This window comes from Pongo abelii, chromosome 7 (genome assembly GCF_028885655.2).
Source record: "Pongo abelii isolate AG06213 chromosome 7, NHGRI_mPonAbe1-v2.0_pri, whole genome shotgun sequence".
In the NCBI taxonomy this organism is placed as follows: Eukaryota; Metazoa; Chordata; class Mammalia; order Primates; family Hominidae; genus Pongo; species Pongo abelii.
In genome coordinates, this window is record NC_071992.2 from 147,820,834 (window position 1) to 147,892,922 (window position 72,089).

General features: G+C 38.4%; 1 non-coding gene across 1 annotated transcript; it reads right to left on the minus strand.

Moving 5' to 3' along the window:
- Window positions 1-12,354: 12,354 nt before the first annotated feature.
- On the minus strand, window positions 12,355-12,534 carry LOC112134789 (small nucleolar RNA SNORA72). Its single transcript, XR_002916140.2, has one exon. It is a non-coding gene; the product is annotated as a small nucleolar RNA SNORA72 (small nucleolar RNA).
- Window positions 12,535-72,089: the final 59,555 nt, after the last annotated feature.

Genomic DNA, 72,089 nt, shown 5'->3' on the forward strand with positions numbered 1-72,089 from the left:
TGTCCTAAGTGAGTGCAGGGACGCCTCCTCTAGAAGCAAGTACTGCTTCCTATAGAGGGAAGCCCTTACTGAAATGCCTCAAGCTTGGAGTGAGGAGAGAGGACTCCCATTCCTCCCTGCAGGACAGAACAACATGAATTGACACTGTATTCTCACCAATCTGACACACTCAGCCCTTGGAGAGTGGGAGTAGGTACCTGATTGTGGTGCCTGGGAGAAAGGTTCTGCTCCTGCAGGATCTTTAGTTTCCCTCAGCAGATCCCAAGTCTCCGCCCACCAGATGAGGTTTCTTCATCTGCCACCTAGTGGGAAAATTAGACTAATTCAATAGGGGCATGGTCAAATGCTCAGGGGAGTCCCAGTCAAGCTTCAGGAGGTTTATAGTGATTCCTTCACAGACTAGCTATGTGACCTCAGGCAAGTTACAACCAAAGCAACAACAACAACAACAATAATAATCTTTCTGTGCCTTGGTTTCCCCATCTATAAAACTGCAGTAATAACAGTAACAACCTCAAAGAGTCATTATGAAGATGAAGTAAATTAACATTTGTAAAGTGCTTAGAAGAGGGCTAAACACAAGGTATGTTCTATGTAGTATATTTAAATAAGCTAAATGTACAAAACACTTCAGCATTTCTTTCTCAATTATTTCAGATTCCATAAAGGAGGAGGGTGTGATTACTTATCATCACAATAGCTAATATTTATTGTGTTAGTACAAAATGCCAAATATGGTTCCAAAGTATTTATATTTATTAAGTTTTTTAACCTTATGGGATAAGCACTGCAATTATCCCCACTTCAGAAATGAAAAAATGTAGAGGGAAAAATTTCATAATTTTGTCATGAATATTTAACAGGTTTGGCAAGGTTTTCTGCCAAGGGCTGGATTATATATTAATTGAATGTATCAATATATAATTGTTAGCTGTATCATTAATGCTATCATAATTAATATAATTAAATCTATTAATGATGCATAATTAAGATATAATTATATTAATATACTGTATTAATTACAATATATTATATTATATATTAACATATACAAACATATAATATTAACATAAAATGTAATATGATAAAGATGTCTCCAAAGTACAGTGGCTCGGCTTTCAATTTTTCTACTTCAAAGTGGTGCAAAAGCAACATGCATTCAGTAGAAACCATACTTTGAGTACTCATACAACCATTCTGCTTTCACTTTCAATACAGTATTCAATAAATTACATCCCTGTATTATAAGCATTTAACACTTTATTATGAAATAAGCTTTGTGGTAGATGATTTTTGCTTAACTGCAGCCTAATGTAAGTGTTCTGAGCATATTTAAGATAGGATAAGATAAACTATGACATTCAGTAGATTAGATATATTAAATGCACTTGAGATTTGTGATCTTTTCTCTTTTCTTTTCATTTTTGAAACAGGGTTTCATTCTCGTCATCTGGGCTGGAGTGCAATCTCAGCTCACTGCAACCTCCCTCTCTCGGGTTCAAGCCATTCTCCTGCTCCAGCCTCCCAAGTAGCTGGAGGTGCACAGGTGTACACCACTGCGCCAGGCTAATTTTTGTATTTTTAGTAGAGATGGGGTTTTGCCATGTTTCCCAGGCTGGTCGATTTGTGATATTTTTGATTTATGATGGGTTTATGGGTTTCAATTTATGATGGGTTTAACATACAATGAGTAAGTGTAGTAGCATGTGTATTATATATAATGTATATTTTATAATAGTGTATAATCATTATATATTGTGATACATTACATAACATATATTATATAATTATATATCATTATATGTAATATGTAAACATTACATTATATTCATATGTATTTCATATATTATAATCTGTCTTCAAGGAGGACATATATTGGCTATGTTATTAGAATGCTCAGAATCATCAGTATAGGGCACTGTGGGTCACTATAGCAGGGTACCCTAACATAATTTTGGACTTCAAAGAAAACTTCTTTGAGGAAGTGATGTTTAAGTGATGGAAGGAAGTGATGTAGAGGTATTAGGTAGACAGAGAAGGAAGTAGAACCTTTCAAATAGAGGAAAAGTGTCTGTCAAAGCCCTGAACCAAGAGAAAGCCTAGATCAGACAAGGAGTTGTAGTCAGTTTCACCTGTCTGAATTGAAGAATCATGGGAGACATGGTGCAAGGGCAAGGTGAGGCTGGGGTTATAGACCAGCGTTAGATCACCAGCACCATGAAGACACGATATAGACTTGACACTTTAGCCAGAGGTCAAGTGTTAACTAAATAATATACGTTTAAGAGATGGTGATTTTTTTTTTTTTTTTTTTGCATTTTCTGGTCATCAAATCAGGAGTCTTTCTACTTGAGGTGCTTGAGCCCTGGTTGATGATGAGCTTGCTTTTTTGGCAATCTCTCTCTCATTTTTCAGACATTACCAACGCATTTCAACCTCTAAGAGACAATGATCCACCTTTTAAAATTCTTTCTCTGAAGCTTTTCTCAGTGTTTGCAAACTGTTACCCATTCTCCGTTACTTGGTCTAATGAAGCACAAATAGCTGTTCTTCGTTTTTCCTATTTTGATTTCTAATATTTGTTCTCTTATTTCTCGCTTTTTGCTTTTCCAATATTGCCAAAATGTCTGTTTTAATAACCTTTTTAAAAGTCTAGCTTTTGGCTTAGTTGATTATCTTTTATGTTTCTTTTCTTGATAATTAGTTTCTGTTCATGGTTTTATTAGTTTCTTTCTTATACTCTCTTTGGCCCTATTTAACTGGCCCTTTTTCATTTAACTTTTTTTGTACAATGCTTAGCTTACTCATAGCCAATATTTCTTATTTTTTAAATATATGCTTTTAGGTTGTATATTTTCTCTATACTTAGCTAATTCCACAAGTCTTTATGTTTCTTTCATTTAACTTATTTTTAATTACTTGTAAATATATATGTTTTTTTTTTTACTAGACTCTTTTTGTTTGTTTGTCTTGTACCTAAAATTTATTGTCAGGTGCTTTGGTGCTTTTTTGGAATTTCCTATGTCTCCAAATGTAGTTTTCTGTTGCTTTCTGGCAACATATTTTATTATGCTTAGAGAACGCCCCCTGAAAGATATTGTTTCTTTGTTATTTGTTAAGACTATGTGGCTGATTTTTTAATTTAATTTTTCTGTGAATCATTCAACATTTTCAAAAGTAGCTGCTGATTTCAAAAATCATACAGTCGATTTTGTCTGCACTGTGGCTATTTTATTATTTTGAACTAGGGAGAAATATTTTCTGCTCAAACAGTGAAGTCTGACATGGCCTTGCTCAATTTTCCCATTCTTACAACTTTCAGGATGTGTTTCTTCACTTCACCTGAGAACTGCAGGTTGACAAGTTTCAAAATCTGTTAATTGAGTTATTATGAGCACCAGGCTTTGAGCGTCTCACTTGCATGTGTCTGTGCATTTTTGCTAGTGTTTAGGTCTTCATTTGCAAAGTTAGATGAAATCTTTTCCATGAGTTTTATTCACTCCCCTTCCCATATGCACAATTGGATCACATTACAAATATTATATTCATATGTATTTCATATATTATAATCTGTCTTCAAGGAGGACAGATATTGGCTATGTGATTGGAATGCTCAGAATCATCACTATAGGGCACTATAGGGATCCACAATTGGATCACATTACAAAGAAAAAAATAAAAATATAGCATTTTTATTGAAAAACAAATGATCAAGTAAGGGTCACTTGGCTATCTTGAGAGAACTTTTAGTTAAAGTCATTACTGCATGGGTAATGCTAACAGTTCCAGGTGAGTGCTGAGTTGGCCTCTGAAAAACAGCCTGTTTCAATTCTGCTGTCTACTGAAGAGTGGAAATTACTAGTCAGTTTACAATACAGCTGGGAATGGCATACCACCTTAGAGACTCTTGGAAAAAAGCCCGATCTTTCTCAAAGAGAATAGTAGACTGAATGAATCAGATACACAACCTTAAGAAAATTTAGGCCCAAAGAAAAATAGTGTAGATGCTAGTCCACTTTGAGGCACTGTTATAGACACTAGGAAAGGAACAGTGAACAAAAGATGGTGAAGTTCTCACTTTTATACAACTTACTTTCTAGAGGAAAATGAAAAATAAACAAATAGACAAAGAAACGTGTCAGGTGGTAATACATTTCAAGAGAAAAAGTGAAAAGGATAAAAGGAACAGAGATTGAGTGCATATAGGGGTATTATTTTAAATAGGTTGGTCAAGAAAGTCCTTATTATAGAGATGGCATTTGAACCAAGGTCTGAATAAAATGAGAAAACCTCAACACACAGAGGAATCCCCCCAAAAGTCAAATGCAAATACATGAAAGCTGTCTGCATTAATTGTGGTTTTCTCCACCTGTTGTACTGCCAGCTGACATACTTGTGCAGTCAGTCTCAGAGCAGAGGAGCAGAAGTCTGGCTAGATATCCATTCTCCTTTCCCCCAACAGAAGAAAGATCACCATTCTAGCCTTTCCTTCCTGTGCACCGTGCTGGTGACGCCTTCCCTATCCCACTTTCTCAATATTTATACTCAGGTAGTTTTGCTTGTACAGATTATTTTAGCAACATTTTTAATACCTGCAAGAGCAGTACTTATTCTGCTTCTCATTACCATTCTCTAGAGTCATTTCCTGCCGATCTCTGCTAAGGTTAAAATTATCTTTTATCCTATTCCTGAGCCCTTCTTACCCACTTTCTTGCTCAAGGTATTTAAGAATATTATACAGGAACAAAATCTTATCATAAAATATGATATGAAGAAAATGTGTGGGAGGGTCCTATCTAATACTAGGGGGAATGAGGACACATGAAAATGGTGGCCTGTGTTCCAATTAGAATGCAAGGGCAATTGCTTACTTGCCTCTGAGTGCACCTAGCACAGCATCTGGCACCTACTTGATCCTTAATATTACCTTGGAGCTGAATTTAACAATGAGTCTGTGATTCTAGCAATAAATTAGGTCAAGAGAGTTTATTTATCAACCTATCAGAATCCAAGGTACAAACATAGACCAAACATAAAAGTTATTCAACAAACAACAGTTCCCTTTAAAGAATCCCCAATTAACTTTCCAATATACACCAGTGGACTAACATCCTCAGCCAGTGCTGCAGATCACAAGTTCGTATGTGTGCTCAGGCACTGCATGAACATTGGTTAATAGTTGTGAATTGAGATGTAAAACATCCTGGATCAGCTGGTCTAGTCACAGATGCAAAATGTTGATGCACGATGATCTGAAACAACCTCTTTTTTAAGATCATGCCTTAGTTCATCAATAGCTAAGAAGACAGGCAAGGCAATTATGTTAAGGACCAATTCCTTTTTGTTTTAGATTATACAGTGTGTTGGGGCAGCTGTCACACATGCTATATACTCTCAGGGATGGCCTAGGCCTCCTGATTTTGTTCTTTTTCTCTGTCCCACCTATCCAAGCCTCATATTATCATACATAGACAGAGGTGTCTAAGGTGGGCCTGGGCATAATGTAGAGATCATGAACCTGAAAGCACGCTCAAAGTCTCACTTTTCCCTTAATAGTTTTTTTTATGGAAAAGCAGAGATAACATTTAATCCTTAAGTTGATATAAGAGTTCCATGTAAGAATATCACCATTCTACTATCTGTATTTAATGAATTTGAAGATTTTAGCCACCTCATGCAATATCTGTCCTTCTGAGACTGGATTATTTCACTTAACATAATGTTCTCCAGTTTCATCCATGATGTTGCCTATAGCAGGATTTCTTTTAAATTAAGGTGAAATAATATACTATTGCATGTATATACTGCAATTTTTAAATCCATTTATCCATAAGGAAGGGGAAATGGGGAGATGCAAATGATTGAGGATAAAATTTCAGTTATGCAAAATAAATAAGTCCTGGAAATTTGCTGCACAATATTTTATCTACAGATAACAACATGAAGATCTTATTTTATATATTCTTACCACATTAATAAATAAATCAGATTTGGCACTTAATAGTTTTAATGTCCAACTCATATTTTTAATCTATTAGTTTAAAGTCACTTAATTATTAGAATCAACAGTACAAACTCACCTCTAAGTCCTGAAAACGTTGTCTATTTGTGCCATTTTTTCAGTAATTCAGCATAAACAACTTTATAATATTCATTCAACATTCAGCTAATTATTAGATATCTACTTTGTTGCAGAGCTAGAGGCTTGAGATTTAAAAGCAAATAGGAATAGATAGAAATGTTGGTAAACTGCAAAAGAATGATCACCTAAAACCACCTTTGAAAGCATAAGGCGTTTGTTCATCGCATGTTTACATTTACCACTTGTATTAATCTGTTCTCATGCTGCTAATAAAGATGTACCCAAGACTGGATAAATCATAAAGAAAAAATAGCTTTAATGGACTCGCAGTTCCAAATGACTACGGAGGCCTTGGGAGACAACCAAACTGTATCATTCTGCCTTTGGCCCCTCTCAAATGTCATGTCCTCACATTTTAAAACCAATCATGCCTTCACAACAGTCTCCCAAAGTCTTAACTCATTTTAACATTAACTCAAAAGTCCACAGTCTCATCTGAGACAAGCCAAGTCTGTTTCACCTATAAGCCTGTAAAATCAAAAGCAAGTTAATTACTTCCTAGATACAATGGGGTTACAGGCATCGGGTAAATACACCCATTCCAAATGGGAGAAATTGGCCAAATTGAAGGGGCTACAGGCCCCATCCAAGTCCAAAATCCAATGGGGCAGTCAAATTTCAAAGTTCCAAAATGATCTCCTTTGACTCCATGTCTTACATCCATTCAGGCTGATGCAAGACGTGGATCTCCACGATCTTGGGCTCCACCCCTGTGGCTTTGCTGGGTACAGCCTCCTTCCTGGCTGATTTCATGGGCTGGCATTGAGTGTCTGCAGCTTTTCCAGGTGCACAGTGCAAGCTGTTGGTGGATTTACCCTTCTGGGGTCTGGAGGATGGTGGCTCTCTTCTCACAACTCCACTAGACAGTGCCCCAGAGGGGACTTTATGTGGAGGCTAGCACCCCACATTTTCCTTCCATGCTGTCCTGGCAGAGGTTCTTCATGAGGGCCCCACCCCTGCAGCAAACTTCTGCCTGGTCATCCAGGGGTTTCCATACATCCTCTGAAATCTAGGTGAAGGTTCCCAAACCTCAATTATTTACTTTTGTGCACCCATAGGCCCAACACCATGCATAAGCCACCAAGGCCTGGGGCTTGGGCCTTCTACAGCCATGGCCTGAGCTATACCTTGGGCCCTTTTAGCTATGGCTAGAGCAGCTGGGACACAGGATACCAAGTTCCTAGGCTGCACACAGCAGGGGGACCCTGGATCCAGTCCACGAAACTATTTTGACCTCCTAGGCCTTCAGGCCTGTGATGGAAGGGGTGCTGGGACAGTCTCTGACATGCCCTGGAGACATTTTCTCCATTGTTTTGGTGATTAACATTCAGGTCCTTGTTACTTTTGCAAATTTCTGCAGAGGGCTTGAATTTCTCCCCAGAAAATGGGTTTTTATTTTCTATTGCATTGTCAGCCTGAAAATTTTCCAAACTTTTATGTTCTGTTTCCTCTTGAATACTTTGGTGCTTAGAAATTTCTTCTGCCATATACCCTAAATCATCTCTCTCAAGTTCAAAGTTCCAAAAGCCTCTAAGGTGGGGCAAAATGCTGCCAGTCCTTTTGCACAAAAGTGACTTTTACTCCAGGTCCCAACAAGTTCCTCATCTTCATCTGAGACCACCTCAGCCTGGATTTTATTGTCCATATCACTATCAGCATTTTGGTCAAAGCCATTCAACAAATCTCTAGGAAGTTCCAAACTTTCTCACTTTTTCCTGTCTTCTTCTGAGCTCTCTAAACTGTTTCAACCTCTGCCTGTTAGCCAGTTCCAAAGCCGCTTTCATATTTTCAGGTACCTTTACAGCAATGTCCCTCTCCCAGTAACAATTTACTGTAATAGTCTGTTTTCATGCTGCTAATAAAGACATACCTGAGACTGAGAAATTTATAAAGAAAAAGAGGTTTAAGGGACTCACAGTTCCACATGGCTGGGGAGGCCTCACAATCATTGTGGAAGGTCTTCCTTCCACAAAGGCACATCTTACATGACCACAGGCAAGAGAGTTTGTGAAGGGGAACTCCCCTTTATAAAACCATCAGATCTCGGAGACTTATTCAGTATCACAAGAACAGCACTGGAAACACCTGCCCCCATGATTCAATTATCTCCTACCAGGTCCCTCCCACAGCATGAGGGCATTTGGGGAGCTACAACTCAAGATGAAATTTGGGTGGGGACACAGCAAAACCCTATCACCACTTAACTGGAGATTCTATCTGGTATCGTATAATCAAAAACTAAATAATGAAAAGTACTGAAAAATAATCCAAACTGCATTATTTACAGGTGATATAATATAGAAAAGCCAAGAAATAGACATATTAAATGTTAGGATGAGAAAAGATGTTCATTAAGTTTGCTAGATATCAGATCAATATATAAAACACGAGAAGTAAACAGCAATTGCAAGTTTTAAAAAGACAAGATACAGTTGAAATAGTAACTGAACATAAAGGAATCTACAAAAGAATTTAACAATATGCAAAGCCTTTATGGAGAGCATTGAAAACTTTCTTGAAAGACATTAGAGTTGATTTATGTAAATAGAGATTGTAGTATGTACATTTATGAGTTAGAAGACTCAATGTTATAAAAATGGGTAGTGAATTCATGAATATTCATTTTATTATCCTTTGTACCTTCTTGTATGTGTAAAAGCATCTACCATTTTAATTGAAAATTTAAAAATATTTAAACGTAATTTTAAAGACCAAATAGACACAAAGTGTTTTTGTGTACATGCTTTGCATGTGCACATACATGTTAATGCCAAACAGTTGGAGTGTGCCTAATTTCATTTAACCTACCACAATTTGTTGGAAAATTACCTGTATCCACACTGGATAGATAAGCCCAGTGAAGCTCAAGGTAGATAAGTGGCTTCCCAAAGTCATACCTCACTAAGACCATATGTTGGTCTTCTTCCTCCTGCCCAGGACCTCTTATGTGGCCCAGTGTTCACTTATCAGCCAATACCACCACATTTCTCAAGTCGACCTAATGCACACAGAATTGGGAGTCTGGTAGAGTTGGGAACCCTGTTAATCAGTGTCTCCTTTGGTAGGACATAGGTGATGATTTCAGTCTAAATAATGAGCAGTTTAATGTCATGTGGTGGGATGGGTACAAGGTGTTGCTAGGCTTTGAAAAATTGGCCATCTGGGATTTTCCCCTTGCTTCCCACAAGAAATGTCTGCTAAGCACTCATGTCCAGGCAGCACTGCCATTAAAGCTATGTAGCCACTCATTACCAAGTTCTGAAATCCATCTCTGGAAATAAGAGTGAATTAGTCACAGGTGGTGCTACTGGACACATACACACTAACCAGAAATGACTTTTCAACACTTCTCATAAGCCCCCATGAACAGCTTTTGAAACAAACAAACAAAAATAAACTCCCCTCCTAACAGAGCTTGCCCTAAGGTTAAAAACTGAAAAATACATATACATGTTTATTCATTTGTTCACCTTTTAATTTATTTATCCTTGAATATATTTCTTCAATAAATATTTACAGAGTGTTTCTTTGTGCCACATATTGTATCAAGCCCTGTGTATACATTGTGAAAAAAAAGTGGTTCTTGCTCTCAGAGATCTTATAGGATAGGGAAGATGTTAATAAACAAATATAAATATCCACAAACATTAATAATTAGATCAGCATGAACAATATGACAAAATCCCATCTCTACACAAAATAATACAAAAATTAGCTGGGCATGATGTCATGTGCCTGTAGTCCCAACTACTCAGAAGGCTGAGGTGGGAGGAGTGCTTCAACCCTGGAGGTCCGGGTTACAGTGAGCTGAAATTGTACCACTGCCCTCCAGCATGGGGGATAGAGTAAGAAAGAACATGTTTCCCAAAATAAATAAATAAATAAATAAAAGAAATTAAAAGTAATAATAAAAATTAAATTGGGAGAAAGAGTTGGAAGGAGGATAAAGAGGAGGAAGTTCTTAAACTTTTTCAGGGAGTCACTTTTTGAGAAGAAAGCATGAAAATCAAGCCTCAGGGAAGAGTTTTGGATCCCCTGCAATACTTCAGATTTCTTGGGAACAGGTTTCTGTTTCTAGTTCATTTTTGCATCCCTAAAACCTATCACTATGAGACAGTTGAGTCTATTAGAGAACATGTTAGTTGTTAACCTTACACCCAGTAAGGTTACACCCAGTGTAAGGTTTACTAGACCTAAATATCCAACTCCATTGTTTCCTCAAGGGGCTCCAAGCTCAGCCCTCTTAGTTTTCTTTTTTCTTTTTTTAACTTTTATTTTAGGTTCAGGTGTACTTGTGTAGGTTTGTTATATAGGTAAACTTGTGTCATGTGGGTTTGTTGTATAGATTACTTCATCACCCAGGTACTAAGCCTAGGACCCAATGGTTATTTTTTCCTATTCCTCTCCCTCCTCCCACCCTCCAACCTCACTGTCTCTTGTTGCTTTCTTTGTGTTCACAAATTTTCATCATTTAGCCCCCACTTACAAGTGAGAACATGCAGTATTTGATTTTCTGTTCCTGTGTTAGTTTGCTAGGGATAATGGCCTCCAGATCCATTTGTGTTCCTTCAAAAAACCATGATCCCATTCTTTTTCGCGGCTGCATAGTATTCCATCTGTACTACATTTTCTTAAACACTCAGGTATAACTCACAGCAGCACTTCTCTACCTTTACTATGAGGAAGAACACGTGACAGAAGGCATGAATCTGTGCAACATACTACTAGTACATGTAGACTTAAGATGTACATTCATATTAATTGAAAGTTTTTCTGACCCATTCAAAAAAATGTATCAGAAGGCAAGTAAGTAAGAGCAAACTTATTACTGAATTAACCCTGGATCCACTTATAAAATCCAAAGTACAACATTCATATATCTGTACTGCTGTTAATAACAGACTACTTGTAGGACACATGACAATTATTTACACCGGTTTTCTGATACCACAGTTAATGTAACTGCTCTTCAGAGCTCCTGCTGTCACTCCCACCTACATGAATGGGCCTCAGGCCCTATCCCCTTATGTATTATTTTCTTAAATCCAGTAACTCATTGAAGAATTAGTCAAAGTCCCCAGTTACACCTTCATCCCATCCACACATGGCTGATTAATTGCTTCCACATTTCTCAATACATTTTTTTTAAACAATGCTCTCATATCACTTGCCTACTCCCCACTACATATCCCTTAATTATTGGTCTCTGATTTTGAGATTTATAAAGGGCCTCCACTATAATTCTACTTTAGGAGTTAGGGTCATTATTAATAGTCTGTTAATACATTATATATTCAATAAATATATATGGAGTAGGTACTATCATCATCATCATCATCGCTGTCATTGTCATTCCTGTTATGTGTAAGCCTTTTGGGAGGCACTGGACCACCAGCAGTGAACACTATAGACAAGCAACCACTGATTAGTTTTCTTTCACTGTAGATTAGTTGGCATTTTAAAAAATTTTGTAAGTAGAATTGCACAATGTGGACTTTTTGTGTATGGCATCTTTCAATCTACATAGCGACTTTGAGATTCATCCATGTTTTTGCATATCTATAGTTCACTTATATTGTTACTGTTATGGTCATTTATATTGTTATCCTATTATATGGATATAGCTCATTTTATTTATCATTCACTTCTTGATTAAAACTTGTATATACGATTTTCTGGTTTTTGCTACTGTGCATAAAGCTTCAATAAGCATTTCTGTGCAAGCCTTTGCATAAAGGTATGTTTTCATTTATTTTTGGCAAATACTTAGGGATGGAACTCCTGGAATATTTAATGAGTAATGTATCTAGCTTTGAGAGGGAAGTGGTCAGTTTCCCAAAGTGTTTGTTCCATTTTACTTTCTCATCAACAAGTGTATAGGAGTTCAACCTCTTTCACCTCTCAGCCAGGTGCTTAACCAGAAGCACTTGCTACTGTCAATCATTTAAAAAGGACATTTTGTAAGTATAATTTGGATAAAATAAAATTTGTTTATTTTAAGTGTACATATTTCATATGTTTTTACAAACTGGTATAGCTACTTACCCACCAAAATTGAGATACAGAAAATTTATATCACCCCAAAAACTTTCCTCATGACCTTTTGTAGTTAATGTCTTCCCCTAAATGCAGCCCTGGGAAACCATTGAGCTGTTTCTATGACTAAAGTTATGCCTTTTCTTTGTCTTTTTTATCTCTTTTTTCTTTTCTGCGTTCATCGTTAGCATTTATAAAACTAGACTTAAGAAAAGAATTAGGTTTGGGGGCATATGCATGATCTTAATATAGTGAATGTTACACTCACAAAAATTAAAATTAAAAATTAAAAAAATATAGCAAATGTTTAGGCTGTCCTGACTATTACAAAATCAGAGCAATGAGAATATTGGCAGAGTTTTGTCTTTTCTACAATTTAATATTAATTGTGTACATACACAATATAGTCTTTTGTGTCTGTCTTCTTTTGCTAGCACAATGCTTTTGAGATTGATCCATGTTCCTGAATACATGAGTAGATCATTCGTTTCTTTTGCTGACTAGCTCTCCATTACATTTTCCATTCACTCTTCTATTGGTGGACATTTCAGTTATTTCTAACTTGGCAATATTATAAATTATCTCTATGAATGCACATAAAAGTATTTGCATGGACACAAGTTTTCATTTCACCGGAATAAAAACTCAAGAGTGGGAATTCTGGATCTCATGGTAAGTGAAATAATCTGTACACCAAAACCCTGAGTCATGAGTTTACCTATATAACAAACCTGCACTTGTACCCCTGAAGCTAAAATAAAAGTTAAACTATTAAAAAAAAAGAAATGGACAATGTTTCCTACAAGCTACATATGAAAGCAACACAAATACTTGATATTGTCCTCACGAGCATTTGGTATTGTCAGTAATGTTACCGACACAACAGGTGGGTTTGATTGCTTGGTGGGTGACAGTCCAATGACAACCAAGGAGGATTTAACAAGGACGTTTTATTACTTGCAACAAGTAAGGAAGAAACCAGAGGTAGTCCCCCAAAGCAGTGCCTCCCTGAACAAAGGTGAAAGTAAGGCTTTTACTGCACTGATTAGCTGAGTCATTGCATATGGAGGTGGAGTAAAGGCAGTGCAGGCAGTCATTGATCATGCTTCTACCTAAGATGCATGCATGAAAAATGGAGAGTAAGCTCCTCCCTGGGCTGCGTTTTTAGTATGGCAATGAGGAGAGTTTGCCAAATTCACCTCCAACTCAGGCATCTCTGGATCCATCTCGTTTTTGTTTTGCTGGGGCTGGGCATAATCAGTGGCACAGCATGATCAATGACTGTGCCTGTGCTGCCTTTACTCTACCTCTACGTGCAATGATTCAGCTAACCAGCCCAGTAAGAGCTTTACTTTCACCTTTGTTCTGAAACTTTTCTGACAACAAGAACTCAAGATGGAGCAGTTATAGGTGGCTACTTCTTTACAGTGAAAACCTGGGCACCTTCGGTTATAGTAATTTTGGCTACACTAGTGGATGTGTGGTGGTATATCTTTGGGGAAGCTCACATTTCCCTAATGATTTATGAGGCTGACCATTTGTTTTTCGGTGCTTATTGGACATTTGTGTATGTCATTTTTTTGTATGTATGTGGAATGCTTTCTCAAACATTTTGCTCTTTGGTCATTTTTATTGAATAGTCTTATTATTAGATACTAAAAGTTATATATGTAAGTTCCCTGTCAGAAATTTGCATTTTGTTATTTTCTTTCAGCCTGTGCCTTGGTATGTATTGTATTGATAGTATCTCTCTCAAAGAACGAACACTTTAATTGTTGTGTTTAAAAGCTTTATTGAGATATGTAAGTACTGTCTTAATTTCTTAATTTTAATTTCTTAAAGTCAGTTAGCATATGTCCCCACAAATTAAGTTTTTTTACATTTGCTAAGACTGCTTTAGTTTCTTTGCATATCTAATGATTTTCAGAGCCAGTTTTTAAATTTCTACACAAAATCTCACTGGGATTTTTGATTGGGATTGCACTGAATATATAGATAGAAAAAATGTTGCTAGCAAATCTACTCTTATAAAATGATTAAAGAACGTTCTCTAAACAGAAAGAAATTGGAAAAAAAAACCTTGGAATTTCAGAAAGAAAAAATAGAACATAAAAGTCAACAAAAGTAGAAATAAATTAAATTAAATATCTTTTTCTCCTGAGTGTCTTAAATCATATTTGATGGTTTATGTAAAACATCTTCTGATTTAGTGCTCAATTTATATAGAGAAAGAATAAAAATAATTATATTTTCAAAGTGGGAAAATTAAATGACCTAAAAGGAAGTAAAGTTTACATACTTTAGAGTAATAAAACATATCAGTAGGATTTAATAAATAATATACACATATTATAATACCTAAAATAACTGCTGAGGAACTAAACAAAGCAGTATACTCAAAAACACTGTAAATAAGTAAAAAGGAAATTCTAAAATATGTTTTATTAACCCACAGGGGGGTTTCCAAAGAAAGGCCAAAGCAGAAAAATAAAGAAAAAAGAAAAACAAAGTTAAAAAAGAAATAATAATATGGAAGACTTAAGCATAACATGTAAATAATTACCTTAGGTAATTTAGTGGTCTAAATATATGATTTAAAAAACAGATTATTCGAATGGTTGTAAAAAAAAACCATGATCAAACGATATGATATGCTGACTACGAGTAACTCATTTCAAATGAAATAACATAGGTAGGCTGAAAGTAAAAGGATAAAAAAAAAAATGTATACCACACAGGCTTTTCTTAAAAGCAAGGCTATATTAGCATCAGCTAAGGTTGATTTCAGAGCAAAAAAAAGTCACTGAAGATAGAAAGGGTGATTATGTAATAACAAGGGGACCCAGCATACAGAAGACACAGGAATTCTAAATGTGCGTTCAGTAAACAACAACCCTTTAATATAAATAAAACAAACCTTGATAGAGCTAAAAGACATCCCATGCTCATGAATCAAAAGAATTGAAATTATTAAAATGACCATACTACTCAAAAAAATTATAGATTCAGTGCAGCCCCCTCAAAATATTAATTAAATTCTTCATAGAAACAGAAATAACAGTCCTGAAATTCATATGGAACCACAAGAGACCCTAATAAGCCAAAGTAATACTGAGCAAAAAGAATAAATCTGGAGGCATTACACTACCTGACTTCAAATGATACTACAAAACTGTCATAATTAAAATGGCATGGTTTTGGTATAAAAACAGACACATAGATAAATGGAAGAGAATAGAGCAATAAATCCAGATATTTACAGTCAATTGATGCTTAATAAAGGTGTCAAAAACACACATGAGAGAAATAACTCCCTATTCAATAAATAGTGCTGGAAAAACTGGGTATCAATATACAGAAGAATGAAACTAGACCCCTATCTCTCATTACATACAATGGTCAACTCAGAATGAACTAAAACATTAAACATAAGACCTGAAACTATAAAAGTACTAGTAAAAAGTATAGTGGAAACACTTCAGGATATTGGTCTAGGATAAGACCTCAAAACCACAGAAAACAAAAACAAAAACAAAAGACAAATGGTAGTCCCAAACTAAAAAGCTACCTCGTAGCAAAGTAAATGATCAACAGAGTTAATATCCTGTAGAATGGGAGAAAATATTTGCAAACTATTTATCTGACAAGGGACGAAAATCTTGAATATACTAGAAACTCAACAACAATAAATCACAACTAATCTCATTCAAAATTGGGCAAAGGATATGAATAGATATTTCTCAAAAGAAGTCATACAAATGGCCACAAGATATATGAACAAATGCTCAACATCACTAAGCATTAGGGAAATGTAAATCAAAACCACAATGAAATATCAGTTAAAATGGCTATTATCAAAAAGACAGAAAAATTACCAAATGCTGATGAGAATGCAGAGAAAGGAATCTGTTATACACTGTTGGTGGGAATGTAAGTTAGTATCGACGTTATAGAAAGTAGTATAGAGGTTTCTCAAAAACACAAAAATAGTAATACTATATAATCCAACAATGCCGCTACTTGATATTTAGCCAAAGGAAAGGTAATCAGTATATCAAAGGAATAGCTGTGTCTCTATGTTTATTGCAGCACTATTCACAATAGCCAAGATATGGAATCAACCTAAGTGCCCATCAATGAGTGCACAAAGTAAATATGCTATGTATACACAATGCAATACTATTCAGCCATAAAAAAGAATGAAATCCTACCATTTGCAGCAACATAGATTGAGCTGGAGGTCATTATGTTAAGTGAAATATGTCAGGCACGGAAAGACAAATTTTGCAGGTTCTCATTCATTGATGGGAACTAAAGAAAGCTGATCTCACGAATGTAAAGAGTAGAATGATGGTTACCAGAGGCTGGGAAGGTGTGAGGGGTATGAATAGAAGTTGGTTAATGGGCACAGACATACAACTAGATAGAAGAAATAAATTCTAAGTTCTAAGGTTGTGTAGCACTATAGTGTGAATAAATAACAATTTATTGAATATTTCAAAATAGCTAGAAGAAAAGATTTGAAATATTCCCAAAACCAATAAATGATAAATGTTTGAGATGATGAATATCCTAAATACCATGATTTGATAATTACACCACACTGTATGAATGAGTCCAAATATCACATGCACCCCCTAAATATGTACAATTATTATACGTCAATAAAAATACTTTAAAAATTTACTTCAGTGATTCTGCTTTGCAACTTTTCATCTGTTGATATTTTGTCTGTTAATAATTTCCATCTCTCTGTTGACTTTCCCAATCTATTTATTTAGTAATGCATATATATATATATATATATATACACACACATACATATATATGTCATTTTCCGCTAAATCAAATATTTGAGATATCTTGGATTCAATTTCTACTGAGTACCCTTTCTACTGTTTTTGCATAGCTAGGAATTTTTGCTTCAGAAATGGACATTGTAAATAATACAGTATTTTATAGCAGCTCTGGATTCCATTGTTTTCTCCTCAGAATTATTGTTATTATTTTGTTGTCGTTCTATTGGGAATTTAACATGCCTGAATTTTAAATGTAACTTTCTTTTTGAAGCATTATATAGTAGCTGATATCTCTATTCTGCTTTTGTATTTTACATTTCTGTTTTTTGTTTGTGTGTTTGCTTTTAGCCTTCTTACTGTACTAGGGGTCTCTTCTAGGCCTGAATAATTTGGCATTCATCCAAAAATGTGGGTGGCAATGGAGCTCACCTTCTTCATGGCTTCTTGTTTTAGGGACTCCCTCCTAGTTTTCAGCGGTTCTGCTGGTTTAAAACTTTGTCCTCTGACACTTCAAGCCTGTGAAGCTTCAGGACTTTGCCACCTGACCTGTTCAAAGTTGGTGAACGTGTTCAATTAGCTCAAAACCCAGCAAGCTCACAGGTCAGACCCACATTGCTCTATCTTTCTAGATTAGATTTCTTCTTGGATTTTGTCTGCAGTTTATATGGACTCCAGAATCTGCTTATGCAATAATAATTTAAACGTCTTCTAGAGATTTCGGCAGAATATATAGTCAGAATTAATTCTTACTCTTTTTGCTGTTCTTTCTCTTCAAAAATTCCCCATTTAAATTTACAGGGGTTTTTTAATTCATAGCCCTGACATTTTTTTGGCACCTTAAGCCAATAAAACTGTGTTTCTAAAGCTGTAGTCAAAGTGGTTGGACAGTTTCCTAATGCAAAACACACATACACACAACCAATCTTTACCCCTTCTATTTGTGTTTTTTTCAATTATACTCTTCAGAGACTTTTATCAGGTTGGACAATCATTCTAGTATCTTAAAGTAGTTTTTTTCTAATTATACTGTTTTAAAATTTTTCATTTGTGGAAGAGTTCATGCTATAACTTCACTACTCTGCCATTAATTTAAAAGGTTTTTCTCTCCTTTAGTTATTATGTTAAAAACAAATGACATTAAGGGATGACCTCTTTATGGAGGTGACATTTAAGTAGAGATATTAAATATTATTATAAATGTATTTTTAAAGCTGCTTTAATTCCCTTTGGGACTGAAGAAAGGACTATAAATAAATAGTATTTACCACTGAGAAACTGGTTTTTCTAAAGTGAGTACATTCACTTAGCTATACATGAATAAATATTACTAAGCACCTACTGTTTTCCAGGTACCGTTTTAAGTGCTAAACATAGACGATTTTCCTAATTTCTCATGATACTTACATTATAATAGGAAGAAACAAAAAGTGAAGTCAATAATCAAATTATATACAGTGTGATGTCATTATAAGCACTATGGAGAAAAATTAAGTAGAAGGAATGTATAGGTGTCAGTAGAAGAAAAAATCAATTTTAAATAAGGAATTAGGGAAGTCCTCACTGATAACAAACATCTGAGGTAGATATATTTGGGAAGTGCAGCCTGGGCAGAAAGAGTAGCAATTGAAAATTTCCTGAGTTGGAAAATTCCTCTAGTATTTGAGGAACAGTGAAGGGGCCACTGCGGCTATTTAGAGTGAGCAAGAGATAGGATTTAAAAGGGGAGGGAGGAGAAATAGCGAAGAGCCCAATCTGCAAATCCTCTTAGATTATTAGAACTTTCCTTATTTTACACGGATTGAAATGGGGAGTCACTGGAAGGGTTTGAGCAAAGAAGTGATGGCAGAAAACAGTTATATTGTATGTGTATGTATACACATACATACAGCAAGAAATCTCTATCTGTATCAGGTCTTTTTCCATATCTAGATATGAAATTTCTGCCTTATGCTTTAACAGGATCTCTCTTGCTGCTATGTAGAGAACAGATTGTTTAGGCAAGAATTCAATGAATCAGCAAGCCACTTCAATAATCCAGGAGATATTATAGTGTCTTAGACCAGAGTGATAACAAAGGAGATAGTGAAAAGAGTTGGATTCTAGAAATCCAGAATGCCTATAGTGTTTTGAAGGTAGAGTAAGTGGTATTTTGTGTGAGTGCAGCTGAGATGGGCACAGCAACTATTTATAGCGGTGTAGTACTGCAAGCATCATATTATTTGGTATGCATCTGCCTACATGTGTATCTCTTCTCTCTTTTGTGTTCCTTGAGGATATGGAATATGTAGTTTTATCTTCATAGCCCACAGTCCTCCAATATCTGAAAGCTGTTTCACTAAATTTTTATCCATTGATTCTTTACCAGCTCTTCTGAGCTGCATGGAAAAAGCCTGATTTTTCTTCCCCATAGGAGGCCTTTGCATACTTGAAGCCACTTCTTACTTGCCATTTTGTACACATATAAAATACTAGAGGTGGATGGAGGTGAGTATCTAATAGGTTTTAGGACTTCAGTGGAATAGGATTGAGTTTTGAGGGCCATTTACCAGCCACAGCAAGGAGAATATAACATGTTCCTTGCCTACAGCTCAGTAAAGACAATTTTCAGAAGGCTGGGTTAAGTGGGACTGAAGAAGGCAAAACTAAAGGAAGATAACTGCCCCATTCAGAAAACCTCACTCTTTTCCTCATTCAGGGTTCTCTTTCTCCTGTGAATAAATGAGCAACTTCTGCATTCTGAGACAGAACCTTCCTCAGCAGCAGCACTCGGCTCATGGTGTTCTGTACTCATGACCATGGTAAGTAGGCAGGAGCTAGAGGAAACCTCATACTAGAGCCACAGTAATACAGACCTAGGCTAACTTCCTTTCTAACTTCCCTGCTCTTTTCTAACTCTCTCAAGTAGGAGATTATAATCCTAGGATTAACATCTATAGCAACTTTATTATAAAGCCCCTCATTTCTACAACTCTATGTAGTTTATAAAGTACTTTCACATTTTGTAATCCACTGAATATATACAACAGATTTGCAGGATAGATTTTATTATCATCATTGAATTTATTGAAGAGAAGAATTCTTTAAAAGCTTATGTGGAGTTACTTTGAGTTGTTTCTTGTTACTCTGGGGCACATATAAACAAAAAAAGGTGAGTACCCTGTGCAGATTTTATAAAAGTGAGGAAGGCTTTAGTTCAGAAAAACCAGGGCAAAGACACTTAGAATCAAATAAAGAAAAAGGGAACAATTATTGTTTATCAGAGATCTTGTTATTTTTTGTCTAGAGATTGCCAAATAGGTTCTAGCTGTAGCCTTTCTGGGGGATAACTTAGAGCGTCCTTAGAGATAGAAGAGGTAGGCATGCAGTTAACTACAGGTTAGGAGAGATTTATATTTTATTTATACCTTGTGTTCATGGAATGAGAAATAATAATAAAATCATCAGCAATAATAAACATCAGTTTTTAAGCACTTACTGCATATCAGGCTAAATGATTCCCTGGTATCATCTCATTGAATCCCCACCTCAACCCTGACAGGTATAAATTGTGGACATCTCATTTTCTTAGATAAGGAAATTGGGATTCAAAGAGTTAGGTTAATTGTTTAAGGTCACAAAACTAATAATGGCAATGACAAGATTGAAACTTTTGATGACCTAACTTCAGAAATGTGACCTCTTAACACTTGGCTAATTTGATTCTACCAAGAACCAAGGGGAAAGGCAGCCTTTTTGGAACCTGAGGTGTGGCACTGACCATTGGCTACAGAAAAAAGCCAACTGAAGCCTCCCATGTAAATAAAAATAATCCAATTATACCACTGTAAAATGGCAGCTTAGTTTCAACTAGGATCAATTATGTAGAGCCCTTTTACCAAACTAAGACCTTATAGCTAACACATGTGTTAAGTGAGCCTATCATGAGGTAATAAGACAACATCCAAATTTCAATGGATTAAACCAACAAAATGTGTTTCTTACTCATGAAAAATCAAGTGCAAATCTGAGAAAATTTCCAGGGCAAATGTCCTCCATGGGGCAATTCAACAATCTAAGCCTACAAAGGCTCCAGCATCTTTTACTTGCACCACCTGCAAATTAAGGCATACTCATCACTAATGTCAGGAGACATGACTACTGAAGACTTCTCATCAACAATTACATGCTTTCGCCCCAAATAATGCATTATCACCTCTGGTCATACCCTATTGGCCAAAGTTAGTTACCTGGGAGTAGAGAAGTGTAATTCTCCCATGGTCTGGGATGATGGGGAGGACCCAACACGAGTTGTGAAGCAGGTTCACTGTGTACTGGTTACAAAGTTGTCTGGGTCCAGTGAGACAGAACACACACACACATAAAAGGTGTTACATGAGATGGGTTTATTACCTAAAGATAGACAGCAAGGAACAACAGAAGCCTAGGATTCATTGAGAGTTAATCCCTCAAGACTGAGAAAAGCTGGCTGGGGTGGATGGAGTTTCATCTGCACATGCCTTACTTGCACCACAGGTGGAGAACCCCAGAAATCAGCCTAATCTGGGTTTTATACCCTGGGGTAACATGACACATTTGGCTAAAGTATTGAAAAACATCTTTTTCAAGGAGCAGGGGAGGTAGATAAAAATAACACAGGATTTTCTGGCCAGTACCCACTTATCTCAGGATGTTAAATTCCCAGCACATTCTACAGTTATACTTGAGATTGTAAGCAAGAAAGGGAGGGAGAATTGGGTCAGTGAAAGGGCACCCAGAGAACTGTCCTGAATGAGTGTCTTCTAGAAAACTCTACCACACAAGTGTTAGAGCATCCCAAATGAAGTTAAGCTTGCCATTAAATGTGCTACCAGTTTGTAAAACCATTTTCAAGAACTATAGCGTCAGCTTGCATTTATTGACACCAAGCTTTTACGTTTTTTTTTTAATATTTAGCATTTCATGTAACTCTTCTCAACTACCCTATGAGAAGGTATTACCCATTATAATCTAGACCTTTTTCACTAACTTCTGAGGTTTGAGGCAGGAACTGTATCTTGTTTTATTTACACCTCTCCCTAGCACACCGTTTAGCTCTTACTAGGTGCTTGTTAACTATTCCGTGAATCTGGGTCATTTGTAGCATGAGAAATAGAGACTCATAACAGTTATGTGACTTATCCAGGCTCACATAATCAGCAGGTGAATTAACCAAGATTTGAACTTAAGTTCATAACTCAAAGTTTTCTATACTCAGCCTTCATGACATTGCTCAAGGGGGATTTCTGGTCACATTTTAATTGAAATGTATGCTACCCTTCACGAGGACCAAAATTAAAGCATCCATCAAGCATTCAGACCAGCCTGAGATGTGGGAGGCCTGGCCCCTCAGGCATGCTGATGATTGCTATGTTTAGCGAGGCAGCTGGAAGCCAAGACATGAAGCAGGATGCCAAGGGGGCTTGGCCCCTTTCAGGCATGCATTGATGGATGACTCTTGCAGAGGCAGCAGATGTACTGAGATACTGGGACTGTTGGCCTCATCTGTCAATTGCCTAGCACTACCGGGTGGCTCTCCTCCTCTGATATTGTTTGTGCATTTGTTACTCCTAAGGAGCAACTTTATCTGTACATAACACCTGGGGAGCTAGGTCTGGAAGAATAGAGGTTTTGGTTTAATTACCTACTTACCACAATACATCTGTTTCCTAGGAACATTGACAATAAAAGTGGAATGACTGGTGTTAAAGGTACAAGAGAATGAATCTTCTCTTAATTTTGCTAAGCCAAATGGAAACCAAAACAATTTCTCAAGTGGCTTGTGGTAGCGGGTCAATTCCTGAAGGCTCAAATTTACCACTTTCTTAGAAAAATTTTCACATCTCTCTATGAAAAGAATTCTAAGCTCTTGGGACTAAGCTAAAGTAAATTTGTTTTGGGTCTACAAATTGTTTTAGGTTAATTAATCTCACTGTCATAGATAAACATCAGCGACATACTATAGCCTACTAGATTGTACATTTTGGTTTCTAAACTCTTGAGTGCATCAGAGAAAGCAAACTATATCAGGTGTAATTCAGTTTGGTTGCACATCATAGAAAAACCCCAAAATAACAAAGGTTTAAACATAAGACTTTATCTTTTCCATAAAAGAATTACAAAAGTTACCGAGCAGGGCCAGTGGTGCCGCTGCAAGATTCTGGCAAAACTCTTTACCTCATGTTTCTTCAACATCCACTGTTAATGTAGACAAGATCAGAATGAATCTTATCATGCACTTTGTAACTCTTTGTATCAGTCAAAAGACCAAGACTGCCAATACTTCTTCTATCCCTAGACTCCTCAACTCCATACAGAAGTGTCTATTCCCATTTTGGATCCATTTTTCATTCTTCCCCAGTCCCAGAGACCCTTTTATGAGCACACTCAAACATAAGTCTCCATCATCAATAAAACACTACACATTTTCACTCAATTTTCTGAATGTCCTTTTTACCTTCTTGCTGTAACAGAAATCTGCCTTTCCTCTGAAAACACTCTTTCTCCTTGAACACTATTAAGTATGCATATTTTCCCCCTGGTGCTTCTTGGCCTCATGTCCCCTTTGATTCACAAAGTCACTTTCACACATTTTCCCTCCTTTTTCCCTAGACCTATTATTTTTAATCCTCACCATCAGATCTTTGGTTCAGAATATCTCCTTGTGACAGTCATCTGCAGACAGGAAGGGTATTCTGCCTCATCCTCAACAATTGGTATAATCAGCTTTTTAATGTTATCCATTGTAGTGGCTATATAGTATTCTCATTGTTTTCATTGTATTTCCCTGTTCATTATTGATGCTGAGTGATATTCATTTACTTATTGAGACTATCTATGAATCTGCTTTTGGAACTGCATATTTAAATCTTCCAGCACATTTTTTAATCTGATTCTTTAACTTGTATAGAGTTGCAAGAGGTTTTAGAGATCCTGGACAAAATTGCTCTATCAAGTATACATTTGTGAATATTTTCCCCATTCTTTGGCTATCCTTATTGTTTCTATTTTGTTAAGTATTTTTATTCAGGCATAATATGTATAAACTAATCCACATATAAAGCATACAGTTTTAAATGTTGACATACATATACACTCATGAAACTATCATCATAATCAAGATAGTGAATATATTCATCAACCCCCAAAGTTTTCTCTCCTACTTCTGCAGTCACTTTCTCTCACTCATCCCGGTCCCCACCATTATCCTTTATCTCAGCCTAACAACAAAGATGCTTTCTATTATTATAGATTAGTTTGCATGTTTTAAACTTTCAGATGAATTGAATCAGTAAGTTCTCTTTTTTGTCTGACGTCCTTGACTCAGCCTAAGTATTTTGAAATCCATTCACATTGTAGCATCAACATAATTGTATCAATAGCCTTCTTTTTCCTTGCTTTTTACACCATTGTATGGCTATACTACAGTTTAATTATCCATTCCCATGTTGACATAGTTTCACTTCTTCTTTTCTGATCTGAATGCTTTTTTTTGTTCCTAATAAGTAGGTACCCAACAGAGACTGTAAGCAGGCTACAATCTCTAGAACAATATTGAATAGAAGTGTTGATTGCAAGTATCCTTGATTTATTCCTGATATTGTAGAGAAAAGGCATTTAGTCTTTCACCATTAAATATGATATTAGCTGCTAGGTTATTATAGGAGTCTGTGATCAGGTTGAAAAAGTTCTCTTTTATTCCTAGCACAATTAAAGTTATTATTAGGAATGGATGTTGGCTTTTTAAAAATGATTCTTTCTGTGTCTATGGAGATGGCCATGGAGTTTTACTTTTTAGATGGATAGTGTAATGAATTATACTGATTTTTAACCTGATACAACTTTGCATTCCAGGCAAAATCCTACTTGGTGATGATGTATTACTCCTTGAATATGTTTTTAGATTTTATCTGCTAGAAGTTGTTTAGAATTTTTGCATCTATACTCCTGAGGGATATTGGCCTGTAGATTTCTTTGCTTGGAATACCTTTGTCTGGTTTGGTGCCAAGGCAATATTGGTCTGATCAAATGAATAGGGAAGTAGTCCTTTCTCTTCAGTTTCCTGGAAGAGTTTGTGTGGAATGGATATTGCTTCTTTATCAAAATGTGGTAGAAATCACTATTGAAGCCATTTGGGCCTTGAGTTTTCTTTGTGTGAAGTTCTGTTTTTGCTTCTGTTTATTAATGGAAACTGAATTTCTTTATTATAACTGATAAGTATTTAATTTTACCTAATAATAGGACATAATTTTAATTAAACATTTTATTTTTAGACAACTGTAGATTCACATACAGTTATAAGTAATACAAAAATATTGTGTATCATACCCAGTTTCCCCTCATAGTAACGTCTTGTGACAAATCTATTACAATATTAGAACCAGAATATTGACATTGATAGAGTCAAGACATTTCAGCCTGGAAATCCAAGATTTCCACGTGGTCTCCACTGACACTTTGGAGGGGTGGAGGCTTCATTACCTCCCATGGGAAATTAAATTATAAGCTTTCTACTCAGCATTCTCTCATACTAGCCTGGCAGCAGAATGGGGTGCCTTAATCCAGCCTGAAGAAGGTAGAAGTCTAGGCTCCACCCTTTGCTATAGTAGAGCAGTGACTATCTAAATGTTCTGCCTCACTAGGCTGCCTCTTTCCTGATCCTTTGACAGTAGAGAGCAGACTGTTCAGGCTTTTGGTTTGTCCCCATTGGCATTTCTTCACTGTCACTTTCATCAGCTACAAGTCAAAAAGAAAACACAGGAAACTGGAAACTCATCCATGTTCCTTGAATCCCTGGATCCTTAACATTTTTGTCTTCTTGTCTCCATTTCTCAGAGTGTTCTTATGTTTCCTTAATACACAATGTCTAAGATTTTTAGTTGTACTTAGCAAGAGGGAGTAGGTAAAAGTATGTCTACTCCATCTTCACAAAAAAGAGAAGTCCTGGTGAAGTTTTAAACTATAATTTTAATATCTTTAATAGACATAAAACTATTAATGTTAGCTATTTCTTTTGGACTGAGATCTGGTAGATTACAGATTACATTTTTCAATGAATTTTTTTCATTTTGTCTATCTTGTCAAAATTATTGACATAACATTGTTCATAATATTCCCCTATTATCTTTCTAGAATGTGTAGAATTTGTTGTATGTAACCTCTCTCATTATTTATATTGATAATTTGTATCTTCTCTTTTTTCCTGATAAATATATCTCTTTTGCAATTTTATGGATTTTTCTCAAAGAACCAGCTTATAGATTCACTATTATTTTTCTGAATTTTATTTCGTTGATTTTTATTTGGTTTTTATTATTTTCATTCTCCTATGGGCTTTGGCTTTAATTTGCTATTTTGTTTCTGGCTTCTTAAAGAGAAAGAAGAGGTCATTGATTTGGGAAAGGCATATAGTACTATAAATTTCTAAGGATTATTCTAACAGATCTCACAAGTTATATATTGTTTTCATCTTCATTCAGTTCAAATAATACTTTCTAATTTCTCTCATGCTCTTTCCTTTGATCCAATGGTGATTTAGAAGTATGTTCTTTGGTTTCCAAATATTTTGGATGTTTTTAGAGATCTTTCTGTTACTGGTTACTTTTTTTTTCTTTTTTTTGAGACAGAGTCTCACTCTGTTGCCCAGGCCAGAGTGCAGTTGTGCGGTCTTGGCTCACTGCAACCTCCAACTCCCGGGTTCAAGCAATTCTTGTGCCTCAGGCTCCCAAGTAGCTGGGATTACAGGCATGTGCCACCACAGCCAGCTAATTTTTGTATTTTTAGTAGAGACGAGGTTAGGCCATGTTGCTCAGGCTGGTGTTGAACTCCTGACCTCAGGTGAGCCACCTAGCCTGGCCTGTCACTGATTTCTAATTTAAATCAATTGTGATGAGAGAACACACCTTGTATAAACTGAAATATTTTAAATTTACTGAGACTTATTGTGTGGTTCAGAATAGAGTCCATTTCAGTAATGTTCCATGTGCATTCAAAAAGGATGTACATTTTGCTATTGTTGGATGATGTGTTATGGAAATGTAAAATAGCTCTAGTTGGTTGATAATGAAAGTTTCCTACATCTTTACTGGTTTTCTACTTGCTCTATCAATTATTGTGAGAGGGGTATTGAAATCACTGACCATATTTATGGATTTGTCTATTTTTTCTTGTACTTCTATTAGATGTTTTTCCTACCAGACTTGTTTGAGCTCCTTATATATTCTGGTTATTAATCCCTTGTCAGATGGGTAGTTTGCAAATATTTTCTCCCATTCTGTAGGCTGTCTTTTCACCTTATTGACTGTCTCCTTTGCTGTGCAGAAACATTTTAAGTTGATGAGATCTCATTTGTCCAGTTTTGCTTTTATTGCCCATGTTTGTGGGCTATTATTCAAGAAATCTTTGCTCAGTCTAATTCCCTAAAGTTTTATTACAGTAATTTTATAGTATGAGGTCTTAGATTTAAATTTAATCAGCTTTGGTTTAACTTTTTTTATATTGTGAGATATAAGGGTCTAGTTTTATTCTTCTTTATATGGATATCCAGTTTTCCCAGCACCATTTATTGAAGATACTGTTCTTTCCTCAATGTATAAAAGGGATAAAAACTACTCAGGTAATAGGTGTACTAAAATCTCAGACTTCATCACTCTACAGTTCATCCATGTAACCATAAACTACTTGTACCCCAAAAGCTATTGAGATAAAAAATTTTTAAAATCAAATCAAATAAAGGTTTGGTAAAATTCAGCAGTGAAGCCATCTGGTCCTGGGCTTTTCTTTGCCAGGAAACATTTTATTATGGTTTCAATCTCATTACTTGTTACTGGGCTGTTCAGGTTTAGGATTTCTTCATGGTTCAATCTTGGTAGGTTATATGTGTCTAGGAACTTACCCATTTCTTTCAGGTTTACAATTTATTGTCATATAGTTTCTCATATTAACCACTAATGATCTTTTAAATTCCTACAGTATATATTGTAATGTTTCCTTTCTCATCTTCGATTTTATTTATTTGTGTCTTCTCTTTTTTCTTAGTCTGGCTAAAGGTTTGTAAATTTTCTTTATCTTTTCAAAAAGCCACCTTTTCACTCATTGATCTTTTGTATTTTTTTCATTTTAATTTCATTCATTTTTGCTCGAATTTTTATTATTTCTTTTTTTCTGCTAATTTGGGGTTTTGTTTGCTCTTGCTTTTCTAGTTCTTTAAGATGCAACATTGGTTGTTTATTTGAAGTTTTTCTATTTTTTTGGTGTACACACTGGATAGTTGGAGAATTGATTGTCTAGATAGTTGGAGAATTGGTTGATGTGGTGGGGAGAGGAAACGCGCACATTTCCTGTCACAAATGTTGTGAGTAACAACAGTTCATTATATCCTTTATTAGGTTAGAGAAGACTACACTTTGTGAACAAGTGCTCTAAAATTTGTAAAATATATCCTTAAATTATCACAATCTAACCTCACATAATATTATACTTACTTCATATATAATGTAAGAACCTCGTTGTATGCTTATATTTATCCATTCCTGTTCTTCAGGCTATTTTCTTCTACATATTTTATAAACCCCACAATGCATTGTCATGAATTTGATTTCTACATTAAATTATGTTTTAATAAATGCCTATTTGTCCTTATATTTAGTGTTTCCAACACTCTTTGTTCTTTGCGCATAACAAATTTTTTTCTATTTCTTTTTCCTTTAGCCTGAAGAACTTCGTTGAATCCTTTTTTTTCACTGCTTTCGTTTTAAAACAGCCTACTTATAATCCATCTGAAAATTCTTCTCTCTTTTACCAAAATATAACCAGAACACTAAATCATCTCACATTTTCCAGAAATATTGCAGTTCAATCCATTGTACTTTCTTTGTTTTTTTTTTCTTTTATGTTCAAGAGTACACGTGCAGGTTTGTTATACAGGTAAACTTGTGTTACGGGGGTTTGTTGTACAGATTGTTTCATCACCCAAGTATTAAGCCTGGTACCCATTAGTTATTTTTCCTGATCTTCCCGCTTCTCCTACCCTCCACTCTTTGATGGGCCCCGGTGTGTTTTGTTGCCCTCTTTGTGTTCATGTGTTCTCGTCATTTAGCACCCAGTTGTCAGTGAGAACATGTGGTATTTGGTTTTCTGTTCCCGCTTTAGTTTGCTTAGGATAATGGCCTCCAGATCCATCCATGTCCTGCAAAAGACATTATCTCATTCTTTTTCATGCTGCATAGTATTTCATGGTGTATATGTACCATATTTTCTTTATTCAATATATCATTGATGGGCATTTAGGTTGATTCTATGTCTTTGCTATTGTGAATAGTGCTGCAATGAACATATGTGTGGATGCGTCCTTATAATACAATGACTTATATTCCTTTGGGCATATGCCCAGTAATGAGATTGCTGAGTCACATGGTATTTCTGTTTTTAGGTTTCTGAAGAATTACCACACTGTTTTCCACAATGGTTGAATTAATTTACTCTCCCACCAATGCTCTATAAGCTCTCCTTTTTCTCCACAACCTTGCCAGTATCTGTTATTTTTTGACTTTTTAGTAACAGCCATTCTGACTGGTGTGGGATGGTATCTCATTGTGGTTTTGATTTGCATTTCTCTAATGACCAGTGATGTTGAGCTTGTTAAAATATGATTGCTGGTGTATTGTATTAATAGTTTCATGTTTTAATTATTGCAGCGGTCTCCTAATTGGTCTCTCTTCTTTCAGTATTATTCCCCTACTGTTTAGTCTTAACACAGCCATGATAGTGGAGTCTCACTCTGTTGCTCAGGCCAGAGTGCAGTGGTGCAATCTGAGGCGTTGTTGGCCATTATAAGAACCTTGGGATTTAGTCTGAACGAAGTTCTTTTAAAATATAAGTTAATTTTCATTGTTTAACTCCCACTTATGAGTGAGAACATGTGATGTTTGGTTTTCTGTTCTTGTGTTAGTTTGCTGCGAATGATGGTTTCCAGCTTCATCCATGTCCCTGCAAAGGACATGAACTTATCCTTTTCTATGGCTGCATGGTATGCCACAGTGTATATGTGCCACATTTTCTTTATCCAGTCTATCATTGATGGGCATTTGGGTTGGTTCGAAGTCTTTGATATTGTGAACAGTGCCACAATAAACATGTGTGTCCATGTGCTCTTACAGTAGAATGATTTATAATCCTTTTGGTATATACCTAGTAATGGAATTGCTGGGTCAAATGGTATTTCTGGTTCTAGATCCTTGAGGAATCGCCACATTGTCTTCCAATAATGGTTGAACTAATTTACACTCCCACCAACAGTGTAAAAGCATAGGGAGGGAAACATCACATATTGGGGCCTGTTGGGGGGTGGGGGACTAAAGGAAGGATAGCATTAGGAGAAATACCTAACATAGATGATGGGTTGATGGGTGCAGCAAACCACCATGGCACATGTATACCTATGTAACAAACCTGCATGTTCTGCACATGTACTCCAGAATTTAAAGTATAATTAAAAAAAACAAGAATTAAAAAAAATTTGTTTGAATGTAAAATAAATAAATAAATAAAATATAATTCATGATTTCCCTATGCTCAGAACTCTAGAATGACTTCTACTTCATTCAGACTAAATCCCAAGGTTCTTACGATGGCCAACAATGCCTTATACACATCACTCCCTTTTATCTATCTGATTATGTTTTCCTAATCCTGTCTATTACTTCACTCAGCCACACTGTTTGCTTTTCAGTTTCTCTAATATACAGACACTCTTTTCTGAGGGCGTTTGCTTTATTAATCTTTTCATCAACTACTGCTAAGAAATGCCTTCAAGTGTTTGTTTTCTTCATTTAACCTTGAAAGTAGGGGCTTCTATGGCTATACTGTTTAAGTAACCACCACCCTCTACATTAGTCCCACCTAAGACATTTGTCTGATAAAATGTATCACTTTGAAAAATATTAAAGATTTGATGTATTTATTGTCTATCTCTAATTAATGGTCCATGAAGTCAGTTACTTTTAGAAAAATTCAGTCCTATTTAGTTCTTAAGAAAAATTTCTGCCACAAAGAAAGGGTTGAATAAATATTTGTGAAATTTAAGAAAGAAATAAAGTAAAAGAATATGCAGGTATAAATCTAACAAAGTATGTGCAATGTCTATATGCTGAAAACGACAAAACACTGATGAAATAAATCAAAGCTTTAAATAAATGGAAATGTAGTTCACATTTATGGAATGCAAGTCTCAATAATGTTAGGATGTCAACGTTTCCCAAAGATTTCTATAAATGGAACACAATTTTAATAAAAATTCTAGCAAGCTTTTTGGTAGATATATGAAAAGGTAGAGGAACTAATAAGCAAAACACTTTGAAAACAGAACACAATGGAAAAACTCACACTGCCCAATTTCAAGACTTACTACACAGCTGCAGTCATCAAAACAGTGTAATATTGACAAAAGCCAAAACACAGAGATCAATGGAACACAGAAATCCAGGGGACTCAGATAGCCAACTAAATGCAGCCAGGAGGAATATCTGCAGGATATCAAGAAGACTGGTGGACCCTGAGTTGATCTGTTGAGGAAAAGCATTGAGAGTGAAGGGAGAGAAGACACAGATGCTAAGATGAAGGGCATGGAAGCTGGAATCCCTGCATGTAGCTATTGCACACAGGACTCGTTCCTGACCCTCTGTGATTCCTGGGGAAGAGATGAGTTGAATGGGTGAGAAATGATCCATTCTCACCAGGAACCTCTGGAATCCTGGCAGCAGGAGACCCTACAACCCTCATGGACACTTGAGCTGGCAGGAGAGATGGTAGGGGCAGGACTCAAGCCTTTGTGGAACCCAGGGAGTCGGATGTGGAAATTTCTGCATTGGAGCATGGCCAGGGACACCTATCCCTTAAAAGTCACCATGATCCTCTCAGACACAGAAACCTTAAGGGGACTGTCAGACCTGGATAGAGCAGGTCTGCCCATGAGTTGGCACCAGTCCAACCTGAGTGCCCCCTCTGTCCGCAGGTCTCCCCTGGGTACACAGCCTGGCAGTGCCTTCTTGCAGTGCAGCCTCAGATGTCCGGCCAGGGTGCTTTCCGGGGGCCCTCATCATAGCTTATTTGCTGGTAAACCACACCTAACTGTCAGAGAACTCCAGCAGAGCATCCCTGCTTACATCACCAGTTCATGTGCACCCTCCCCTTGCCACAGCCTGTCCTACGCTACTTCACCAGAATGCACTTGCCCATGGCTAGTCTCCATCCCCTCATCACCTTGCCAGTTTGTGGTGGGTGGACCTCATCACCTCCTCTTCCCTGCCAGACCATGTGAGCTCACTGCAACACCACCCCCTCCACCACAACACTGCTGCCAGGGTGAGCACACCCTGCCCCCCACCACATCTGCTGGCAACCTCCTCCCATGCAGCCACCACCATGGCTGCAAACTCACACAGAGAGACTAGAAGCCCTGATCCATCCAGCATTCTGCCACTGCCACCATCACCACCAACATGAGCATGCACAGGAACATAGCAGCCTTGCTCCCACCAGGACCCCACCTCAGCCAATGCACGTGTACCCTGCCTGCTGCCTCTCCTGTTGGCATACACAAACAAGCACCAATCCCACTGCCACCACCCCAACTAACTGCTTTGTCCAGCACCACCCAGCAGATTGATGTAGTCATCTCTCTGGGAACACCTTGTCCACTCTAGTGCAGCAGGTTCTAACCTGGAGGGGCCAGAGAACAAAGCCAGGGGTCTGAAACCAGCCCCCCAGAGTTACAGCACACAGCCCTAGAGTGTTGAGTTGAGGCTTAGCCCCCTAAATTCTTTCAGAAATGACCAGTTGACTAAGCCCACCTTATACCACAATCAAATCCCCAACAGTATCAAAGAAGATAAAAGAAAAAAAAAATCCAAAGGGCAGCAGCTTCAAAGATTGAAGGGACATCAGCCCACACAAAAGTGAAAAAACCAGTGCAAGAACTCTGGTGACTCAAAAAGCCAGTGTCTTCTTACCTCCAAATGATCATACCAGTTTCCCGGTAATGAATGGTTCTTAACCAGGCTGAAATGGTTGAAATGACAGTAATAGAACTCAGAATATGGATAGGAACAAAAGTCATCAAGATTCAGGAGAAAGTTGAAACCCAATCCTAGGATTCTAAGAAAAACAATAAAACAATAAAGTATATAAAAGATGAAATGACCATTTTAAGAAAGAACTGAACTGAACTGATAAAGCTAAAAAACTCACTTTAAGAATTTCAAAAAACAATTGCAATTATCCACAACAGAATCAACCAAGCTGAGGAAAGAATCTCAGAACTCAAAGATAGTTTCTCCCAAATAAATCAGGCAAAAATAAAGAAAAGAGATTAAAGAAGAATGAAAAAATCCTTCAAGAAATATGAGATTATGTAAAGAGACCAAATCTGTAACTCATTGATATGATAGCTCTGAAAGAGAAAGAGAGAAAGCAAGCAACTTGGAAAACATATTTCAGGATATCATCCATGAAAATTTCCCCAACCTTGCTAGAAAGGGTTACATTCAAATTCAGGAAATGAAGAGAACCCCTGCAAGGTACTATACAAGATGACTATCTCAAGACACCTGGCTGTCAGATTCTCCAAGGTTGAAATGAAAGAAAAAATATTAAAGTCAGCTGGAGAGAAGAGGGATGTCACCTACAAAGGCTACCCTATCAGGCTACCAGTGGACCTTTCAGCAGACATCTGACAGGCCAGAAGAGATTGGGGGCTTGTACTCAGCATTGTCAAAGAAAATAAATTCCAACCAAGAATTTCATATCCCACCAAACTAAGCTTCATAAGCAAAGGAGACATAACACCCTTTTCAGGGAAGCAAATGCTAATGGAATTCCTTACCAACAGACCTGCCTTACAAGAGGTCCTGAAGGGAGTGCTAAATATGAAAAAGAAAGACAATTACTGGCCACTACGAAAGCATACTTATGTACATAGACCATTGACACTATAAAGCAACCATACAAACAAGTCTGCCTAATAACCACCTAACAACATGATGACAGAATCAAATCCATGTATATCAATATTAACCTTGAACGTAAATAGCTAAATGCTCCAATTAAAAGACATAGGGTGGTCTGGGCACAGTGGCTCATGCCTGTAATCCCAGCACTTTGGGAGGCCAAGGTGGGCAGATCACGAGGTCAGGAAGTTGAGACCATTGTGGCTAACATGGTGAAACCCCATCTCTACTAAAAATACAAAAAATTAGCCAGGCGTGGTGGCGGGCGCCTGCAGTCCCAGCTACTAGGGAGGCTGAGGCAGGAGAATGGTGTGAACCCAGGAGGCGGAGATTGCAGTGAGTGGAGATCATGCCACTGCACTCCAGACTGGGCTACAGAGCAAGACTCCATCTCAAACAACAACAACAACAATAACAACAACAACAACACATAGGGTGGGAAGTTGGATAAGGAAGCAAGACTCAATGGTATGCTGTCTTCAAGAGACTCGTTTCACATGCAGTGACATCCATAGGCTCAAAATAAAGGAATGGGGAAAAAAATCTACAAGCAAATGGAAAACAGAAGAAAAAGCAGGGATTGCTATTCTAATCTACTAGAATGGCTAAAATAATCATTGATAATACCCTATGCTGACAAGGATACACATAGGAATTTTCATATGTCGTTCATGTGAATGCAAAATAGTATGGCCTCTTTGAAAGACAGTATGGCAATTTCTTATAAAGTTAAATATACATGAGCCACACAATTTCATTCTACTCAGAAATATTTATCTAGAAAAAATAAAACTTTTTGTTCATATAAAAACTTTTGTCTGTGTTTGTAGTAGCTTTGTTATTAATAGCCCCAAACTAGAAGCAACTCAAATGGCCTTCAACTGGTGAATAGATAAGCAAGCCATAGCACATTTATACAATGGAATGCACGCTGCCTGCTGCCAATTAGAAGGAAAGAACTACTAAAACATGCATTGTGCTAAATGAAAGAAAACAGACTCAAAAGTCTGTGTACTATATGATCCCATTAATATGAATAATAAATTGGAGTGGAGGGATTGATTAAATGGGGGCACAGAGAATTTATTTTGGAAGTGATAAACATGTTTTCTATCTTTATATCTTGATTCTGGTGGTGATTACAAGGTGGTATGCATTTTTTCAAAACAGGCTTAACACAAAAAGAGGAAATTTTACTGCTTGAGAATTACACTTTAGTTTAAAAATGGCATAAAGGTTTATTCAAACATCATTCCACGTGATTTTTATAGAATAAATCATAGAAATAGAAATATACATAATTTCAGCCTTTACACTGGTGAAGAGCTGAACTCTCTGTGAATCTGGGAATGTGTAGGTAATAGATTATAATATTAGCTCATCATAACCGTGAGAGTAGTGAAGATGCATTAATTAACACTAGGATTGCATGACATTTATATTTGCAATTTCTTTTTGTAAGAAGTTCATATATGTTTATTTTAAAAATTCTAAGAACACTTATGCCATGGGAATATTTATTATGTAAATATTCCCTTTAGTGTTTTATAAAATTTTAAATTTTAGACCTTTTCAAGTATTGTCAAGCAAATGAGCTATTAGAAACAAGTGGACTAAAATTATATTTTTAGTCACCACCTATCTTCCAAAGTCATGCAAGCAGAACAATAGCAACTCTCATAAAATGAAGACTGTGAAGTGCTTATTTTTATAAGGAAGGCAGGGATTTTGCAAAAGTAAAGAAGGTACAGCCTGAAGCTGTCTTCCTTTAATGTATTCATCAGTGTCAAAAGCTGACTCTGTTGTATTTTCTATAAGGTATGATTTTTCCCATGGATTTTGCTGTCTAGGAGAGCATCAGAACCGTCCCACCTCCTGTATATATTATACGTAGAGCACTCAGCCTCCAAAAATAGTTTTATTATAAAACCATTCTCTCTAGAAGGGCTGCTTACCTATGTCATGCCCACTGTACATGAGGCTACCTGATCTGGATATGCCTCTACATAAAAATCTGGCAGAATTATTGTATTCTAGACATTATAAGGCCAGCAAAGGATTTGTGAAGAAAGACTGAGGGCCGGGCGCAGTGGCTTATGCCTGTAATCCCAGCACTTTGGGAGGCCAAGGCGGGCAGATCATGAGGTCAGGAGATCGAGACCATCCTGGCAAACATGGTGGAACCCCGTCTCTACTAAAAATACAAAAAATTAGCCAGACGTGGTGGTGGGTGCCTGTGCCAGCTACTCGGGAGGCTGAGGCAGGAGAATGGCATGAACCCAGGAGGCAGAGCTTGCAGCGAGCTGAGATCATGCCACTGCACTCCAGCCTGGGTGACAGAGCAAGACTCCATCTCAAAAAAAAAAACAAAACTAGTTTACAGTCCCATCAACAGTGTAAAAGTGTTCCTATTTCTCCACATCCTCTCCAGCACCTATTGTTTCCTGACTTTTTAATGATCGCCATTCTAACTGGTGTGAGATGGTATCTCATTGTGGTTTTGATTTGCATTTCTCTGATGGCCAGTGATGATGAGCAGTTTTTCACGTGTTTTTTGTCTGCATAAATGACTCATAGGTGGGAATTGAACAATGAGAACACATGGACACAGGAAGGGGAACATCACACACCAGGGCCTGTTGTGGGGTGGGGGGAGGGGGGAGGGATAGCATTAGGAGATATACCTAATGCTAGATGACGAGTCAATGGGTGCAGCACATCAACATGGCACATGTATACATATGTAACAAACCCGCACATTGTGCACATGTACCCTAAAACTTCAAGTATAATAATAATTAAAAAAAAAAGAGAGAGACAGACTGAGGTCATAGTCAGAAAATAAAGATGTTATGTCAATCAATTACAGTAATCCTTAAAGATACACTTTCTATCTGGCTGGAACTGGAGAAAGTGAGTGATTGATACAGAGTAAGCTTTAGGGCCAGATTTCTTGAATCCCTGCACTTCCTGTTACTAATTGTATAACTTTGGGCAAATTACTTCATCTCTCACTGCCTTTCGTTTCCTCATTTGTCAAATGGAAACAATTGCGATAGCTATCTCTTTTGTTTGTTGGGATTTAGAACATGAAAAGCATCATAGTACAACGCCCAGCAGAGAATAAATACTCCCTGTTATAAAGAGCATATGCTCTGGCTGAGACTGACCTGAAATCCTACTTGTATCTATCACTTATAAGCTGGATGACAGTCAGCAATTTGTTAAACTCTCTGTCTTTCAGTTTCCTGATGGTAAATGTACTCACCTAAAGAAATTATTATGCACATACATGAAAAATTATCTTGTACTTTTGTGATAATTATTATGTACTTTGTGAGAAATTATCACAAAGACTAAATTTATTGTGCATTTAAAGTGTTCCATGGAGTGCCTGTAACAAAGTATTTGTTCAATATATTTAACTAGTTATTACTATGACTACTGTATTATTAGCTTCTGTATTATATTCTTAACAAATGCCATTCAGTGGAATTTAAAGAGGGGGATTCACTTCAGATGTGTCTTAAAAATTCATGTTGGACAAATGTCAAAGGACTGAGTATAAAGATCAATATTTGACCAAAGCCAAAGCCAGAGCCAAATATTGCCACCCCATTTTATATACCAATTAAATCTGGAATGTAATTTAAAAAGTAAATATTATTATCACCAGCATTTCATTGTTAAAATTCAGTAAGCTTTTAAAATTCTGATATTTGTATTTGTAAATGTTAATAAGCAATGATTTTTCAGCATTGTCAGATGCTAGATTTTTTCTTATGTCCCTATATTATACTTTGTAACACTAAATTATTATTTTATTTTAAAATCGGTTGTGGAGCAAGGATTTTCCTTTATTTGCTATCTCTGAAGGTATAAGCTAAATGTTATGTCCAAGAGTTTAAGCTTGCCTTCTGCTCTGATTTTAAATGATTTAAGTATATGCTTGTATTCTCTTTAAGTCATGGACTTAAATATTTAGTTGACAGTAGTGAAAAAATTTTATTGAATTAAACTTTCAATGCAAAGCTTTGTTTACTCATTAAAGAAGACATTGACTTAGTCCAGCTTCCCTAAAAAGCAGAGCCTATGGCAAATTTCAAGTACTAACACTTTATCAGGAGGTGCAATTCAGAGCAGTAAGATTGAGGGGAAAGTGAAGTAAGCAGGAAAGAAAGTGGAAAGTGGGCGTATTTGTGAGCTTGCCACAGCTCAATGCAAAGCTGTGAACAGTCATTTGGTTGTACAGGACACCTCCGATCAGACCCGACAGAAACATGCTGCCTTAGAATAGTCCCCTAGGGGGAGGAAAGGAGAGAAGTTCATTTGCTGGTTCTCTTTTGTCTCTTGTCCATCATTTATCAATTATTATGCCAAGGGTAGTAACTCCCCTATATTTTTATATGTGAAATATGTTATTAATCCTGGTATGGAAAAATAACTACCCTTTCCAATGTGGAAGGAATTAAATATAGTCAACTTGCCATCAGTTGGTTGTCTAGTCTGCATGAGGAATGGGCCCAAAATTAATGCTCAGCATCAGTTTCTGCTGTTGACAGTACATGGAACCTGCACTATGGGACCCATGCCTTTCCTCCATAGTTCTGAAGCAAGAAAGTAAGCTTATATTGCTGGATCCTCACTCTTGATTGGTATAGAGGGGGGAAAAAAGCATTTACTTAATCAATAGTGACATACAAATTGCCAGAGGCTGTGTTGTTTGTCTCTGGTAAAGAATGCTTCCAGCACAGCTACTACAATAAAAACTACAACCTCGTGGACACAGGAAGGGGAACATTACACACCAGGGCCTGTTGTGGAGTGGGGGGAGGGGGGAGGGATAGCATTAGGAGATATACTTAATGTTAAATGACGAGTTAATGGGTGCAGCACACCAACATGGCACACGTATACATATGTAACAAACCTGCACGTTGTGCACATACATGTACCCTAAAACTTAAAGTATAAAAAAAAAAAAACCTACAACCTGATCATTTTCAGTGGACCACTGACAGGTAGCATGACAGATCAGGCTTGCAAAAGGCTAACTGGATTGGGGTATGGGAGAAACATAGCCTAGGAATCTTTCAAGTCTTTGATGGAAGCATTCTCTTAGTTTGTGTTTCACCAGAAGCAGAGCCTGAAAGTGGGACTGGGAATGAGGAAGAGCCAATATATTTTGTGTTATTGAGCTACTGTGGCATATTGGAGATCAGTCTTTCTGGGCACTGATTAAGGAATTCTGTAGAATGTGCTTCAAAATTTTCCCTCCAAAGATTGAGAGACTAGGGCATTTACCCACCAACACTCATGCTCCTTGGCTGAGGACTGCCACTGAAGAATGGGTGTGGGAGTTGCTTGAGGTACGTGTGATGCAGTCAGTGCAGAAAGAAACTCCCCCACAGGTAAGGATAAAGGACATGGTCAGCTGAAGGACAGGCACTAATCTCCACATCAACCATCCAGGAATTAGGCATTGCTTCTGATTTCCCATTTTGATATTTGGGCAGTTTAAAGAACTCCATTTTGTTGTCCCTGTCATGAAGCCATTATACATCCCAGTTATTCATTTGGGGCACAGATAAACAAGCACAGAATATGATGAGTGAAAATAAATACATACAGTATGAGTGTGTAGACCCACTGTATCCATTTTAAGAAAGACAAGAGCCAAGATAATTTACCAAATAGCTTGTATAAGTCCCATGGTAACAAGAGGACTAAAATGGCATTTTTGTTTCCCTGACATCAGTGTCAGTTTAGACCCTGTATTTAACTGTCTTCAAAAAGTCTGGGTGATTTACTTCTTCACTGCATGGTTATTCTGGAAAATGGCGCAGATTTCTATGGGAAAGGTTTAACGATAACTTATTAATAACACACCATTATACACACATTTGGTGGCACTACAGGATTCTTTTTCAAGAGAACCTGGACTCTCCCTCAATCAGTGAGCTATGAGACTGTGAACAGAGTCAGGTCTGAGAACTGGATGAAGTTCTGTCATTTTAAATTTTGGTGGCTGATGTCAGCCTTTTGCTCACCAGATCTAGATTTCTTCTGATTTTAGAAACTAAGTTTTACCTATTAGGGTATCCTTCTATCTCCCTGAGGGAATATTTATTACCATAGACACATATTCCTGTGGGTCAATGCACTTTACTGCTACTCTAACCATGAAGCCCATTCTATCAACCTTGCTTATGATGGTCCTACAACCTGGCTTCTTCTAGTACAGAATCCCATCATCCCTAAGAGGTTAGGGGGCTTAGTTCCATAGTAGGATCATCCACTGTCAACCATGGCCTGTATATAAGAGCCACTCAAGTGGATCTCAAAGGCAATAGTGGACTCTTAACCAGCACATTCCTCATTGTTCTAATAGAAAGGTGTGTTCTGGCCTTCCAAGAAAATACAGTCAAGTGATGGGTTCTAAAATTGCATAATAAATCCATTCTGTCATTGCTTTCTGATATAGTTTGGATGTTCGTCTTCCCAAATCTCATCGTGAAATGTGATCTCCAGCGTCAGAAATGAGGCCCAGTGGGAGGCGTTTCGGTCATGGGGGTATATCCTTCATGGTTTGGTGCTGACCTCACGATAGTGAGTTCTCATGAGATCCAGCTGTTCATAAGTGTGTAGCACCTACCTCAGCCCCCTCTTGTTCCTACTCTGGCCACATAATGTGCCTGCTCCCACTTAGCTTTCTACCATGAGTAAAAGGTTCCCGAGGCCTCCACAGAAGCCAAGCAGATGCTGGTGTCATGCTTGTATAGCCTGCAGAACCATGAGCCAATTAAACTTTTTTTCTTTAGAAATTTTCCAGTCTCAGGTATTCCTTTATACCAATGCAAGAACAGCCTAATATACCACCTCTCTAAGCCTAATGAAACCTCCAGTACTATAAGAAGGAAGTTCTGGAATCTTTACTTTTATTACTATTGGTGATTAATAAGTCCAGGCTTTGGAGCCATCTGCAATGCTAATAGGGATCTTTTCAGATGTCCTTCCCAGAACATCAGATCCCTAACAACAGGTGAGTGGCCAATTCTCAATGAATTATTACCCATCCAGCATTATATTCCATGTTCCTGGGTATAGAAACCTCAAGATACATCTTCACATGTGCTCTCTCCTGTCTTCTTGGTATCTATTAACCATGTGCTGCAATTCTTTTGAGGTATGGATTATTTCTTCTGGGATAAGAGGCTATACTTTTCTTGTTGGTTCGTGCTGAGACTTAGCTCTAATTGTTGTCTTAAAGGCAATAAAGTGTGGTTGAACTGGGTGCTGAAAAGAAAAACTATTATTTTGCAACATGTGTCCCTGTGGTTTCAGGAGATAATTGTTTTTTAAAAGCTACTATAATAGCCTTCTGATTTTCATAAAAAGTATTATATCAGTAATAAACTGCATTAAACCCATCCTTTTCTGCTTGCAAAGCCTCTGATGTTGTCAAAAGAAGCTACCACACTGCAATTTTTTAATTACCATTTCCTTCATATGGATTAATATAGCATCAACTGATCCTGCAATGATTTGATCTCATCCTGTACCTCATCACACTATCTACAGATAATAATTTTAGTAATTTTTATGCTATTGCATGCTATGGGTTATTAACACCGCACCTACTAGTAATAACAAAGGTGCCCATTGCTTCTAGACAGAGAATCTATTTTAGTACAAAATCTCAACCTGTAGGTATGCATTCTAGAAATATTCCTGTAACCAGCCATCTTATCTCAGCTTCCCTACAAAATAGCCTTAGTCAAAACTTAAGTGTTGATGTTTTATTTGGAGGTTTAATTCCAACAAAACAAGAATAGGAATAAAGGAAGTGCTCATGCTCAAGCAGGAAAGGGGAGAAGAAAATCAAGATGGTGAATTTTGAAACTACATTGCCACAAAAACACAGCTGGTTTCTCAGTCATTTGGGTCTATCTATTACACCTGCAGGAGGAGAAACAGACTACAGAACATGTTGACTGTTTCCCACATTCTCCTAGTTGATCAAACTTCAGTCAATGAGAAAATGATTTCCCTGCACTTTCTGAGTTTTATTCACCTGGCCTATTTTTGGCAACTGCCCAGGAAGTCACATCCCATATTCTGTGGTGTGGCATTTCACCCTAGACTAGCAAGGGTAGGAGTATCCAGTTTCCATAGCTACAATGTTCCAATCATCATATGTGTGATGTAGGTCATGTAGGAGGCTGGTGCATATCCTGGGAGAGAAGCAGATTTAAGATAAATATAATTACTTATTTCATATATGTAATTTTTATTTCTAGTGCTTTTTCACATACTTCTTCATACAATCACTTAAGTTCAAGGATGGAGGAAATAAAGCTGAAATTCAGTCATACATTCTTCTAAAGGTTAAATCTAAAGTTGAAGAGCAAATTTTGGCTGAACAACAAGGACAAGACTAACCTTAGGCAAATCTCTGGTTTTGATTGATGTGTAATAGAATTCCTGCTGTAACAAGTGTCCTTTTAGTTTAAATAATGTATCTCTTATTTAAGTGACAGACATTTGGGACTCCTATTTGCTTTCTGCTAACCTACAGAAATTTGATCCACATGAGCTGGAAATTAACTATTACAATGTCTAAATTTTTTAGTAGGCAGGCAGAAATTGGCAGAAGAGTCTCATACTTTTGCATAGAATCCTTATGGTAAAAAAAAAAAAAACATAAAAGGAGAAAGACTTCATGGCACACTTATAATAATTTCATGATCTTGGTAATTAAATGTGGGCCCCCATGTCTATTTGCCTCCTATCTATGTATCTATGTACCTACTTATCTCTATCAATCACCTGTCATCTTTCTTTCTTTATACATATCTATCTTTGTGCATACATAACACACAGAGACACATACACACACACATATATATACACACACATACACATACATAGAGGCTTTCTTTTGATTAACCTTTCATTTCATTCAGCTGGTGAAAACAGAGATTTAATTAAGCATGCTTAGAGCATGTAAAACAACCGTGGTTTTGGAATACAAGCAGTTAGAAATTGTTACTAGAGTGCCGTAGGATTAGCATCTATTATTAAGCATTTTTGTGACATATAGAGAAGAAACAACTTGCCACCATGAAGGTACTGTGAAAAGAATAGCAGATCAAAATGACACACAATATTCACTTTTGACAAGCAGCCAGAGTTTGGAAAGCATACTGGGGCACACATTAATAACTGGATTAGAAAAGGAATCTGACTGCGTTCTAAGTGCTTGTCAAAAGAAGAGTGGAACAAAATATGATAATCTAAAAATATTAATCAACCACCATTTAGTTAACCTTTACCATATATCAGGTGCTAGACAGAACACAACACTTACATTATCTCCTTTGATCTTTAACAATATCTCTAAATGCAGGTATAATTATTTTTCCAAATGAAGAAACTGAATCCCAGAGCATTAAAAAAAAATCTAATGGAGATAATATTTGAATTCAGATCTACATGCTGAAAGCCTGTGCTTGCTTTTTTTTTTTTTTTTTTTTTTTTTTTTGAGGCAGAGTCTCGCTCTGTTTCCCAGGCTGGTGCGATTCCAGCTCACTGCAAGCTCTGCCTCCCGGGTTCACACCGTTCTCCTGCCTCAGCCTCCTGAGTAGCTGGGACTACAGGTACCGGCCACCACGCCCGGCTAATTTTTTTGTATTTTTCGTAGACATTGGGTTTCACCATGTTAGCCAGGATGGTCTCGATCTCCTGACCTTGTGATCCGCCCACCTCAGCCTCCCAAAGTGCTGGGATTACAGGCGTGAGCCACTGCGCCCGGCCAAGCCTGTGCTCTTAAGTTGATACACTGCACGCCTCCTTACTAGCATTGATGGGGCTTCTCCAATGTACCAGGTATTTTTTTACATTCACGAACAGGAATCTCTTCAGCCACACCAAGCTCAGCAGTGAGAACACGGGGGCTCAGCAAAGAAAAGGGGCTGGGCGTGGTGGCTCAGGCCTGTGATCCCAGCACTTTGGGAGGCCAAGGCAGGTAGATTGCTTGAGCCCAGGAGTTTGAGATCAGCCTGGGCAACATGGCGAAACCCCATCTCTACAAAAAGTACAAAAATTAGCTGGGTATCAAGGCATGTGCTTATAGTCCAAGCTACTCAGGAGACTGAGGTGAGAGGATGGCTGAAGTTCTGGAGGTTGAGGGTACAGTGAGCTGTGATTGCACCACTGCACTGGGTAAAAGAAGGAGATCTTGTCTCAAAAAAAAAAAAAAAAGCCTTTTCTAAAGCTATATAGTTAATAATTGACAGAGGCTGTGGTTTTGCCTGCATTTCCAGACATTACATCTAGTTCAGCCTTGTGAATTCTGTCTATGGCTTCTTTCCATTCCGCAGCTCATTAGATCCAGAGAAAATATTTGTGTATGGGTGATAATGATTAGATCAGGACTTGCTAATACTCTCAATAATTACTTATAATCATTTAAGGGTATCGTGCTTTTTTCCAACCCTAAAAACTATCACTATTAACCCTAATTTATAGATAAGAACTTTTTAAAAATTTTCAAGCATTACTCAATTCAAATATAATGGTAAAAAGCCAGGCTGTTATTTTTGCCTTGGAACATCAACTCCAATGCTTAAAAAAACAAGCTAGCCATTTAAAGATCCAAAGGCAGTAGAATAGAACGCAGGCTGTTCTTTCCTGGTGGCTAGAGAGAGAGCACAGATGAAGCCGCATCCAAATGCAACAAACTCTCCAAAGCTTCTCACCTGGCCTTGCCAAGACCTGCAAAGGTGCTTCCCCACAAACAGAAGGCTGGTGGGTGAGGACAGTGTCAAGGTCTTTGGAATAATTTCTTTGCCATTTTTCCAAGGCCTGGGCTGGAGGTAGGAACTGTAACTGACTCCTACTAACGGTCTTGGAGACTCTGGCTACGATGCTACCTGCTCGCCAGGAGAATGTGGCTGGTGACACTCTAGCACATGCATGATGTATGCTGCAAAAGTGAGTTAACCAAATGTCACTTTCCCTCAAGGTATCTATTGCAGCTAATTTAAAAACCTAAACATGTCCCATAACATAGAATGGATAGTTACAGGTTGAATGATATGAAATTGCGAATGTGGACAATTTTTAACCTACAAAATGGTAGTCATATGATTGAATCTAATAAATAATGGCACATGCATTCAATATACCAGTGTACAACCATCAAAAATAAAGTCACAAAGATTTTATAAGCAACATGAAAAAGTGCTTTTACTGTCATGTTAAGTTAAACAGTGGGCTAAAATATTACAAATAAAATTTTGGTCCTGAAAGTGTAGGGAAGGATGCAAAGGAAAAACCCTGAAAAGGAAGGCATCCTTGCAGCTCTCTTTCTTCCCTCCCTTCTCTGCCCATAGCCACAAAAACAAAAACACAGGTAAACAAACAAACAAACAAAAACTGGAACTAAGCCTTGGCCAGCCTGGCTTTCAGTTTCAGTTGCGCCATCTATTCACTGAATTATCTGGAGAAAGATCCTTTCAGACCTTTCCATTCTTGTGCTCCAAGTTTCATCTGTCATCTAAGGAGGGAAATTCTAGATGACACTTTAGGGCCCCAGGACGATACAATTTAACTGAAAAAGTCAACATGATTTGAACACCAGGCTATTTTAGCAAACTGCAATTTTGTTAGACACAGCAAAACAAGAGCAGGGCTTGTTAAACTTCACAAAATCCATGGAAAACAGAGACTGAAGCACTCCTATTCCCAACTCAGTTTTCTAATTTATTCAGGTTTATTTCGGCCTACTTTGTTACTCAATTTAAAAAAAAAATGTTATTTAAGTCATTTGAAATTGCTTAGTTTAATTGCATTCTGGATTCTCGGTGAGGCAAAAAGCCAGTGGATTTTCTTGATGTCAAGATGTACAGATAAAATTTTGGGGGCATGGAAACTGTTTCTTATTAACTCTTTTTCCTTTTTTATTTTGAGCTTTTGGTGTTACGAACAGAATTTTAGATAATTGGATATAGTCCAGAGTTTAATATTTCTATCAAAAAAGGTTATACAAAATACATCACATACTTTAAAATAAACATGTTACAATTTTAAATATAACAATTTTATTTAAATTGCAGAACATAACAGAAATAGAAAAGCTTTTTAGGTATGACCATTTCAAATGTTCAACTTAAATATGTTTTAATATACAAATTTACCTTGACATTTTCAGATACTGTGAGAATTTTTATACATTTCTTTTGAATCTGTTCTTTATAGGATGAAGTAGAAATTAACTGATTTATGCCTTCCTCTCCATCTTGCCTATGAGAAGATATAAAATCAAAGTACATCAATCTGGAAATACAATGTTGACATTTACCAGCATCAAAATTGGTTCTCTCACATTTTAAAGAAAATTTAAAATGAGTCTATGGAGCTTTAAAACATTTATTATTTTAACCAATATTGAAGTGACATTTTGCACATAATGAACACTAAGGTAGGTGCTGGATATTCAATAATGAACTCACTGTCTAGTGAGCAAAATACATTTTAATAAAATAATTGCAAAACTGATCATCACAAAGTATGTGTGTGATGTTGCAGGAATCTCATCTGATTCAGAAGAGGACTGGGGCTACCTGGAGGTCTTCCCTGAAGATGTGCTAAGGAACTTAGGATTTGGAAATGGAAATGAATTTAAGGTTGACTTAATCTAACATTCTGATTTGACTTTGGAGGCAGAATAGCATAGTAAGGTCCACCGTCAAAGCAGCTGGTTTTTATACCCGGTATCTATTGCTTAATCACCATGCATCAATGGTGATCAAACAGTGGTGATCACAGGCTTGTTCTGATTATCTATTGCTGTCTATCTGGGTTTGCCTAAGACTGTTCCAGTTTTACCATTCAAAGTCCTGCATCCCACAAAAGCCTTCAATTCTAAGCAAAAGGAAAGATTGGCCAACCACTAACAAATCACTCCAAAACATAGTGGCTAAAAGTACCGATATATTATTATCCGTCATACTCTGTAGATTGTCTGGGATACGATGGATGGCTCTTGCTTCTAGTCTTTTGTTTAGCTGTGACAAGTGGTAGTTTCAGCTTATCTGTAAAATAATGCCAAGTACCTATGTCATAGGTTATTGCGAAGCTTCATGAGTTAAAAGGTATAAAGAATTTAGCACACTGGCTAATACACAAAAAGTATAAAACAAGTTGATCTGCTGATAATAGTAGAATGAAGGAAAAGGGAGAGGGAAATGATAGCTGTAGTGAGGGGAGAGTAAATCAGTGTTTCAGTGTTACTCTGGCAGCCAAAATTTAATAGATGCTTTACATGCACAATCTTAGCTAATCTCTCATCTACCTACACAGAACAGGCATTACCATTATCTCCATTTCAAACATGAGGAAACTGCAGCTTTAAAAGTACAATACCTCCCAAGGTCTCATAGTAGTGGAGCTAAAATTTAAACACAGACTTGTGTGTACAAAACCTATGCTCCTTCCACCTTTGTGTCTGCTCTGCAGGAAACTGCAAAGCAAGCTCTTCAAATGTTTTTCCTAAAAATTTCACGTCACCAAGAAGTAACAAGGATAGGGATTATTCTGCTGTATTAAACATTCAAAATATGGACCAAAATATGTGAAAAACAATTTTCAAGATATCTAGTAGAAGAAAAGAGATTCATGAAAGGAGGCAGAGATGAAGTTAGCACTATCATGTCCTCGGTTTTTTACCTTGAGAGAATTTCCAGCTCACAAAAAGACAGGGAGAACCCAGAGCCACGCGAACTTGCTGGGTTGAGGAGGCAGAGCCGAAAGTCAGGAAAAGATAGCTTGAACCTTCAGGAAAGAGTGCCAGGGAGGAAAAAGGCTGAACAGGAAGAATACTCTAAATGTTTGCAAAGGATTCACCCCAAGCATTCAGGTAGTTAACAGTCAGTGTACACATACGAGAAAATGACTGGAGACCGGGGAGAGAACTACCTGAAAGGATTAATGGTAACAGTGCCTGTTGCCTACATAAGGACAGAAATAGTGCATAGAACCACCAACCAGGCTGGAAAATCTTATGATTCACGGGCATTGCATAGAGTATACAGAAGGCTCTTGACTCATTAGTGGGGACTAATAAGCACTAGACAAACCGCTGCTCCAGTCTTATCTGAACACATCTGAAATGCAAGAAACTGTTTTCTTGCAGGAAAAGAATTAAACTGTTTTCAATGACTGTACTGCATTTCAGAACAAAGCTCAAGAATATTGACAGAAATACAAAAATATGCAATGTCCAACCAGATAAAATTCAGAATGTCTAAGTTTTAATGCGATATTACAACCATGCAAAAGACAGGAAAACATCACCCATACCCATAATGAAAAGAAAACTTCCATCTAAATTAACCAGAACTGGCACAGATGTGATAATTAGCACACAAGGATTTCATAACTGTTTTTACAACTATATTCCACGTATTTGGAGATAAGAATATTTCCTAGAGATAAGGAAAACAAAACCGTGTTCTCCCTAAACCCCTTACCTTCAGCTGAAGAACCACACTCACTCTACTGATTCATTCTGGTCTCTCAGTAACTGGCCTTTCAGATTTCCTCAACCAGTTTTGAGCTCTGCACTACAGCATTGAATCTGATTCCAGCCAGGGGCTGTATAGTCTCTTAGAGCTTGGCTGAGACTATATGCAATGCAATAATAAAAGCCAGGAACTCTGCAAATTATGGTGCCAATTATAGAGGACTGAACAGAATTTAAAAATCTAAGTATGTGCCAAAGTTAAGGATAAAAGACTGTCCACATGAAAGTGACAGTTCAAATGTAAGAGGAAATGTCTCAAGAAATTCCGTGGAGTGACCAGCACCCAACTGCAGTGACGGTATGGAAGCTTTTTAGGGCACACACTGCTGTATGCCCAGAAGCTTCAGAAAATTGACTAGAAGTTGATGACTGAAGGCCCTAGGATTTTAGTCTTGTGAGAGCCAATTGCTTCTTCCATCTTCTTCTGCCTTTCATTGGCCACCTTTATCAGGCCCCTTGCCATCACTGGACTCTCACCAGACTGTCACTGCTATTCTAAATTGTGAATTCCACCAAGGCCATTGTATCAGAAACTCCACTTCTTGGCCAGGCGCAGTGGCTCACACCTGTAATCCCAGCACTTTGGGAGGCCAAGGTGGGTGGATGCCAAGTCCAGGAGTTTCAGATCAGCCTAGACAACATGCAAAATCCCATCTCTACAAAAAATACAAAAATTAGCTGGCATAGTGGCATGTGTTTATAGTCCCAGCTACTTGGGAGGCTGAGGTGGGAGGGTCACCTGAGCATGGGAAGTCGAGGCTGCAGTGAGCCATGATTGTGCCACTGCACACTGCACTCCAGCCTGGGTGACAGAGTGAGATTCTGCCTCAAACAAAAACAAAAACAAAAACAAAAAAACAAAAAACAAAAACAAAAATCACACTCTTGTCTCCTTTGTGATATGATGCCTCCTAGATTAGATTTGTGTTCTCTTATTTGCTTTAGAACTTGTTTTGCCTTCCTGTCTGATATAGTTAGGCTTTGTGTCCCTACCCAAATCTCATCTTGAATTGTAACCCCCAGGTGTTGAGGGAGAGACCTGGTGGGAGGTGATTGGATCATGGGGGTGTTTTCCCTCATGCTGTCCTTAGGATAGTGAGTGAGTTCTCATGAGATCTGATGATTTTGTAAGTGCTCGGCAAGCTTCTCCTTTGCTCACTCTTCTCTCTCCTGCCACCATGTGAAGAAGATTCATGCTTCCCCTTTGCCTTCCGCCATGCTTGTAAATTTCCTGATGCCTCCCCAGCCATTCAGAACTGTGAGTCAATTAAACCTCTTTTTTAAATAAATTACCCAGTCTCGGGCAGTTATTGATAGCAGTGTGAAAACAAGCAGGCTAATACAGTAAATTGGTACCAGAAGTAGGTACCAATTTACTGTATTAAAGATACAGTACTTTAATGTACTGCTATAAAGATACTAAAAAAAGTTGAAGTAACTTTAGAACTGGGTAACAGGCAGAGGTTGGAACAGTTTGGAGGGCTCAGAAGAAGACAGGAAGATGTGGGGAATTTTGGAAGTTCTTATGAACTTGTTGAGTGGTTTTGACCAAAATGTCGATAGTGATATAGTCAATGAAGTCCAAGCTGAGTTGGTCTCAGATGGAGATGAGGAACTAATTGGGATCTGAAGTAAAGGTGACTCTTGCTATACTTTAACAAGAGACTGGCAGCATTTTGCCCCTACTTTAGAGATCTGTGGAACTTTGAACTTGAGAGAGATGATCTGATATTGGAACTTATTTTTAAAAGGGAGGCAAATCATAAAAGTTTGGAGAATTTACAGCCTGATGATGCAGTAGAAAAGAAATACTAATTTTCTGAGAGAAATTCAAGCCAGCTGCAGAAATTTGCATAAGTAATGAGGTGCCAAATGTTAATTTCCAAGACAATGGGGAAAATGTCTCCAGGACATGTCAGAAACCTTCAGAGCACTCCCTTTCATCACAGGCCAGAAGGCTTGAGGTAAAAAAGGCTGTGGGCTGGGTCCAAGGTCTTCTTGATATGTGCAGCCTCTGGACTTGGTGCCCTGCATCCCAGTCACTCTAGTCATGGCTAAAAGGGGCCAAGGTACAGCTCAAGCTGTTGCTTCAGAGGGTGCAAGCCCCAAGCCTTTGTAGCTTCCACATAGTGTTGGTCCGGTGGATGCACAGAAGGCAAGAATTGAGGTTTGGGAACCTCCATCTAGATTTCAGAGGATGTATGGAAATGCCTGGATGTCCAGGCAGAGGTGTGCTGCAGGGACATAGCCCTCATGGAGAACGTCTGCTAGGGCAGTGCAAACAGGAAATGTGGGGTTGGAGCCCCCACACAGAGACCCCACTGGGGCACCCTCTAGTAGAGCTGTGAGAAGAGGGCCAACATCCTCCAGACCCCAGAATGGTAGATCCACTGACAGCTTGTACAATATTCCTGGAAAAGCTGCAGACACTCAATGCCAGCTGTGAAAGCAGCCAGGGCAGGGCTGTACCCTGCAAAGCCACAGGGGCAGAACTGCCCAACGCCATGGGAACCCACCTCTTGAATCAGCCTGACCTGGATGTCAGACATAGAGTCAAAGGAGATTACTATGGAGTTTTAATATTTAATGACTGCCCTGCAGGATTTTGGACTTTCATGGGGCCTGTAGCCTCTTTGTTTTGGCCAATTTCTCCCATTTGGAAATGGGAGCATTTATCTAATGCCTGTACCCCCATTGTGTCTTGGAAGTAACTAACTTGCTTTTGATTTTACAGGCTCCTAGGTGGAAGGGACTTGCCTTGTCTCAGATGAGACTTTGGACTGTGGACTTTTGAGTTAATGCTGAAATGAGTTAAGACTTTGGGGGACTGTTGGGAAGGCATGATTGTTTTGAAAGGTGAAGATATGAGATTTGGGAATGGGTGGGGCAAAATTATATGGTTTTGCTGTGTCCCCACCCAAATCTCACCTTGAATTGTAATAATCTCCACATGTTAAGAGCAGGACCAGGTGGAGATAATTGAATCATGGGAATAGCTTCCCTAATATTGTTTCTGCAGTGGTGAATAAGTCTCACAAGGTCTGATGGTTTTTTAAATGGGAGTTCCCCTGCACAAGCTCTCTCTTGCCTGCCACCATGAAAGACACCCCTTGCTCTTCTGCCATGATTGTGAGGCCTCCTGAGCCATGTGGAACAGTGAGTCAATTAAACCTCTTTTCTTTATAAATTACCCAGTCTTAAGTTTGTCTTTATTAGCATCATGAGAACAGACTAATGTAGTAAACTGGTACCAGTAGAGTGGGGTGCTGCTGTAAAGATACCCGAAAATGTGGAAGTGACTTTGGAACTGGGTAACAGACAGAGGGTGGAACAGTTTGGAGGGCTCAAAAGAGAACACGAAGATGTGAAAAAGTTTAGAACTTCCTAGAGACTTGTTGAATGGCTTTGACCAAAATACTGATAGTGATATGGACAATGAAGTCAGGTTTAGGTGGTCTCAGTAAAAATGTGGAAAATGTCTCCAGGGCATGCCAGAGATCTTCATGGCAGCCCCTCCCATCACAGGTCCAGAGGCCTAGAAGGGAAAAATTGTTTCATGGGCTGGGCCTAGGGCCCCCAAGCTGAGTGCATCCTAGGGACTTGGTGCCCTGTATCCCAGCCACTCCATTCATGGCTAAAAGGGATAAAGGTATAGCTCGGGCCATGGCTTCAGAGGTGGAAGCCCCAAGCCTTGGCAGCTTCTACGTAGAGTTGAGCCTCTGAGTCTACAGAAGTCAGGAATTGAGGTTTGGGAACCTCTGCCTAGATTTCAGAGGATGTATGTAAAGACCTGGATGTGCAGGCAGAGGGGTGCTGCAGGGGTGGAGCCCTCATGGAGAACCTCCACTAGGGCAACGTAGAAGGGAAATGTGGGATAGAAGCCTCCACAAAGAGTCTTCACTGGGGCACTGCCTACTGGAACTGTGAGAAGAGTGCAACAGTCCTCCAGACCCCAGAATGGTAGATCCACACACAGCTTGCACTGTGCACCTAGAAAAGCCACAGACACTTAATGCCAGCCTCTGAAAGCAGTTGGGAGGGGGTCTGTACCCTGCAAAACAACAGAGGTGGAGCTGCCCAAGAAAGTGGAAACCCACTTCTTACATCAGGGTGACCTGGATGTGAGACCTAGAGTCAAAGATTATTTTGGAGTTTTAAGATTTGACTGCCCTGCTGGATTTGAGACTCGCATGGAGCCTATAGCCCCTTCATTTTAGCCAATTTCTCTCATTTGGAATGGGAGCATTTTTCCAATGCCAGTACCCCCCATTGTATCTAGGATGTAACTAACTTGCTTTTGATTTTACAGGCTCCTAGGCAGAAGGGACTTGCCTTGTCTCAGACAACACTTTGGACTGTGGACTTTTGTGTTAATGCTGAAATGAGTAAAGACTGTGGGGGACTGTTAGGAAGGCATGATTGATTTTGAAATGTTAGGACATGAGATTTGGGAGAGGCCCAGGGCAGAATGGTATGGTTTGACTTTGTCCCCACCCAAATCTCACCTTGAATTGTAATCCCCAGCTATTGAGAGAGATACCTGGTGGGAGATAACAACTTGATCAGGGGGCAGTTTTCCCCATGCTGTTCTTGTGATAGTGAGTGAGTTCTTATGAAATTTGATGGTTTTATGTGCTTGGTAAGTTCCTCCTTCACTCACTCTTCTTTCTCCTGCTGCCATGTGAAAAAGGTCCTTGCTTCCCCTTTGCCTTCTGCCATGATTGTAAGTTTGCTGAGGCCCCCCAGGTATGCAGAAGTGTGAGTCAATGAAACCTCTCTTTTTTACATATATATATATATTGCCCAGTCTCAGGCAGTTCTTTGTAGCCATGTGAAAATGAACTAATACACCAGCTTACAAAGGTTAGGAAAACCTATCCCTGTAACCCTTTATTAATTTTTTAATCTATTCCTGTATGAAAAGGTTAAAATGTGGCATTTTTTTGAGACAGAGTCTTGCTCTGTCACCAGGCTGGAGTGCAGTGGCACAATCTCCACTCACTGCAACCTCTGCTTCCCAGGTTCAAGTGATTCCCCTGCCTCAGCCTCCTGAGTAGCTGGGACTACAGGTGCGTGCCACCATGCTGATAATTTTTTGTATTTTAGTAGAGACAGGGTTTCACCGTGTTGGCCAGGATGGTCTCGATCTCCTGACCTTGTGATCCACCTGTGTCGGCCTCCCAAAGTTCTAGTATTACAGGCGTGAGCCACTGTGTCCAGCCGGCATCTTTTATTTGATTGCCTTTCCTGGTTTACCTTGCAACCAGGCAAGAGAAGGCATACTCGGAGATTTGGTGTTTACATCCCTTCCACTCTCAAGCTCTCATAATATGATGTCTCTGAAGCAGTCTGACTGAGCAAAAATTGGATGGATGAGTTTGGAGATGTGGGATCTTGTTAATTCTTTTTCATTAACTCAATTAATCATTTTAAGAAAATATTTAATTTATCTGCTTATCTTCAAACAGCCTGGTGGAACTCAATCAGATTTCCTTAATGTTCTTTGGTTGATGAACACATTTTTAAAAATAAAATTTAAGAAATAAAATGTAAAATGATAAAAGCAAAGCCCTTAGTTAATAACGGATACTGGTGGAGTGGGAGGTCTGCTAAAGTTCCAGACACTGAGACCCACCCTCTCCTGCTTGTGTTCTCTGAGGCACTTCCACAGAATGACAAATTCTCCACAAAGAATCGTTGGGAAGCTCCAAGACAAAACAATGTCTCACATCTATGCTAGGTCTAAAGTCACTTGAATTTTTGTTTCTCTTAAATTATGTACTAGAGCCCAATTTGTTAAAAATAAAATAAAAATTATCAGTATCATTTATTTTTATTTCAGCCCACCAATACAGCACAATGAAACACACTGCTGGCTGGGTTTTAGCCATGGCTGTGCCATTCAAAAACTGCTGGGACTTTGGCTAAGTCACTTAGGCTTTGTGTTTTCATCTGTAAAATGAGTATCTCAGGTTAGAATACCTCTAAGATCACTTACAGATTCCTCATTCCAGAATCTAATCTTTTCTAAGCAATCTTTCTCCATCTATTAGCAGTTCATTTAGAAATCCTTTTATGAAAGGACAATTTTTCAGGATAGATTACATTGTAATGAGTAGGTAGGAAGTATGTGCCCTAATAACCAGAATACAGTTAAGTGTATTTTTGTAAATATGCAAACTCCTCATTTGTCTTTATGAGGTCCCATTTGTCTTTTGGCATTTTGATGAGTAAACCAATGCCAAACAAATTTGGAACAAGTAAAATATGTTATCATGAGATATTTGTTTTGTCAATTGTACTCACAAAGTCTCTCTCTCTCTCTGTCTCCCTTCTTCTCTTTCTTTTAGTCTGTTCTTTCTGAATAATTACCAGACAGCTGCAAGTCAGGGATAACAGAGATTCCACATCCAATAACATGGAAAGTTGACATACATGAACCAAGTTGGAGAGGAAAACGAATAAATGGGAACAAAATACAGGAAAAGGGCAAGAAAGACAATGACAAAAAGAAATAAAATTCCCCTTCTTACTCCCCTTTATCAAATTTTCAAGCCAAAAATATACACAGTGACAGCTCCAGATGGAGAAATAACAGTCTGTTTGCCATCTGCAGAGACAAAACAGTAAAGTGAATCCCCAATTTAAAACCAAAAGTCATTAGGAATAGAGTTAAATAACGTATGTCAGAATTAAGGGACTTGTTACAAAACCCTTTGCTAAGACCCTGGGGTGCCTCTGTGTGGGTATGTGTGGTTCAGAGAGTGAAAATTAAATCCTTTGATAACTAGAAAATAAATGTGGGGCTCACTAAGGGGTAGTAAATAGAAGACTTTAAGTGAAAATCATACATTACTGAGGAGTGGGTGGAGGAGAATTAACAAACTTGCCCTGAAGCATTTGGTGATTTTATAAGACTAAATATAGATATCTTCCACTGAAGCCTAAATGTCTTCACTCAGAGGACGTATGTGTTGCATAATTAAAGAAGATCAGAGCTAATTCAGAAAGCCAGCTGAGAAAAATGCTGCTGAGCAATTGTTATTTCTGAGATTCTATAATCAAGGTCATCCTCAGGGGTATGGAATGAGAAACAAATGACTCTGGGTGGTACTCCATTGCCATCATTCCAGTTCCATGTGCAGTGTGCCTAGGAAATCGCATGGACTTTGCAGCCAGAAGGACCTGGATTTATATCTCTTTACTACTATTCATGGACTGGGTTGCTTTGGGCAAGCTTCTTAATCTATCTGGTCTCAGCTCTCTTCATCTATAAGATGTTGATCGCAAAAACACAGAGAGGGCTTAATGTGCTAGGTACTATTGTAAGTGCTTCAAATATAATAAGTCATTTAATTTTTACAACAACCCTAGGAAGATAGCACTCTTATTAGCCTTATTTTACAAATGAGAAAATTGAGTCACAGAGAGATTAAATTTCTTCTTTAAGATTGCAGAGCTAATAAGTGGTAGAGATGTGATCCTTGAAAGTAAAACTCCAGAGAACTTACTTAACCATAACACAAGGTTGTTATAATCTTCAAGAGAATTGGAAAGCACTCAAAACAATGGCTCATATTAGAAACCCAATAAACATTAACAGGTACATTTTCTTCCCAATCAATAATTTATTTACTAAGCATTTTAAAAGATGTTAATATATATCTGAAACCATGCTAGATCATAAAGCTAACATTTTTCACTCGCTATTATCTCATTTAATTCTTATAATTATCTGCGTCTATGACATAAATGCCAATATTATCAGGGATGCTGGTCTTTGTAATTCCCTTTGCATGAAATGCTTTTGTGATAGATAGCCACATGGCTCATCTCTATGCCGTTTAATTTTCTGGGACGACTTTCCTAAACACCATATTTAAAACAGCAGACTTCATCATCTTATCTCCCCCTACCTTGCTTTATTTTGCTTTAGAACATAAAAGAATCTAGATATATATGCTGTCTTTCTTTCTCAAAATAATGAAAGCTTCATTAAGGCAGGAATTTTGTCTGTTTTGCTAAACTCTGTTCTGTATCACCAGTACCATTAGATATGTATTTAGTGAATAAATGAATGAATGAATGATATCCATTTTGCAGTTGCAGAAACTGAGACACAAAAAGTTTCTTGACTTCCCAAACTGCACAGATACAAAGTGGTAGACCTAGAACTAGAATCTAAACTTAGGCAGACCCACTGGAGCTAGTAGTAGCCACCATGCAACCTTGAGGGATGCAGAGATACGTAAGATGCAGCTCCTGTTCTCAAGGTGCCTACAGTGCAATGGTGAAGTCTCATACACAAGAATCCTCTTTCATTAGGCATGGATCCTTTCATCTAAGATGCATTGAGCACCATAAGGTTAAAAGTTACAGTAGTTCCCCATTTTCTTAGGAGAATGTGTTCCAAGACCTTCATGGGATGCTGCATATATGAAATTGCATATAGTATCAAACCTGATTGCCATCAATCAGAACATATTTCTACTCATTTCTTGCATCCACAAATTTAATGCCTTTCCATCTCAACTAAGCACTTATGCACTGTGGCCATAACTTTTGCAGTTTGAGGTGTGACAGCAAAACTAGCACAAATTTATTTTTTCTTCTTCACAACTTCAGAAATAGAAGATTCACTCTTACCTTAGATATTAACCTCAGCATACAATTTTTTTTTTCTTAAGTGGAGAGCTTTTACCTTTTCACTTAAAGGAAGCACTTTATAGCTGCTCTTTGGCTATTTAGACTGTCAGCATCACTGCTCTTATGCTTTGGGACTATTATTAAGTAAAATAAGTATTTCTTGAACACAAGCACTGCAATACTGTGACAGTTGATCTGATAACTGAGATAGCCTCTAAGTGACTCATAGGCAGGCAGCGTATACAGCTTGGTTATGCTGGACGAAGGAACAGTTCATGTCCCTGGGCAGGATGGAGAGGGACAGTGTGAGATTTTTTCATGCTACTCAAAATAGCATGCAATTTAAAACTCATGAATTGTTTATTTCTGGAATTTTCCATTTAATATTTTCTATCTATCTGCTTGGTAACCAATTTCTCATGGTATTCCTCAAGTTTCCCAACCTTTCTCACATCACAGAACATGCAGAAAATGACAATATTTTAATGGTACACTGGGTAAGTAGGTGAAGCCATTAATAATTGTCTCCTGAAAGCCTCCAGCTGGCAGATCCCACAAACCAAACCTTTGCCTCTGCCCTAATGCTGAAGAGAAACATATTGTGGCCACTTGTAAACCATTCATGGCACATATATGAGCCACAAGATACCAATTAGGAAGTATAGTAATGTAGGACTTAAAAAATAGGTAGTTTTTCATTTATAGGGAATATTGTGTTTCCTCCCCATGTGACTTTAGTTTTTTTGGTTGTTTGTTTTTATCAGTACAAGGATTACTGCATAATGCTTCTGAGAGGAAGGAAATAGTGAATCTAAAATAGCAGCCTAGTATACTTTTAAGAAGGCTAGAATCACAGAGAAGTTTGATTTCCCCCAAAATGCATGACCATATGTCCTGGAGACTTTGAGTTAAACCTCCTACTATTGGCATGAAGTCCTAAGAGTCTCTAGAAGTAAATGAAGGAAAGAAAGAGAGAAAGCAAAGAAGAGAGAGAGAGAGAAAAGAGGGGAGTAGACAGAGAAAGAGAGAGAGAGAAAGCAGGAAATTAGCAAACTGTGCTGTGACTATTGCTGATTGTTCTTAATTAAGTGTCACTAAGCTCTGAATGGCCCTTCTCAAAAGAAAATTTAGACACATTTCAACAAGGGCTAAAAACATATAATGTTGAAAACATTTTTGTTTCTCTAAAAAGGATATTTATTTAGTGTATAATGTGCAAAAAAGGGCCTATCTTGTTGATCATGCTCCAATGGGGTCGTGAACATATTGTTGAATACAATCATGGCTCATCATCTCTGCCTTAAGGGGATAATAATGAATTCACGTACCTGCCTTTTCCAGAGTCATGACTTTTTGGTGAATTTCAATGTGTCTGTGTCTGCCTCTGAGTCCCAGTGAGCTCTGTCAGTTTGAGGTCTACAACTAAATGGGGATATTAAAGAAGGAAAAAGCATAAATTCCATCTTTGGTAGAAGGCTTCAAGCAGTACAGATAAGCCCTAAAGGTTGCTTAGCATTCTTTTAGATAAAGAATATAATACGATGTCCCAGATCAAAGAAAAGCATGGCTACGAAAGAAACCCAGGCCTAAGTTTTGGAAACATCTAAAACACTTGCAATAACTTTATTTTTCAGAATTTCTACATCTTCAGAAAAATAATGAGATTGGACTAACCCACTGATTTCCAAAGGGTGCCTCACTGATAGACCTCAGAGGCTGCCTTGTCATAGATTATGGAGGATGTGTGGAGACAGGACAGAGGATCTATAGTGTATTAGTCTCTTCTTACCCTGCTAATAAAGACATACCCAAGACTGGGTAATTTATAAAGAAAAGAGGTTTAATGGACTCACAGTTCCATATGGCTGCGGAGGCCTTACAATCACGGTGGAAGGCAAAGGAGGAGCAAAGTCACATGTTACATGGTGGCAAGCAAGAAAGGGTGTGCAGGGGAACCGCCCTTTATAAAACCACCAGATCTCATGAAACTTATTCACTGTCACGAGAACAGCATGTGAAAACCTGCCCCCATTATTCAATTAGCTTCCACTGGTCCCTCCCACAACGTATGGGGATTATGGGAGCTACAATTCAAGATGAGATTTGGGGGGGGACACAGCCAAACCATATCATATAGGTAGTTCTTCCCCTCTCTAGCCGAGAAGTTCCACTTTCCTCTGTTTTGTATTGAGATCTTCTCAGTAAGATTTTATTTGAATAAAAGGGCAAGCTGCTTTAAAACTCTTTGCAAACTTTCTCACTCAACAATAGCTAAGGGCCATGTTATTTTTCAACAGCAGTGGCATCCCATTTTAGATTTCTCCCCTAGAAGTTTGAGCTGAGTTTAACTTGTCAAGGTCCTAAATATCATACCTGAAAATGTTGAAACTCTTTAAGGTTTCCACACAAAATCCAAATTACTCTGAAATTTATCCTCTCATTGTTTCATGGTGTTTCTACCAGCTGTTGGTTTTGATGAGCATAATAGGTCCAATCTGTAGCTTAAGAAATTATATTTTTTGAGGACATTCAAGCCTCTTGCTGAAATCCTTTTTTTAAAATTATTATTATACTTTAAGTTTTAGGGTACATGTGCAGAACATGCAGGTTTGTTACATATGTATACATGTGCCATGTTGGTGTGCTGCACCCATCAACTCATCATTTAGCATTAGGTATATCTCCTAATGCTATCCCTCCCCCCTCCCCCCTCCCCACAACAGTCCCCGGTGTGTGATGCTCCCCTTCCTGTGTCCATGTGCTCTCATTGTTCAATTCCCACCTATGAGTGAAAACATGCGGTGTTTGGTTTTTTTGTCCTTGCGATAGTTTGCTGAGAATGATGGTTTCCAGCTTCATCCATGTCCCTACAAAGGACATGAACTCATCATTTTTTATGGCTGCATAGTATTCCATGGTGTATATGTGCCACATTTTCTTAATCCAGTCTATCTTTGTTGGACATTTGAGTTGGTTCCAAGTCTTTGCTACTGTGAATAGTGCCACAATAAACATATGTGTGCATGTGTCTTTATAGCAGAAATTCTTAACAGAGTACATTTTCACACATTATTGATAAAAATCTAAAAATACATTTACCCTATGTCCAGTAATTGCTCTTGGGATACCTAATCCTATAGTTTGAATGGGTTCACTAAAGTTCGTGTGCTGGTAACTTAATTCCTAACGCATTGGCAGAAGTTGCCAAATAAGACATAATTAGATAATGAAGGTTCTGCCTTCATCAATGGATTAATGCTGTACTCTTGGGACTGGGTTAGTTATTGCAAGGATGGACTTGTTATTAAAGTGTATTTAGCCTCTTTTTGCTCTCACTCTCACCCTCCTTTGCTTTTCTGCCTTCTGCCATAGGATGACTCAGCACAAAATCCCTTGTCCAATGCAGGCACCATGCCCTTGGACTTCCCTGTCTCCAGAACGATGAACTATACAAATTTCTTTTCTTTATAAGTTACTCAGTCTTTAGTATTCTGTTATAGCAACACAAAGTGAACTAAGATACCTATTCTAGAGATAAAAGCACAAAACGAACATAAGAATACTTCTCATAACATCGTTTCTACTGGGAAAAATTAGAAATAAATGTCTAACAAAAAAGAATAGATTAAAAAGTAATAAATACATATGATAGACTAGAAGTTCAAATAAGTAAATGGTGTCTACTTGTAACAGTATGAAAAGATCCCCAAACGGTACTTTAAAATTTTAAAAAGTGAATGGCAGAATGTTACATGCATTACAAAGCATGTAATGCAAAATGTAAATTGAAAAATTATATTTCATATTTTCTAGAGTATGTATATAGAATACAGAAAAGACTGGAAGGATTCACCTAGATTTAAAATAATATTGTTCTTGAAGGAGGATGTGTGGTTTTGAGATGGAAAAATGTTTAGGAAAAGGCTGTGTTTAGAGACAGAGGTAAAGTGGGACTTTAAACTTCAATCAGAATGCTGTAGATGTTTTTGAAAAAGGTAAATACTATCTGTACATATATTACTTACATAATTTTAAAACAATAATATGCCTAAAAAAATGACTGGAACCAGTAGTACCAAATTGTGAGTGGTAGTTTATTTTGACAGGTAGAAACATGTGTTATTGTTGTTCTATATTCTTTCCTATATTTAAATTCCATGACTGCATCCAAGCCCATATGCTTAAAAACAAAGTTTTCATTAAGGCAGGGCTTATGGTATCTGGTGCTTAATTTTAATCAATTAAGTTTCTCGTGATCAGTTTCAGCAAAGCACTCTGCAGTCACTCAGCCACTAGCAGCATCCGTATTAAAGGCAAGCCACACCTAATGTGACAACACTGTGAAACAGACCTGTGTGAACAAAAGTTTAGACTGAGTGGACCTCAGAAAGTCAATGGACACACATAGTTCATCTTATGTAAAGAGGGAACAAAAAAGAAGGTAACAAAGTAACAAAGAATTAAGTTTTTGCCCCTGTGGTCGTACTGGATAGCAAATCAGGAGACAGAAGAGAGAGCTGAAATTGAATGCAAGAGGGAATATTTTGACTGAAATTGAGTGCAAGAGAAAATTACAGGTCATGTCAAAGATTTTGGGCATCAGGGAAGGCATGATATACTTCAAGGTTGTAAACCAAAGCAACACAGGTCACATCTCTTAGGACCACTTGGAAGAAGGTATATAACAATGATGTGCAAACTGAGGTCACCCAGAAGTTCTTAATCTCTAGCACACCTCAAGCAGCCTGCACAGGTAGTACTTAATAGGGTGTCATAGAGCATTTTCTGCTTGTTAAATTTCTTAAAATAACTGTGGCAAAAGAGCTTACCCTCAATTTCAGGAACTTGCTGGAGGTCTAGGATGAGAGACTATGCCACCTGACAATTTCCTTTGAAGACAATGGAGCAGGGGACTTTGAAAATTCGAACCTAGTTTGACAGGATGAACCAATGTGTTCTGATGTAAAACCAGCCCCTCTTCCGGACAGAAAAGATGTGGCTTCTAGGACAGAAATTATCACATTATAATTGTTAGTTTCCCTGATGAGCTTGCCTACTGAGCTATAAACTGCTTGAAGGCCAAGACATGACATTATTGATCAGTGTTTCCACAGTACCTGGTATAGACCTTGGAGTACAGAATATCTGTAATATGATTTTCACTGATGAATGAGTTTCAGCATCTTTTATTGGGGTTGCATGCTTACATCATCCAAAATTAATTCTCCCTCAAATATGTACGACTTTCACAAGCCTTTCTTCCTCTTACCAGTGTATCTGCAAAATGAGGATAATGTGTCAATTATTTCTTGACACGAGCCATTTTGCTAACATACCTTAGGCTCATCCTCCAGATATGAGATGTGGCTGGGCAACACTGGATGGCAGAGTGGTAATAAGTTAACTGTCTATAGCCCCAAAGAAGAATCAGAAATTCAGCTCATTCTTCAGGTTTGATTTTTCAGCTGTTTTCTCATAAGATATTCTCAAGAAGAGGTCTAAAAGGAACATCCTTACTGCCCTGGACCTAGAGCCATTGAATGAGTGGACTAAATGTTTTGGCTTATAAAAGGCATAAAGAAAAACTCACCAAATCAGGGTGAGAACTTGGTGCTGAGAAAGCAAAGAATTAGCCCAAAGACAGTGGAACAGGGAGAGGAGAAAAGGCCTTGGTTTACTGGGGAGTAGTGGTAAAGATGAGAGACACAGCAACAAAGAGAGTGAAACACAGACTCCCAAAGAAAAATGGAATGAGACACATAAATAGAAAAGATCAAGCCAGTTTTCTCACTTCCATTTTTCAGCTATGTTTTAGGCACTGTGCCAAGCGCTCAAGTGGAGACTGAAAAGATGTGGCCCTGCTTTGTAGCCACACAGATAAATGCCAAAGAAGGAAGATTAGGGTGAGCTAATGGATTCCAGTAACGGAAATTACTAGAGCGAGCCCTAGAAAGTTGGAAGTCAGAGAGCATGTGTTCCAAGTGTGGGGAGGATGTTTAAAGCCACAAATGTATGAAAGTGTGTGACACAGCCAGGTGCAGTGGTTCACACCTATAATCTCAGCACTTTGGGAGGCTAAGGTGGGCTGATCACCTGAGGTCAGGAGTTTGAGAATAGCCTGGCCAACATGGTGAAACCCCATCTCTGCTAAAAATTCAAAAGTTAGCCAAGTGTGGTGGCAGGCACTTGTAATTCCAGCTACTCGGGAGGTTGAGGCAAGAGAATCACTTGAACCCGGGAGGCAGAGGTTGCAGTGAGCCGAGATCGTGCCATTGAACTCCAGCCTGGATGAGAAGAGCGAGACTCCATCTCAAAAAAAAAAAAAAAAAAAAAAAGTGTGTGACACATCAGGATGTCATCTGAGAAAAAGGTGGGCAGGAGAATAACTAGAGCTGAAGCCAGGGCAACATGTCAATACCCATTGAATTCCATACTAAAAGTCTTAAATATTTATCTGAGGTCAAGAGGAACATGTGAAAGTCTTTAATCAAATGATCATGTCTGTATCTCAGAAGGAGGGATATATTTTGAGAGCTAGAAATGGACATACAGAAGAAGAGACAGAAAAATACTCTTATTTTCTGAGTACAGTTTGATTTGTGGCAAAATAAGCTTGATCAGTGTCCTAATCCCAGACACCACAAATTCCGTGCACTCACTCTCATGACACTTCAAAGTCTGTTGTCCTTTAATCTTATTCCTTTGAAGACTGGGAAAAGAGAGTCAGGTGGCATCAGTCTGGGGTCCAGGTAGACCTCCTGTTGGGTAGCAGAGAGAAGAAAAGAGGGACCCAGCCAGATGAAAAATTATAGCCTAAGCTTCTAAATTGGGATCTGTCCCCCATGCTTGACAAACACAAGCTGTCACATGGTCTAGCTGTCCTTGCCAGCAGGCACGTGGCAATGTTTTAATGAGTTGCTACTTTGGACTGGCCTAATGTAAGTAGGTCTTTTGCTTATTTCTATTTTTTGGAAGCAGACTGAGTGGCAACTACCAGGCTGTCTGGTGGCAGAGAAACATAAGCTCTGCCTTGGAACCAGGAAAATTCCAAGTTTTACAAATCACCCAAGGGAGAGAGCCAGCAGGCTTTGGAAATTTATCTAATAACATGTGTCTAGAGTTGGGACATATCTAGACAAACCAGGGTGTAAGTTCCAGCTCCCCACTTATTTTATTCATCATGGACTTTCTCAATTCCATTTCTTTGCTTGTCATTTTCTTCCTACCTGGACCTCTTCATCTTCAGGTTTGATCTTCCTCTAGCTCTTTTCAACTCCCCTTTTACCTTTTCCCAGTTCTTATCAATGACAGCCCCTACTCTTATTATAAATTCTTGGTTTGTTGAGCTTCCTTTTGGCCTTATCCCTCTCCTACTGCATTCTCTGTCATCAAATTGTAGATATCATCTCCCTTTTGTCATTGCTCCATGTCAGAACTCCATCATCAAATATGGATTAATATTATGGCTCTAATATAATATGGAATTAATATAGAATGCATAACCTATGACAGGTATTATTCTAAGTGCTTACTTACATGTATTATTTTAATCCTCACAACAGCCTTATCAGATAGACACAGTGAATATTTTCAATTTTCAATGTGGAAGCAGAGGCAAAGAAAATAAATAAGTGGTGGAACCAGCAATAGGATGCTGAGCCCATGTTTCTTCTTTTTTTTTTTTTTTTTTTTGAGACAGTGTCTCACTCTGTCGCCCAGGCTGGAGTGGAGTGGTGTCACCTCAGCTCACTGCAAGCTCCGCCTCCCCGGTTCACACCATACTTCTGCCTCAGCCTCCCAAGTAGCTGGGACTATAGGCACCTGCCACCACACCCGGATAATTTTTTGTATTTTTAGTAGAGAGGGGGTTTCACTGTGTTAGCCAGGATGGTCTCGATCTCCCGACCTCATAATCCGCCCATGTTGTCCTACCAAAGTGCTGGGGTTACAGGCGTGACCCACTGTGCCCAGCCATTTCTTAACTTCTTCACCACATTAGCTCTGTCCCCATCTGAGTCACCTTTCCTCCACTCTGTCTTCTATGTTGAGGTCATGTCATCTTTCCAAAGCAGAGATCTGATTATTTATACTCTGTTCTATGTGCTACCTAGTAAGCACGACAGAATAGAAAGCCCTTCCTGTCTTTATCTTAGTGGGCAGAAACAGACATAAGCAGAACTTAGGGGATTCTAAGTTTCAGATTCCATTCTGAAAGATCAAAGTATCTAGAGAGACAGGAACTTTCAAGACACAAACTGTTACTGTTTATGTAACAGTAGCAACTCTGGGTGTATGCTTTCTTGTGGAATTTTCAAAAAGGAATTTTAGATAAGATTGTGGGTTTCCTCTAAGACACAAGGATAGATTTGCTGATGCAGGTGAGTGATTTTCCTGAGATAAGAAGTGCCCTGACTAATGGGAAATAGTCCAGAAGTGTGACCATATACACTTGACCTCCATAAACAAGAATCTCAGACCTGTAGAGCTGAAATCAGTAATTCAACCAAAAAAAAAATCTTAGTCATGTTCAAGGGTGATAAAGATACCCTATTCTTCCCAAGATATAGGAATGGAATTATTTTCCTTTAAGCAGACCATAAATTCTCTGATAACACTTTTGTATGACTGCTATATTGTAGGATATTATTTCTCAGGTGATAAACAGTAAGTAAGACTGGCTTCAATGAATGAGGAATTCAGTGATAACTACCTCACGTATGTTGCCTCGTTTGATTAATACACATGTACATGTACAAATAGAGGGTTATTACCTCCATTTTACAGATAGAGGTGAGAGGTAACAGCGTGCTGGCACCCTCCCAGCCCTCACTCGCTCTCAGTGCCTCCTCGGCCTCGGCGCCCACTCTGGCCACGCTTGAGGAGCCCTTCAGCCCGCCCCTACACTGTGGGAGCCCCTTTCTGGGCTGGCTGAGGCGGGAGCCGGCTCCCTCAGCTTCTGGGGAGGTGTGGAGGGAGAGGCGCGGGCAGGAACCAGGGCTTCACGCGGCACTCGCAGGCCAGCGTGAGTTCCAGGTAGGCCGTGCACTCCTAGCGGCAGGCTGGCGCCACCGGCCCCAAGCAGTGAGGGGCTTAGCACCCGGGCCAGCAGCTGCGGAGGGCACACCGGGTCCCCCAGCAGTGCCGGGTGCCGCCGCTGCACTCGAATTCTTGCCCGGCCTCAGCAGCCTCCCCGCAGGGCAGGGCTTGGGACCTGCAGCCCGCCATGCCTGAGCCTCCCCGCAGCCGTGGTTTCCTGAGCAGCCATAGCCTCCCCTACCAGCGCGGCCTCCTGCTCCATGGCCCCTGGCCCCATCCACTACCCAAGGGCTGAGGAGTGCGGGTGCACAGTGCAGGACTGGCAGGCAGCTCCACCTGCACCCTGGTGCCTGATCCACTGGGTGAAGCCAGCTGGGCTCCTGAGTCTAGTGGGGACTTGGAGAACCTTTATGTCTAGCTAAGGGATTGTAAATACACCAATCAGCACTCTGTGTCTAGCTCAAGGTTTGTAAATGCACCAATCAGCACCCTGTGTCTAGCTCAAGGTTTGTAAACACACCAATCAGCACCCTGTGTCCAGCTCAAGGTTTGTAAATCAGCACTCTGCATCTAGCTAATCTGGTGGGGACTTGGAGAACCTTTATGTCTAGCTAAGGGATTATAAATACACCAATCAGCACTCTGTGTCTAGCTCAAGGTTTGCAAGCACACCAATCAGCACCCTGTGTCTAGCTCAACGTTTGCAAGCACACCAATCAGCACCCTGTGTCTAGCTCAAGGTTTGTAAATGCACCAGTCAGTGTTCTTTGGGGACTTGGAGACTTTTGTGTCTAGCTCAGGGATTGTAAAGACACCAATCAGCACCTTGTCAAAATGGACCAATCAGCTCTCTATAAAACAGACCAATCAGCTCTCTGTAAAATGGATCAATCAGCAGGATGTGGGTGGGGCCAGATAAGAGAATGAAAGCAGGCTGCCCCAGCCAGCAGTTGCAACCTGCTTGGGTCCCCTTCCACACTGTGGAGGCTTTGTTCTTTTGCTCTTTGCAATAAATCTCGCTGCTGCTCACTCTTTGGGTCTGCACTTCCTTTATGAGCTGTAACACTCACCGCAAAGTTCTGCAACTTCACTCCTGAGGCCAGAGAGACCAAGAACCCACCAGGAGGAATGAACAACTCCAGACAGGAGGAACAAACAACTATAGACTCGCCACCTTAAGAGCTGTAACACTCACCGTGAAGTCTGTGGCTTCACTCCTGAAGCCAGCGAGACCACAAACCCACCAGAAGGAAGAAACTCCGAACATGTCCGAACATCAGAAGGAACAAACTCTGAACACATCACCTTTAAGAACTATAACACTCACCGCGAGGGTCTGCGGCTTCATTCTTGAAGTCAGTGAGACCAAGAACCCACCCATTCCGGACACAGAGGGACCAATGCTTGCTGAGATTAAATAACTTGCTCCAAGTCCTTTCACATTACACATTAGGATGTTGTAGATTTGAACTCAAGCAGAGCTCATTCTGACTCCAGAATATGTGTTCTACTGAATTCTGCCAGATTTGTGAGCAGATGTGGAAAGGAGCCTGTGCTTCCTTTAATCTGGCACTGGTGATTAAGCTTGTCATATGATCACATAGGGGGCACTAAGAAATGCAGGCTTAAGGCCAGGTGCCGTGGCTCATGCCTATAATCCCAGCACTTTCAGAGGCCAAGCTGGGCAGATCACTGGAGCCCAGGAGTTCAAGACTAGCCTGGCCAGCATGGTGAAACCCGGTCTCTACTAAAAATACAGAAATTAGCCAAGCATGTTGTTGCACACCTGTGGTCTCAGGTACTCAAGAGGCTGAGGTGGGAAGATCACTTGAACCCAGGAGGCGGAGGTTGCAGTGAGCTGAGGTTGTGCCACCGCACTCCAGGTTGGCTGGTAGAGCAAGACTCTGTCTCAAAAAGAAAAAAAAAGAAAGAAAAGAATAAAAAATACAGGCCTAATTATACCTCTGGTTTAATCAATGTACATAATCTGAAGTACAGGTTTGTGCCCAGTTGATTTATCAACAGCTTTTCTTGTCTCTGGAAATACCCTGGTACAAAGAAGAACATAAGCTAAGATTCTTGGAAAGAAAAGAACTTCACATTAACCACCAATCTAAAAGAGAATTTCACCAAGCGTTTTGAAATTAAAAAGTCTTGGGAACTGAGCTTATGAAGTTCTGAGTTCAAGCAGATCTAAGTTCCAGCTTTAGTTCCACCATCTGGGTCATTTTGGGCAAGTACTTTAAATTCTCAGAGTTCTAATCCAGTCGTGTAAAAAATAGGCTATTAATATATAAGTCATCAGGTTTTGAAAATCAAGTAAGTTAATACTTGAGCAAATTGCCTATCTTCAATACCTTTGAATACCAGTATAATTACATTATTCACTCCAGGATAAATAGCAACTTGTGATCATGAAGCATTTACACATCTCCAAGACAATTTCCTTAACTATTACTCTGTTTGATGTCAGCCTTATATTGCATTTTAACCCAGTGTATATTATTAGCCTTTTGATTGATGAGGAAATGAAGACCTGAATACATTTTGATTTGCTTACTTTTTTCATTTAGCTGACAATTCAGCCAGTGTCCCAGCTTTGTGCATTATTTCTACCCACATCAAAATAGAAAAGTCAGGTTAAAATGTATTTTATAAGTTTTAAGTAACCAGTTGAATGGTTTACATACTTCTCCAAGCAGAAGAAAGGCCAATATTACATTTTCCATGATCTACGGATATAATATGGGGTGGGGACCACTTACATGCGGCAGTGCGTCTATTACAAAGGATAATGAACACTGAAGGGAGACATACATTTTAATGACACTTAAAATGAGGAAATTACTGCCCTCTCCCAATAAAAAGAAACACATTTGCCCCCTTCCACCAGGCAAGGGGATGTCTCAAGTTAGTTGTATTCAAAAACAATGGGGAAGGGAGAAATAATGTAAGTAATTTAAAGTCTGAATTGACTATACCCATTACCTTATATGAACTCTTAAAATATCTGCATAAGGTTCCAACAGGAGAAAAAATTTGCCTGTGATAGTGTAAGCCATGACTAGATCCATACACTTTTAATTTTCAAAACTTGATGAAATGCTAGTTTACAAGAGTGACGAATTTTAAGTTTCTTTCTTTCCAAGAGTCTCAGAATGAGTTCCTTTTTCTCTTCACTTTTCTGATTCCGACATATTCTTCAGAACTCAATTAAAATAATCTTCTTCAATGACATTTTTTACCTCTTCTCCAAATTTAGGTTATATTCTTTTTTGTGTTTTTGTAATACCCTTGACTTCCCCTTTGCGACACCTTAAACAATTTCAATGAAATAACTACGTATTTAAATACATATTTAATGTGTTCTTTTTAGTTATAAGTGTAAGCTCCATAAAGGCTAAAATATATCTGTGTAGTTTGTCACCATCCCCTGTGCCTAGACTGGTACCTGGAACATCCTAAATCCTTAAAAATTAGTTCTCCAATGACTGGGTGAAAGAATGAATCAATAACTGTTCTTATAGAAATATGATAATTGGTAAGGCTGGTTAGAGAGAGTCACATGAAAGGGGGATAACTTGAAGTCATCTTTTATGGAAGGCAATTAGTAAGATTCAGGGAGAAGATAGGGTAAAGGTCATATTAGATCAGGCAGAAAGTGTTATGGGAAAGATGAGAAAGAAAACCTGGGCAACACAGGGACTGTGATTTCTAACAGGGAGATACTTTGCCTCAGACTTATATGACATTTTAAAATAATGTCCTGTTAATGACCATTTGTCACCAATCCTCCCATCACCACCTGACTTGAATCCACCATCATCTCCTCCCTAGACCACTACAATGGCCTCCTTATTAGAGACACTATGTATCCTTTGAACTCAAGTAACAGAATCCCCATCCAATATGACAGTGAGTTTTTACAAATGTGAATCATGCAACCTCTCCGTTGCTAAAACCTTCAATAATCCCCCATCCAAACTCTCAACCATGGCCTTTTAAGCCCTACCTGATGTGGACACTGGCTGCATTAATGGTCTCCCCTGTGCTCACAGCCACCCAGGCATGCTGACCTTCTTCTGTTCCTGAAACAAGTCTGTTTCCTCCTCCAAGCCTTGGCATAACATCTCTAGCTGGAAACCTCTCTCCCAAGATATTCAGAAGCCTCACTCCTCATCATTTAGAATATACTCAAATATTCTAATATTTACTTATAAATGCTTTCCCTTTTTCAACTTCACTGCATTGATCCTCTTTTATCTATACCATCAACCCATATAAATTACTAGGGATAGACTCAGTTGTACTGCAGAAGGAAAACAAAACAAACACGGTCTTATCACTACCGAGCTTTAGTTCTTGCTCACTCTCATGTCCATCACAAGCCAGCTGTGGGTTCTACTCCATGTTTCCTCACTCCGGGAAACAAACTGGCAGATCGTCCACCACTTTGGGTAAGAGTAAGGAAATTCAAGCACTGGCTTTTAAAGCTTTCACCCAGAAGCAATGCCTGTCATGTTTAATTGATCAAAGTGGGTCCTAAGTATATATAATATCAAGAGTTCAGGTGCAATTCTATCATCTGTCTGGAGGGAAGACTGGAAGTTCTTGGTAAACAGCATTAATAATTACCATAATCTACTTTGTTCTTCTTAATAGTGTCTATTATATCCTGAAATGTATCTCTTTTTAACGTGGTTACAGGTAGGCAAGGACCAAGGACCCAATCTTTCAAATTCACTATTGTATCCATAGCACTTTGGACAGTGCTTAGAACAGGCTTGTGATATTTAATATTGTCAACTTGATTGGATTGAAGGATGCGATGTACTGTACCTGGGTGTGTCTGTGAGGGTGTTGCCAAAGGAGATTAACATTTGAGTCAGGGGACTGGGAGAGGCAGACCAACCCTCAATCTGGTGGACACAATCTAATCAGTTGCCAGTGCTACCAGAATAAAAGCAGGCAGAAGAATGTGGAAAGTCTAGACTGGCTTAGTCTTCCAGCCTACATCTTTCTCCCATGCTGGATGCTTCCTGCCCTCAAACATCATATTCCAGGTTCTTCAGCTTTGGAACTCTTGAATCTTCGACCACAGACTGAAAGCTGCTCTGTTGGCTTTCCTGCTTTTGAAGTTTTGGGACGGACTGGCTTCCTTGCTCCTCAGCTTGCAGACAGCCTATTGTGGGACCTCATCTTGTGATCATGTGAGTCAATATTCCTAAATAAACTCCCGTTTCTTTATACATGTATCCTATTAGTTCTGTCCCTCTAGAGAACCCTAATACAAGGCTAGATGTTCAGTATGTATTTGTTGATTATTAAAGAGCTACTGAAAGTGACAAGAAGGTACCTGTTGAAAAATCAGGCCTGAGGATAGAGAAAATATTGGATGACATCTTAGAAATCTTTGTAGAACTGTGATTCTACAAAGTCTAACCACTTACTTATTTAACTTATTCATTAATCCATTGACCCATTGCTCAGCAAATAAAACCAAGAACCTGTTATGTTATTGTGTTTAGTGCTGTGAAGAGGATGATGAGTAAGACAGTTCTTGACCACCAGGCACTAACAGTCTAGTTAGGAAGGCAGACAGGTAAACAAATGAATTCAATATAAAGTGATTGGCACCAAAGGAAAAATGACAGTCTCTCTCTGTATTATTGAAAATGTGTCCTGTGCATCCCCCACCTTGGACTTTTAATAAAAGTACAAATTTAGATCAAGTAAATGAGTCCATCAATGTGGATACTTCTTTCAGGACCACTTCTAACAGTGTTGTCCAAATTGTCCACCAAGAGAAAATTGTTCAGTTTTCC